Source organism: Sphaerodactylus townsendi, linkage group LG02 (assembly GCF_021028975.2).
Source record: "Sphaerodactylus townsendi isolate TG3544 linkage group LG02, MPM_Stown_v2.3, whole genome shotgun sequence".
NCBI lineage: Eukaryota > Metazoa > Chordata > Lepidosauria > Squamata > Sphaerodactylidae > Sphaerodactylus > Sphaerodactylus townsendi.
Genome location: NC_059426.1, coordinates 140,874,283 through 140,944,011, shown reverse-complemented (window position 1 = coordinate 140,944,011; position 69,729 = coordinate 140,874,283). Strand labels below are relative to the sequence as shown.

Below are 69,729 nucleotides of genomic sequence, written 5' to 3'. Positions count from 1 at the left end.
CCCCCCCCCCCACCCCCCCCCCCCCCCACCCCCCCCCCCCCCCACCCCCCCCCCCCCCCACCCCCCCCCCCCCCCACCCCCCCCCCCCCCCACCCCCCCCCCCCCCCACCCCCCCCCCCCCCCACCCCCCCCCCCCCCCACCCCCCCCCCCCCCCACCCCCCCCCCCCCCCACCCCCCCCCCCCCCCACCCCCCCCCCCCCCCACCCCCCCCCCCCCCCACCCCCCCCCCCCCCCACCCCCCCCCCCCCCCACCCCCCCCCCCCCCCACCCCCCCCCCCCCCCACCCCCCCCCCCCCCCACCCCCCCCCCCCCCCACCCCCCCCCCCCCCCACCCCCCCCCCCCCCCACCCCCCCCCCCCCCCACCCCCCCCCCCCCCCACCCCCCCCCCCCCCCACCCCCCCCCCCCCCCACCCCCCCCCCCCCCCACCCCCCCCCCCCCCCACCCCCCCCCCCCCCCACCCCCCCCCCCCCCCACCCCCCCCCCCCCCCACCCCCCCCCCCCCCCACCCCCCCCCCCCCCCACCCCCCCCCCCCCCCACCCCCCCCCCCCCCCACCCCCCCCCCCCCCCACCCCCCCCCCCCCCCACCCCCCCCCCCCCCCACCCCCCCCCCCCCCCACCCCCCCCCCCCCCCACCCCCCCCCCCCCCCACCCCCCCCCCCCCCCACCCCCCCCCCCCCCCACCCCCCCCCCCCCCCACCCCCCCCCCCCCCCACCCCCCCCCCCCCCCACCCCCCCCCCCCCCCACCCCCCCCCCCCCCCACCCCCCCCCCCCCCCACCCCCCCCCCCCCCCACCCCCCCCCCCCCCCACCCCCCCCCCCCCCCACCCCCCCCCCCCCCCACCCCCCCCCCCCCCCACCCCCCCCCCCCCCCACCCCCCCCCCCCCCCACCCCCCCCCCCCCCCACCCCCCCCCCCCCCCACCCCCCCCCCCCCCCACCCCCCCCCCCCCCCACCCCCCCCCCCCCCCACCCCCCCCCCCCCCCACCCCCCCCCCCCCCCACCCCCCCCCCCCCCCACCCCCCCCCCCCCCCACCCCCCCCCCCCCCCACCCCCCCCCCCCCCCACCCCCCCCCCCCCCCACCCCCCCCCCCCCCCACCCCCCCCCCCCCCCACCCCCCCCCCCCCCCACCCCCCCCCCCCCCCACCCCCCCCCCCCCCCACCCCCCCCCCCCCCCACCCCCCCCCCCCCCCACCCCCCCCCCCCCCCACCCCCCCCCCCCCCCACCCCCCCCCCCCCCCACCCCCCCCCCCCCCCACCCCCCCCCCCCCCCACCCCCCCCCCCCCCCACCCCCCCCCCCCCCCACCCCCCCCCCCCCCCACCCCCCCCCCCCCCCACCCCCCCCCCCCCCCACCCCCCCCCCCCCCCACCCCCCCCCCCCCCCACCCCCCCCCCCCCCCACCCCCCCCCCCCCCCACCCCCCCCCCCCCCCACCCCCCCCCCCCCCCACCCCCCCCCCCCCCCACCCCCCCCCCCCCCCACCCCCCCCCCCCCCCACCCCCCCCCCCCCCCACCCCCCCCCCCCCCCACCCCCCCCCCCCCCCACCCCCCCCCCCCCCCACCCCCCCCCCCCCCCACCCCCCCCCCCCCCCACCCCCCCCCCCCCCCACCCCCCCCCCCCCCCACCCCCCCCCCCCCCCACCCCCCCCCCCCCCCACCCCCCCCCCCCCCCACCCCCCCCCCCCCCCACCCCCCCCCCCCCCCACCCCCCCCCCCCCCCACCCCCCCCCCCCCCCACCCCCCCCCCCCCCCACCCCCCCCCCCCCCCACCCCCCCCCCCCCCCACCCCCCCCCCCCCCCACCCCCCCCCCCCCCCACCCCCCCCCCCCCCCACCCCCCCCCCCCCCCACCCCCCCCCCCCCCCACCCCCCCCCCCCCCCACCCCCCCCCCCCCCCACCCCCCCCCCCCCCCACCCCCCCCCCCCCCCACCCCCCCCCCCCCCCACCCCCCCCCCCCCCCACCCCCCCCCCCCCCCACCCCCCCCCCCCCCCACCCCCCCCCCCCCCCACCCCCCCCCCCCCCCACCCCCCCCCCCCCCCACCCCCCCCCCCCCCCACCCCCCCCCCCCCCCACCCCCCCCCCCCCCCACCCCCCCCCCCCCCCACCCCCCCCCCCCCCCACCCCCCCCCCCCCCCACCCCCCCCCCCCCCCACCCCCCCCCCCCCCCACCCCCCCCCCCCCCCACCCCCCCCCCCCCCCACCCCCCCCCCCCCCCACCCCCCCCCCCCCCCACCCCCCCCCCCCCCCACCCCCCCCCCCCCCCACCCCCCCCCCCCCCCACCCCCCCCCCCCCCCACCCCCCCCCCCCCCCACCCCCCCCCCCCCCCACCCCCCCCCCCCCCCACCCCCCCCCCCCCCCACCCCCCCCCCCCCCCACCCCCCCCCCCCCCCACCCCCCCCCCCCCCCACCCCCCCCCCCCCCCACCCCCCCCCCCCCCCACCCCCCCCCCCCCCCACCCCCCCCCCCCCCCACCCCCCCCCCCCCCCACCCCCCCCCCCCCCCACCCCCCCCCCCCCCCACCCCCCCCCCCCCCCACCCCCCCCCCCCCCCACCCCCCCCCCCCCCCACCCCCCCCCCCCCCCACCCCCCCCCCCCCCCACCCCCCCCCCCCCCCACCCCCCCCCCCCCCCACCCCCCCCCCCCCCCACCCCCCCCCCCCCCCACCCCCCCCCCCCCCCACCCCCCCCCCCCCCCACCCCCCCCCCCCCCCACCCCCCCCCCCCCCCACCCCCCCCCCCCCCCACCCCCCCCCCCCCCCACCCCCCCCCCCCCCCACCCCCCCCCCCCCCCACCCCCCCCCCCCCCCACCCCCCCCCCCCCCCACCCCCCCCCCCCCCCACCCCCCCCCCCCCCCACCCCCCCCCCCCCCCACCCCCCCCCCCCCCCACCCCCCCCCCCCCCCACCCCCCCCCCCCCCCACCCCCCCCCCCCCCCACCCCCCCCCCCCCCCACCCCCCCCCCCCCCCACCCCCCCCCCCCCCCACCCCCCCCCCCCCCCACCCCCCCCCCCCCCCACCCCCCCCCCCCCCCACCCCCCCCCCCCCCCACCCCCCCCCCCCCCCACCCCCCCCCCCCCCCACCCCCCCCCCCCCCCACCCCCCCCCCCCCCCACCCCCCCCCCCCCCCACCCCCCCCCCCCCCCACCCCCCCCCCCCCCCACCCCCCCCCCCCCCCACCCCCCCCCCCCCCCACCCCCCCCCCCCCCCACCCCCCCCCCCCCCCACCCCCCCCCCCCCCCACCCCCCCCCCCCCCCACCCCCCCCCCCCCCCACCCCCCCCCCCCCCCACCCCCCCCCCCCCCCACCCCCCCCCCCCCCCACCCCCCCCCCCCCCCACCCCCCCCCCCCCCCACCCCCCCCCCCCCCCACCCCCCCCCCCCCCCACCCCCCCCCCCCCCCACCCCCCCCCCCCCCCACCCCCCCCCCCCCCCACCCCCCCCCCCCCCCACCCCCCCCCCCCCCCACCCCCCCCCCCCCCCACCCCCCCCCCCCCCCACCCCCCCCCCCCCCCACCCCCCCCCCCCCCCACCCCCCCCCCCCCCCACCCCCCCCCCCCCCCACCCCCCCCCCCCCCCACCCCCCCCCCCCCCCACCCCCCCCCCCCCCCACCCCCCCCCCCCCCCACCCCCCCCCCCCCCCACCCCCCCCCCCCCCCACCCCCCCCCCCCCCCACCCCCCCCCCCCCCCACCCCCCCCCCCCCCCACCCCCCCCCCCCCCCACCCCCCCCCCCCCCCACCCCCCCCCCCCCCCACCCCCCCCCCCCCCCACCCCCCCCCCCCCCCACCCCCCCCCCCCCCCACCCCCCCCCCCCCCCACCCCCCCCCCCCCCCACCCCCCCCCCCCCCCACCCCCCCCCCCCCCCACCCCCCCCCCCCCCCACCCCCCCCCCCCCCCACCCCCCCCCCCCCCCACCCCCCCCCCCCCCCACCCCCCCCCCCCCCCACCCCCCCCCCCCCCCACCCCCCCCCCCCCCCACCCCCCCCCCCCCCCACCCCCCCCCCCCCCCACCCCCCCCCCCCCCCACCCCCCCCCCCCCCCACCCCCCCCCCCCCCCACCCCCCCCCCCCCCCACCCCCCCCCCCCCCCACCCCCCCCCCCCCCCACCCCCCCCCCCCCCCACCCCCCCCCCCCCCCACCCCCCCCCCCCCCCACCCCCCCCCCCCCCCACCCCCCCCCCCCCCCACCCCCCCCCCCCCCCACCCCCCCCCCCCCCCACCCCCCCCCCCCCCCACCCCCCCCCCCCCCCACCCCCCCCCCCCCCCACCCCCCCCCCCCCCCACCCCCCCCCCCCCCCACCCCCCCCCCCCCCCACCCCCCCCCCCCCCCACCCCCCCCCCCCCCCACCCCCCCCCCCCCCCACCCCCCCCCCCCCCCACCCCCCCCCCCCCCCACCCCCCCCCCCCCCCACCCCCCCCCCCCCCCACCCCCCCCCCCCCCCACCCCCCCCCCCCCCCACCCCCCCCCCCCCCCACCCCCCCCCCCCCCCACCCCCCCCCCCCCCCACCCCCCCCCCCCCCCACCCCCCCCCCCCCCCACCCCCCCCCCCCCCCACCCCCCCCCCCCCCCACCCCCCCCCCCCCCCACCCCCCCCCCCCCCCACCCCCCCCCCCCCCCACCCCCCCCCCCCCCCACCCCCCCCCCCCCCCACCCCCCCCCCCCCCCACCCCCCCCCCCCCCCACCCCCCCCCCCCCCCACCCCCCCCCCCCCCCACCCCCCCCCCCCCCCACCCCCCCCCCCCCCCACCCCCCCCCCCCCCCACCCCCCCCCCCCCCCACCCCCCCCCCCCCCCACCCCCCCCCCCCCCCACCCCCCCCCCCCCCCACCCCCCCCCCCCCCCACCCCCCCCCCCCCCCACCCCCCCCCCCCCCCACCCCCCCCCCCCCCCACCCCCCCCCCCCCCCACCCCCCCCCCCCCCCACCCCCCCCCCCCCCCACCCCCCCCCCCCCCCACCCCCCCCCCCCCCCACCCCCCCCCCCCCCCACCCCCCCCCCCCCCCACCCCCCCCCCCCCCCACCCCCCCCCCCCCCCACCCCCCCCCCCCCCCACCCCCCCCCCCCCCCACCCCCCCCCCCCCCCACCCCCCCCCCCCCCCACCCCCCCCCCCCCCCACCCCCCCCCCCCCCCACCCCCCCCCCCCCCCACCCCCCCCCCCCCCCACCCCCCCCCCCCCCCACCCCCCCCCCCCCCCACCCCCCCCCCCCCCCACCCCCCCCCCCCCCCACCCCCCCCCCCCCCCACCCCCCCCCCCCCCCACCCCCCCCCCCCCCCACCCCCCCCCCCCCCCACCCCCCCCCCCCCCCACCCCCCCCCCCCCCCACCCCCCCCCCCCCCCACCCCCCCCCCCCCCCACCCCCCCCCCCCCCCACCCCCCCCCCCCCCCACCCCCCCCCCCCCCCACCCCCCCCCCCCCCCACCCCCCCCCCCCCCCACCCCCCCCCCCCCCCACCCCCCCCCCCCCCCACCCCCCCCCCCCCCCACCCCCCCCCCCCCCCACCCCCCCCCCCCCCCACCCCCCCCCCCCCCCACCCCCCCCCCCCCCCACCCCCCCCCCCCCCCACCCCCCCCCCCCCCCACCCCCCCCCCCCCCCACCCCCCCCCCCCCCCACCCCCCCCCCCCCCCACCCCCCCCCCCCCCCACCCCCCCCCCCCCCCACCCCCCCCCCCCCCCACCCCCCCCCCCCCCCACCCCCCCCCCCCCCCACCCCCCCCCCCCCCCACCCCCCCCCCCCCCCACCCCCCCCCCCCCCCACCCCCCCCCCCCCCCACCCCCCCCCCCCCCCACCCCCCCCCCCCCCCACCCCCCCCCCCCCCCACCCCCCCCCCCCCCCACCCCCCCCCCCCCCCACCCCCCCCCCCCCCCACCCCCCCCCCCCCCCACCCCCCCCCCCCCCCACCCCCCCCCCCCCCCACCCCCCCCCCCCCCCACCCCCCCCCCCCCCCACCCCCCCCCCCCCCCACCCCCCCCCCCCCCCACCCCCCCCCCCCCCCACCCCCCCCCCCCCCCACCCCCCCCCCCCCCCACCCCCCCCCCCCCCCACCCCCCCCCCCCCCCACCCCCCCCCCCCCCCACCCCCCCCCCCCCCCACCCCCCCCCCCCCCCACCCCCCCCCCCCCCCACCCCCCCCCCCCCCCACCCCCCCCCCCCCCCACCCCCCCCCCCCCCCACCCCCCCCCCCCCCCACCCCCCCCCCCCCCCACCCCCCCCCCCCCCCACCCCCCCCCCCCCCCACCCCCCCCCCCCCCCACCCCCCCCCCCCCCCACCCCCCCCCCCCCCCACCCCCCCCCCCCCCCACCCCCCCCCCCCCCCACCCCCCCCCCCCCCCACCCCCCCCCCCCCCCACCCCCCCCCCCCCCCACCCCCCCCCCCCCCCACCCCCCCCCCCCCCCACCCCCCCCCCCCCCCACCCCCCCCCCCCCCCACCCCCCCCCCCCCCCACCCCCCCCCCCCCCCACCCCCCCCCCCCCCCACCCCCCCCCCCCCCCACCCCCCCCCCCCCCCACCCCCCCCCCCCCCCACCCCCCCCCCCCCCCACCCCCCCCCCCCCCCACCCCCCCCCCCCCCCACCCCCCCCCCCCCCCACCCCCCCCCCCCCCCACCCCCCCCCCCCCCCACCCCCCCCCCCCCCCACCCCCCCCCCCCCCCACCCCCCCCCCCCCCCACCCCCCCCCCCCCCCACCCCCCCCCCCCCCCACCCCCCCCCCCCCCCACCCCCCCCCCCCCCCACCCCCCCCCCCCCCCACCCCCCCCCCCCCCCACCCCCCCCCCCCCCCACCCCCCCCCCCCCCCACCCCCCCCCCCCCCCACCCCCCCCCCCCCCCACCCCCCCCCCCCCCCACCCCCCCCCCCCCCCACCCCCCCCCCCCCCCACCCCCCCCCCCCCCCACCCCCCCCCCCCCCCACCCCCCCCCCCCCCCACCCCCCCCCCCCCCCACCCCCCCCCCCCCCCACCCCCCCCCCCCCCCACCCCCCCCCCCCCCCACCCCCCCCCCCCCCCACCCCCCCCCCCCCCCACCCCCCCCCCCCCCCACCCCCCCCCCCCCCCACCCCCCCCCCCCCCCACCCCCCCCCCCCCCCACCCCCCCCCCCCCCCACCCCCCCCCCCCCCCACCCCCCCCCCCCCCCACCCCCCCCCCCCCCCACCCCCCCCCCCCCCCACCCCCCCCCCCCCCCACCCCCCCCCCCCCCCACCCCCCCCCCCCCCCACCCCCCCCCCCCCCCACCCCCCCCCCCCCCCACCCCCCCCCCCCCCCACCCCCCCCCCCCCCCACCCCCCCCCCCCCCCACCCCCCCCCCCCCCCACCCCCCCCCCCCCCCACCCCCCCCCCCCCCCACCCCCCCCCCCCCCCACCCCCCCCCCCCCCCACCCCCCCCCCCCCCCACCCCCCCCCCCCCCCACCCCCCCCCCCCCCCACCCCCCCCCCCCCCCACCCCCCCCCCCCCCCACCCCCCCCCCCCCCCACCCCCCCCCCCCCCCACCCCCCCCCCCCCCCACCCCCCCCCCCCCCCACCCCCCCCCCCCCCCACCCCCCCCCCCCCCCACCCCCCCCCCCCCCCACCCCCCCCCCCCCCCACCCCCCCCCCCCCCCACCCCCCCCCCCCCCCACCCCCCCCCCCCCCCACCCCCCCCCCCCCCCACCCCCCCCCCCCCCCACCCCCCCCCCCCCCCACCCCCCCCCCCCCCCACCCCCCCCCCCCCCCACCCCCCCCCCCCCCCACCCCCCCCCCCCCCCACCCCCCCCCCCCCCCACCCCCCCCCCCCCCCACCCCCCCCCCCCCCCACCCCCCCCCCCCCCCACCCCCCCCCCCCCCCACCCCCCCCCCCCCCCACCCCCCCCCCCCCCCACCCCCCCCCCCCCCCACCCCCCCCCCCCCCCACCCCCCCCCCCCCCCACCCCCCCCCCCCCCCACCCCCCCCCCCCCCCACCCCCCCCCCCCCCCACCCCCCCCCCCCCCCACCCCCCCCCCCCCCCACCCCCCCCCCCCCCCACCCCCCCCCCCCCCCACCCCCCCCCCCCCCCACCCCCCCCCCCCCCCACCCCCCCCCCCCCCCACCCCCCCCCCCCCCCACCCCCCCCCCCCCCCACCCCCCCCCCCCCCCACCCCCCCCCCCCCCCACCCCCCCCCCCCCCCACCCCCCCCCCCCCCCACCCCCCCCCCCCCCCACCCCCCCCCCCCCCCACCCCCCCCCCCCCCCACCCCCCCCCCCCCCCACCCCCCCCCCCCCCCACCCCCCCCCCCCCCCACCCCCCCCCCCCCCCACCCCCCCCCCCCCCCACCCCCCCCCCCCCCCACCCCCCCCCCCCCCCACCCCCCCCCCCCCCCACCCCCCCCCCCCCCCACCCCCCCCCCCCCCCACCCCCCCCCCCCCCCACCCCCCCCCCCCCCCACCCCCCCCCCCCCCCACCCCCCCCCCCCCCCACCCCCCCCCCCCCCCACCCCCCCCCCCCCCCACCCCCCCCCCCCCCCACCCCCCCCCCCCCCCACCCCCCCCCCCCCCCACCCCCCCCCCCCCCCACCCCCCCCCCCCCCCACCCCCCCCCCCCCCCACCCCCCCCCCCCCCCACCCCCCCCCCCCCCCACCCCCCCCCCCCCCCACCCCCCCCCCCCCCCACCCCCCCCCCCCCCCACCCCCCCCCCCCCCCACCCCCCCCCCCCCCCACCCCCCCCCCCCCCCACCCCCCCCCCCCCCCACCCCCCCCCCCCCCCACCCCCCCCCCCCCCCACCCCCCCCCCCCCCCACCCCCCCCCCCCCCCACCCCCCCCCCCCCCCACCCCCCCCCCCCCCCACCCCCCCCCCCCCCCACCCCCCCCCCCCCCCACCCCCCCCCCCCCCCACCCCCCCCCCCCCCCACCCCCCCCCCCCCCCACCCCCCCCCCCCCCCACCCCCCCCCCCCCCCACCCCCCCCCCCCCCCACCCCCCCCCCCCCCCACCCCCCCCCCCCCCCACCCCCCCCCCCCCCCACCCCCCCCCCCCCCCACCCCCCCCCCCCCCCACCCCCCCCCCCCCCCACCCCCCCCCCCCCCCACCCCCCCCCCCCCCCACCCCCCCCCCCCCCCCCCCCCCCCCCCCTCCACCCCCCCCCCCCCCCCCCCCCCCCCCCCCCCCCCCCCCCCCACCCCCACAAACCCCCCCCCCCCCCCACCACCCCCCCCCCCCACCCCCCCCCCCCCCCCGCCCCGCCCCCCCCCCCCCCTCCCCCGCCCCCCCCCCCCCCCCCCCCCCCCTCCCCCCCCCCCCCCCCCCCCCTCCCCCCCCCCCCCCCACAATCACCTAATAGGGGCTAGCCATGCCACTCCCTTTTCCATTAGGAGGGAGGAACTTTATATTATTGGAGATAACTGGAGCGCCACCTTAAATTTAGAAATTTTTGAAGCTTTTATATGCCTTGCGGAATAGAACTGAAAAATTTTATGGCTGCTTTTAAATGTTTTGCCATCTATTTTACATTCGCCCATTTTGTAATATGCGATGCACTGCCTTAAGAGCCCTTGAGGATAGGCGTTATAAAGAGATCCTAATAAAATAAAATAAAGAAAGAAAGAAATATTGACTTAAAGGATAATCACATGATAAGAGATGGACTATTAAAATTGGGGCTACAACTAGAGCAGGGGTAGGGAACCTGCGGCTCTCCAGATGTTCAGGAACTACAATTCCCATCAGCCTCTGTCCCAGCCTTGTGATTGGCCAATCTGGTAGGAAACCGATAAATTCTAGGTTCTCCCCTGCCCTGGGAACCTGGGCAGAATAAGTCCTCCAATACCCCCATTAATTGGGGATTAATGCATTGAAGCATGTTATGACTCTTTAACATGTCAAGATATGATAAATGTTCATGGAAAAACCTAAATCTTGGCAAAGAATGACTGATGAAGGGAAAAAACTCAATAGTCATATTTTCAGCTAGTTTCAAGGCTAAGAAAGGAAATCAATTTAACAGGAGGGAAAAGGACTGACAGAATTCAAAGAGAAATTTTGAAGCACAATAAAATCTACTACAACAGATATATTACTAAATACGATACAGAAACAGAACAAGTGAAAATACATGATTAAATGGATGCAAAACTTTGAGGAAGAGATATCTGTCCAACAATGAGAATCTTTATTTATAAAATCAATAAAATTCACTGCTTGCCAAACCTTCAGAGAAAACTGGCACAAGATGTTCTGCCATTGGTACATCACTCTGAAAGAACTACAAAGGGACATGCTGGAGATGCAAAGAAGCAGATGGCTCCTTTTACCACATATGGTGGACATGTAGGAAAGGGAAAAAATATTGTAAAGCGATACGCACAGAAAAACAAAGGCCAAGACTACGTTTTAGGTAGATTACCAAAGACACTCTAAAGAACTATTTTGATATTTGAAAACTGCAGCTAGAATGGAACTGGCAATAAAAAGGTAGATGGAAGAATACTCCAGCTTACAAAACTGGGAAAATAAATCAAGGAAATATCCACAATGGCAAGACTAACCAGCTTGGTTAATAAATGATCTAATCAAGAATGTCAAAATAAATGGAAAATGTACTTCTCATATTATTTTAAAAATGTAAATTAAGCGAAATAAAATATATATAGCGGAAATATTATGCAGAAAGAGTACTGCGTAAGTGGCAGTATTGTGATAATTGCACTGGAGGACAGAAGTAGTTTATAATTTGATATGCAAGAAAACATTTAGAAAATAATAACAGTGATTGTACACCAGACAATACCTTTAGTTGACTAACGTATTCCCTTATTGAACACTATTTGTGCAAACCATATACACCTGCCCAGGCACTGAGTTCACAGTGTTAGGCATTCATAGTGATACTTCCCCTCGCAGAGGTATGTGGTGTGGGGCGAGGTATCACTATGAATGCCTAACACTGAGGTGCGGGCGCATATTTTCTGCTCTGGAATAGTCTCCCCTTGGAGGTTCGAAAGGCAAAGACCAGGGCAAAGTCACAGCTTCTCACAGCTCTCTCAGCCCCACCTACCTCACAGGGTGTTTGTTGTGAGGGGGGAAGGGCAAGGAGATTGTAAGCCCCTTTGAGTCTCCTACAGGAGAGAAAGGGGGGATATCAATCCAACTCTTTTTCTTCTTTTTAACCTTGTGGAAGTCACCTAGAGACTTCGGTATGAGGTAGGATATTAGTATTCACGAATAAATATGTAAACTATTGTCTCATTCTTTGTATTCAGAATTTCAATTAAACTAAGCTTTGTTTCTATTTTTTAGTTGTTTAACCACATTTATATTTCGATTATTATGGAAAAAAAGTTAGTCTTCAAATTGGCCCTGAACTTCTGTTTTGTTACAATAGACTAACACAATTGTATTCTTTAAAAAAAAAAAGGGGGGGGGGCGGGCAATTTTTCTCTACCAACATCAAGATGACGTTGTAAACTATATTTTGATCCTATCTAATAAGCAAGTTGCTTACTGGGACTTACATATTCAATGTGGGTGACCAGATGCTTCAAAATTCACTATTTCCTCTGATGACTACAGCTTCCTGTGCTAAGTATAAATTTTGCAGCTTTTGGGGATCAGTTTTTCAGGTAGCAGAGAGGGCTGCAGTAGAAATGGATGGACTGGGTCTCAGCATTCAGAAAATAAATCTTATTTTTCTAATTCTGTATTAATTATACATGGAAAGGTTTTCAAACATTTCACATATTGATTTCTGAACAGATATTTGAAAAGTGTAAGGCAGCCCTAAAATGGGGAAAACAGGGATCAGTTCGCCTACTGAACTGATTGTCATATTACAGAAAAATTAAAACCTCCATTACAAACCACTGATCTTCATGTACCTGTGGAAGATGTTGGAACAACCAAGATTCCTACGCAATATATTCAAGAAGAAGAGTTGGATTTATATCCCCCTTTCTATCTTGTAAGGAGACTCAAACGGGCTGACAAACTCCATTCCCCCCCCCTACAACAAACACACTGTGAAGTAGGTGGGGCTGAGAGAGCTCCAAAGAACTGTTACTAGCCCAAGATCACCCAGCTGGCGTGTGCCGGAGTGCACAGGCTAATCTGAATTCTCCAGAGAAGCCTCCACAGCTCAAGTGGCAGAGTGGGGAGTTAAACCCGGTTCCTCCAGATTAGAGTGTACCTGTTCTTATCCACTACTGCTCTATTCAAAGATATTTTTCCAGGAAGGAAATAGGGAAAAACTGTTTCAACAAATAGCAGAGCTGCTCCCCCAAGAAATGGATTAGTTTGGTGATGGAAGGTGGCCTAGCTGTTTGCTAACTTGGTTTTAAATGTATATTGTTTAGGATAGCTTCCTGTTGTTGTGTGTGAGTATTTTTGCATACTGTAAGCTTCTGTGAATCGATAACGAGCAGGCAAACGTAGGTTAGTTTCAAGTTAGTTTCAAATCCACTCTTTATTACCCACCTATTGGTCGCCCCTTCCAAATCCCTCTGTTTGGCTGGAGGTCCTCCTCCGCTATCCGAGAATCCACGCCTGAAATGAAGCAGAATATCAAAGTGTTGATGAGATCAGTGAACAGTGAAGGCCTTCAGCATCTAAGACTCCACATACGGTAACTTTTTATAGAAATGAATACCTGTGTCACAGGCAACAAGCATCAGAACAGGTGATCAGTTTGCCTCATCTAAAGGGAGAAGCTGCTATCCCAGGCAACCTTGAGAGGCATTTGCCTATGCAGCTTCTATGACACTATGATGTTTCAAGGAACAAAGTACCATCTCACAACAGAGATATGCCTGTCTTCCAGACTGAAATCAGCAGTTTCTATTCAACTGGGAAACACACAGGTGTTGCTACAGTCATATGTTCTGGCAGTTGCATGCTCAGCAATTTTGTGGGGCGAGCGGCATCGGCAAATATCCTCAAAGGTTCCATGAAAAAAAGTCCACAGGAAAAATGCCCACACAGAAAAAATATAATAAAATAGTAATTCTAAAAATGTGATATAATTAAAAAGAATTTAAAACATAAGATGCAGTGACCACGACAAAGGACCACCTAACTTTAAAACAATTACTTAACCCTAATAATTAAAACCAGAATTATTTACTATTAAAATTTTTACACATGAAAGAGACACATTACACCAAAATAAAAACTGACAACAAATCACCATTGAATACTTGGAAAAATACAATTCTTTATTGCAAATTAGCCAATCTCCTTCAGTAAAGTAATTAAGTTTATCTTCCACTTGCCCTTCCCCCCCAATAGCTGCACCAACTCTTACAGCTTTGAAATCACGGCAGAAGTGGCAGATGAAGAGGCAGGTGACCAGCGGGGTATGTGTGTGTGTGTGAAACTGCTGGGCTAGCATAAAGGCAGCAGAAGCGTCAGGCAAGCAGTAGGTAGCGGCAGAAATGTCAGGCAAGTGAAGGGGGTGGCAGAAGAGACAGGCGGGCAGTGTTGGGGCTTGCAGAAGAAGCAGGGGCTACAGGGAGGACCAGCCCAATGCCAACACCCCTAAGTTACACTTGAAAGTGCCTCCTGGATCCTATGTCCCTTCTGGCCCCCTAGATTTGCCATTGGGGAGGGCTGCAGTGGCTGCCACCAGTGGATGCAGCCCTCTGCCAGTACCCTGGGGAGGGCAAAATAACTGGCGTAGCCCCGCACTGCTCCCAGCAGCGGATCTGGGGTACCCCTTTGGATGGGATTGTAAGAGCATTTTGAAACCCTCCACAACAGTTTGTAGTTTTGGCGACTGTTCCAGGACTGCATCATGATTCTTCCACATTCTTATAGGAAACTGAGGATGTCTCCCAGCCGCACCCTCAATATACATAGAAAAGAAATACATGAGCTCTTCGTTATAGGTGCCTTCATTTGGAATAGTGCGACAAGCTGACCAAAATACGTCTCACATCTTCAACTGGGACTAAAGCTAATGCAGCAAGAAAGTTCAGTGTAATAGATTGGTATCAATTTCATATTCAGCCTTTAAGTCAACATTTTTTTTCTGATGAGACTTTGACACAGATGAAAATAACACCCATTGACCTCAGTGTGTGGAAAGGGAATCCTCCCTGCAGTCATACAAGCCTTCTCAAAATCATGCGGGCATTTTCCTGTGCGGGCATTTTTCTAATCACCATCCTCAAAGCAAGAGAACAGGAAAAGAACAGCTTTAGACTAAACCACTGAGGGAGCAGCAACCATGCCACTGAACAGTTACCTGAAAAGCAGATTTAGAACATCTACCTGCCTTGCAAGCAACCAGTGTCTCTTATTTTTTCTAGAACATTTGTCTAGAAATGTCTAAGTCAATCTTAGACATTTGTCTAGAAATGTCTAGACATCTGTCTAGAAACGTTTAAGTCAACCTTCATAGCAATCTCATCTTCGAAAATGATCTTGACACCGTGTACCACAATCATATTATTTTTGAAAGACATACCCCATATCAAAGTACACTGACCATCCTCTTATTCCTTTTCATTAAATATGATGGCTGCAAAACAATGTTCATTTACCCCTTTATTTCCATATTTATATATTGCTACCACCAGGAATTTAATTCCAAACCCCTTCTCATTTCCTCCTAAAGTAGTGTGTCCAAGCTCTAAAGCAGTTTTAAAGAACTATGTGGTGCTGAGGAAATTACTAGCATAGGGTTCCGGTTAAATTTAACAAATTAAAATTGTATTTATATATGTTCTTCAGCTTAAAGGTTTCAAGAAACAATTTACAATAAATAAAACAATCTGAGACAACATCTGCTGAGGTGATTTTCACTTCACATTAATTCACTCTCTCACTTCTTTATGGCCCTTTCCACACGGGCGTTGTATGGCGTTTTTGCCATCCCCAGGGAGCCATTTGCACAGGGGGTGCAGCTGCTGCGCAGGTGTGCCGCCGTCGCGGCACCAAGCCGGCATTTCCAGAGTGCGCTTGGAAGCGCACTTTCCTTCCTGGCGCTTCCCCCTCCCCTTCATTTACCTTGTCCCCGGCCCTCCGGCGCGTCACCGAGGCCTGGGGACACGCCCCCCTGCTCTGCGACGCTGAAGCAGGCGCGCAGGGCAGGGGAGGCATGTCCCCAGGCCCCGGTGACGCGCCGGAGGGCCGGAGACCAGGTAAGTCCACCGGGCGACAGCGCATCCAGTGGCGCCCGAATCTTTCAGTTCTTTCTGGGACCGTCACGTAATGCAGACTGGTCCTAAATCGGCAAATCGTCGAATTAAGTCGGCGTCAGTTACGCCGACCCAAGCCCTTCCGCCTCCGTGCAGAAGCAGCCTATATCTCTAAGATCCTATTAGGATTTGACCCCATTTCTAGCCTCTCAATGTTTATACCTATTTCTTTCGGGTTAGGGTCACACTGCAGGCTTCATGTGCAGGAGTGGAGATCAAACCCGGTTCTCAAGATAAGAGTCCACTGGTTCTTAACCATTACACCAGTAACTCAAACTGAAAACAATGAGTGTCACAGCATAAGAACTGCCCAGAGCTCCAAACAAAATCAATACCATATACTGGAATATAGATTCTTACCTCAGCAATATACTTCCACGACCCCTACCTCCACCAGGGCCTGTGAGGGCAAGCAATCTACCTTGAGCAGGACTGGAACATAAGAAAAAAACAGAGCCATTAGAAAGGCAAAACAAAACATACATGTACATCCAAAGAACATTTCATGAGACGTCACATTTGGAGCCACTACACATCCCAAGTCACATGGGCAGAATTAAGTTTAAGAGGATTCTCCCCATCTCTAGCAGCTCAACAGGCGATGTATGGAGCAGTTTACCATTGCAGGAGATGGGGAGCAAGGGGTTGCAAGATCCAGGTCTGGAAACTGCTGGAGATATGGGGATTGAGATCGGGGAAGAAGAAGAAGAGTTTGGATTTATATCCCCCCTTTCTCTCCTTTAGGAGACTCAGGGGAGTACAGGAACCTCAGTTGTCTACAATGCTACAAAGCTCACCCTCCAAAACCTCCATTTTCTTTAGGGGAAGTGATCTCTGCAGTCTGGAGATGAACTTTAATTCCAGGAAATCCACAAATCTCACCTGGAGACTGACACCCCATTCACAATAACTCTGCGAAATAATTCGGTTGGAGAACGAGACGCTGGTGGAAATTTAGCCAACGAGGTTTCATAGCAAATTGAGAACCTGAATCCAGATTTTCAAGATCATAGGGCAGCATCCTAATCGCTGATACCACACTGCCTACGCTCTCCACCCAGCCTACCCACCTCTCATTCTGGACCTCATTCTTCCAAAGAAAATTGCTAGCCGTTCCTAATACCCCTCCCATTTTCCCCCCCTGAGAAGCCTCGGATGGCCATTTCTGGGGCCAGAACTGTCCACACTACGCCTCAAGGACGCATGTGAGGCTCCCGCCCCGTTTGCGAGTTGCAATAAAAGCTCGAGTGAGCCTCTGCTGCGAAGGGACCCCTTTGTCGGTTAATAAGCCTATTTCCATTCGTGTCCAGTTTTCTCTCCCCCTCCCCGCCCTTCAGCCTTACCGCACATCATTGGGATCTCGCCCGGTGAGTTTGCGGATATTCTCATCGACGTGCTTGAGACTCTCTTTCGCCTTCTCAAGCTGCTCCTGCAGAGCACGCACAGCCACCGCCATCCCCGCCGCCGCCGCCTCAACCACCACAGCGCGGCCTACCCAGTAGAAAGCAAGGCCGGAGGAACCGTGGGAGCAAGGGATGGGGAATCGTCCCGCCTACACGTAACGCGCCTTCGCCAACCTCTCCACCAATCGCCACTTTTAGTCCGGAGTGACAACTGTCTTACCCAACAGCTGCTCGAAAGACTATCTTATTGCGTTTAAATGGCACCAAAATAATCCAATCTTCGTCTTCTATCTGAGCCAATCGTCCGTTCTCATATTTCAGAGTAAAGTAGCTTTCAGCCACTCGATATTCGCCGGCTTTGCTTGTCTGGCCAATCACCAAACGGCAGATGGGACTGATGTCTAATCAGCCAAGCAAGGGGTAAATGAGACCTTCAAGCTAACCAATCAGCGGAGGTGGATTTTTTTTTTTTGTCTTCCGTCCCCATTACATGACCAGCCCTGTTTGATTTCGCGCGCTCCTGGGGTCATAAACTGCCTTGAAGTGTGAGTGGAAGGGCTAGGCTCAATGCCACGAGCGAATGGGAGCATTGCAAATCTAGGTAGTTTTTAATAGAAAGCGACCTTTGCTTTTGGATTTTTTTTTACTTTAGTCCAGCTACCGGCAGCCTCGAGATCTTCGGGAGATTGGGGGGATATAAATACAAAGTATAAATATAAATAAATACTGTGCTCTAAACTCTTTCAGGATGCATTTAATTCTCACTTGGAAATAGTAATCTGTGGACCTTATTTCTGAAGCAGAAATATATGTGTGTGTGTGAAGGAAGGCTATGTATGTGCAGTGCATTAGCTTTTTATTAAGAACCTCTGAATTACATAGTTCGTAAGTAAATATTAAAAACACGTCGCAACTTGCTCAAAACAATATGAATGAGATGAACTGTGAATATTAATAATTCCAGAGGGCTACTCCGTTTCAACCAAAATAAACAGGAGTTTTGTAGCATATTACAAACCAACACAATTTCATTCCAGTTTAAGTTTGCCTCTGAAGAAGTGAGTTTTATGTTGGAATACAGTTTCATTTGTCTTTAAGGTGTCTCAGGCTTATAAATAGCAGTTACTGTGTAGTCCAAAGGGTGGTGGTGGAAGCCATCTTGGAAGTGGTGGAATGGTTGTGCTGGTGCCTGTGCAACCAGCACTGTACATAATAGCACAAATGCCATTGTGGCAGGGCACTGTGGTGCAGAAACCAGGAAGTGGTCTTCCACGCTGTCATTCCTGTGCTGGCATTCTAGGGAGGAGCTGACTTCCGTTGCCTCCCAAAGGAGTTTCAGCCCAGGAAAGCCTGCTACAACTGCAGTCGACCTACGCCACCAAAAGTATGGTGTAAGCTGGTCCTCCCTATGGAATTTTCAGGGGGATTTTCTCCCCTCCCTGTGTCACCTGAAACTCAATTGGAAATAGTGTGGATGTGCTACTGTGGCACTGTACCCAACCCCCAATCTACTCCCCCATTTGGATTGGGCTGTAAGTCAGTCCTCAGCTTTTAGGCCCCATTACCAGACGTAGCACATTATTTACTTGGGTAGAGGAAGAGCAAACTTTGGCACCAAAATGCCATCTGCATGTCAGTCAAGTTTATATACTATTGCAACTGATCTACAAGGTCATCTCTGGTAATATTAGTAAAATTTCATAGAAACTTTCTATCCACATGGCACTCAAGATACACAGCAGTCTTTCTAAAGTATGATAAAAAACAATAGGTGAAACTGAACCAAGTTCATACCAGATGATATTAATAATGGGGATAGAGCTTCAGAAGAGAGAACTGAACAGGTAAATAGGAATTCAGTGCAATACAGCTATGATCTTTTTAGCACTCCAGTTAAGAGATGAACAAGTACATTCTGTACTAGTTGAATCTTTGGAACTGCATAAAGAACACTGATGAAATCTAAATAAGAATTTACTAATGCATGCAAAGGGGAGGCAAGTTCACTGTCTAAGAGAACTGGTTGTAATATTTACACTATTCACACCGCTTATTCAAGCTAGTGAAATCATTGTTCAGCTGCTTGTTTATAATATTTTAGTTGTGTGCCTTTCCAAAAAGTAAAAGCAAATAAGTGCATTATGAGAGTACTTTTCTACATTGTGAAAGCATGGCTAATTTGAAACAGCGAGCATAAGTGTACCAGTTATACTTAGGATGTGATGATAACGAGATCTACGAGCACTTCTATATGCTGACAACCTTGGAGAAGGGACGGCAGATACTTAGGTTTCCCTTCGTTTATGACTACAATAATAACAGCGTATAGTATATATAAAGATCTTTCCGAGCATTTAAAGCGCTCCCCAAACCTGTGACCATTCACACCAATACGCGCACCATCTCGCGATATCAAAGTAATGGGAAAAGCTATGGTACTTGCAGCAAGGCTGCAAATCACTTGCACGTATCCTTGAGAGTCCGGTGAAGATGAAGGAGACTGAGCTGCACAAGAGAGAGCGCCCAGCTTCGTGTCCCGAACCCACCCATCCAACTTGATCCTGCGCCCCCCTCTCCAAAGCCTCCTGGCGCGCAAAGCGCAGCGCTCTCCGTCCCAGCAGCGCCGGCTAACCGAGGCGGGTTCTTGCAGAAACCCCGCCCCGGGATCCGCCGGCGGTTGCCTTGACAGTTCCGCCTGGGCTTTTGCGGAGGGTCGGTTTGGCCTTGCCGGGTCGTGTGAGAAAGAGCAGCCCTCGGAGTCCCTTTCCAACCGGGAAGCGTCCGCCATGAACAAGTCGGAGATGGCAGACGAAGCGCTCTTCTTGTTGCTGCACAACGAGATGGTTTCTGGGCTGTACCGCGCCGCGGAACAAGGCGACGGGGTGAGTGAAGGGCTGAGACCGGCGCTCCCGGTTTGTGGGAGGAAAAGGAGGAGGCTGTAGAGACTCTGGTGTGGGGTGGACGGGAGCTGCAGGCTTATGGCACAGCGGCTGTGGCGTGAAGGCCCCAGTCGACAGGCTGCGGGAGCTTTTGCCACAAAGGATTTGCCTGGTCTTAAGGTGTCCCCAACGGATCTTATTGCTTTGTTACCATGGATTAGTTTCACCAGATCTGTTGGGATTCTGAGTCCTAATGCCCCATGGTCGTTGCTTGCTTTTCTGCTGCAAGATGTGGTCAACATCCTTTTAGGGGTGTTGGGTGTTTTTTTTTTTTGTTTCATCCTGTTACTTTCAGTGGATTTGGAAGGGTGTAACTTGGATAATGAGGAAAGTAAATAAAGAAACTTTGTTTAGGATTGCTCTGGAATTGTAGGAGACATGGGTTCAAACGTCCATGGAATCCCACAGGCCACAGGTCACAGGTTCCAGTCACTCTCACAATCTAACCTCAGGGTTGCTTTGTGGATAAATGCACGCTGCCCTCCACTTTTTGTAGGGAACACAGGATTGAAATGTAATAAATAGTTGAAAAATAGATTTTATGTAGATTTGATACAGGATTGCGGTTTTTGTACTTTCAGGAAAATGGACGGTGCATCACAAAACTGGAGAACATGGGGTTTAGAGTAGGACAAGGATTAATAGAAAGGTGAGTGGAACCTCCTTTTCATACATAGTTTGTCTTTAAATATTCCACCTGGTTCTGTATGTCTTTTTTAGAATGCCATGAGGAAAGCTTTTGAAAGATGCTGTATACTTTGTGTAATAAAAAAAAAATTAGGGGGTAGATTTATAGGCTTCTAGTAGTCTGATGTGTGTTATTGTGAAATAGGACTCGCTTGAAGAAGAAAAATGGTGAGACAAAAGGATGTTTCCTGGGCTCTTCTGAAACACCTTCTACTCCTTTGAAATGAATGAAGGATAGGACTGGCTCATTGCTTTGGGGAAGAAGCAAGTGTGGGCCAGAAAACATCAGTGGGCACCATGTTGGGGATCTCTATTGTAAGGCAACAATGAAAAACAAAACAACTTATAATAATACAATGGAACTAATTTAAAGTTGTTTTGAAAAAAAGAAGTAAGCACAGTTAATGGTATCCCAACTGTTGTTACATAGTGTATGGGTAAAAAAAATTAATGAAAGTAGCTGTAGTAACTATCCTATTATATAAAAGGCTACCCTTGGTGGAGATGACTCACTTCCAGCCTATCACCATGCACACATGGCTTGTGGACAGGGCTTACACAGAACAGGTAAAAACCACACAAACAAAACAATGTGACAGTTTATTCACTATCTCACTGCTCTCGCACTTGCCCTTCTCCCCCACTGCTGAATAATTACAGTCACGGTTCCATTTGCAGCTGACTGAGGAGGAACAGGCACAGGTGTCAGCTGCTCCCCGTGGGACTGAGGGGGTAGGAAATACAAGAGGGGTCACCCCCCCCCCCCTTGGTGGGCACTATTAACCCTAGCATGCTGATGCAGGTGTCTGGGAAAAGGATGAGGAGGGAACTGGTGACACAGGGCCAAGGGGGGAAGAAAGGCAAGAGGGGTTAGCCCACGCAATTAAAGGCATGGGCCTCCTCAAACCCACCAACAGTTTTCCAGCAGAACCCCAGCTGTTTACGTGGTTTTGCATTTCAGTGGGCTTTATTGCTGACAATAGGGTTGCCATAATTTTCCTAGAGTCTCTTACCCCCAGAATTTTCATAGGAGAGCTCCAGCCCCATCCAAAGCCCAAGACAGCTGGGGGTGGCATGGGGAGGCAGAAAAAACAAAATAACCTCAGTGGACACCAAAAGATCTCCACGGGGCTAAATGGAATTACACCACCCTTTGGGGAGGCATAAGTCAGGGGTCCCAGCTGTGGTATCCATGGCACAAAAGCCCAGCTGGGAGCTGACTATAGTTGACTTCACACCTGGAAATGCCCCAGCTCATCCTCCAGTGCAGCTGCACAGCAGCAACCATTTTAGGCTTCACTGCAGCAGACCTGAGGGACTGGTGTGTTTGTTTTCTGTACTGGTGGGGCTGCCGCTTAGGCGCTGGAGGGGGCAAATGCTCCGGCACAAGGCCATGCCAAACTCTTTCAGCCCCACTGGAGGCCATTAAATTCTCAGCTATCTCCCACTGAAATCAGTGTGGAATCGATGTTAAATGTTCTCTGGATTGTACCCATGCTTTTCAGGAAAGCCCTATGATTTCTTCTATACCTAGGCCTGGATCCAGTGAATGAAATGGATGTGAGGGGCTCAGCTTTCATTAGTTTCTTCCCTACTGCATCAGATCTCCCTTTCCATGGCCATGGTGTTTCTGGAGTTAAAGTGGATGTTGTTACGTGTCTGTCAGGAGCAGCATTTTAGGGGGTGGTGACAAATTTGTGACATTCTGATAGAAGCTGCTTTACATAAGTGGCGTGTCTATTGGGTCAAAGGTTATTTTGTTACCAACAAGCATTATTGTATTTGACTACTTCAAGATAATTAACCAAATGTCTCTGCTCTGAATTGATTTCTCTTAGGTTTACTAAAGATACTGCCAGATTCAAGGATGAATTAGATATAATGAAGTTTATTTGCAAAGATTTTTGGACTACTGTTTTCAAAAAGCAAATTGATAACCTTAGGACCAACCATCAGGTATTAATATTGTAAAAATATGGAATATGTAGAGCAGCTGGGCATGTTGCACATCTATACAAAGTCTGAAAAGGAGAAAGTTGTGATTATATATACTGAGCTGAGCTTGAAAGATAAATGTATTGATTTTAACTCTGAGATAAAATTATAGATTTAGAGCAGAGATTTCAGCAAACTCATGTTATGGAACTGCATTCTAGTCATTTTCTATTTGAAGAATAGTATTTGTATCCCAGTTACAAAATTGGAAAGCAAGGCAAGTATGTAAAATGGAACATAGACTGAGGATCTTATAAGTCAAGGAAGAATTACATGCAGTAAAATATATATATATCATAATCAACCTGGCAACAATTTATGGAGGACTGTTTAGAATAACTGCAGGGTAAATACGAGACAAAGATAAACTGACAATTATTGATGGGTTAGCTCACATACATGTTAAATGCATTATATCCACTACTGTGCCCCCCCAAGAAATGATATAAAATGGTGGTGTTTGTACAGTCATTTGTCTAAACTTCATAAAAGCTTTAAAAGTAGTAATTCTGAGAGTGGTTTATCTTGAGTTGGGGTGTGTGAGTGTGAATTAATAAACACAAATGTAGTTTGACAAGGGCATGCATGTATAGAGGTCTCTGTATGCTCCATTCCTCCAACCAGCTAGGAAAATGGTCCACGTGCCTATGATTTGTAGCTGGATTGGCATGTTAGCGTATCATTCTTCTGTGAGTAGTCATGTCTTCTGTCTGAAATGGAGATGATTATTCATTTTTGTAGGGCATCTATGTACTCCAGGACAACAAATTCCGTCTCCTGACTCAAATGTCTGCTGGTAAACAGTATTTGGAACATGCACCCAAGGTAGGTATTGCATCATAGCCTATTGAGGTTAGTAATAGTGGATACAAACTTCCTAATGAGTTGAAACATAAGCTTTATGAACAAAATATTTTCTATGCATGGGGGGGCGGGGGGGGGGCGGTCTTGATCACACTGTCCCTGACCCTTCTGCACATTTATTGTCCTTGTGTTGGACACAACACCTGCACTGACTTGCATGCATTGGTGTCTAAAGATCTGTATAGATCAGTGATGGCGAACCTTTTCAAGACCGAGTGCCCAAACTGCAACCCAAACCCCACTTATTTATCGCAAAGTGCCAACATGACAATTTAACCTGAATACTGAGGTTTTAGTATAGAAAAACGGTTGGCTCCAAGGTGCGCATTACTCGGGAGTAAGCTTGGTGGTAGTCGGTGGCTTTGCTTTGAAGCAACTGTGCAACGCTTCGAATGGGTGAATCACAACCCTAGGAGGGTTTACTCAGAAGCAAGCCCCATTGCCAGCAATCGAGCTTACTCCCAGGTAAAGGATCACGCTTTAGTTCTTCCCATGAAAATCAGTAGGGTTTAGCAGCGCTTAACCAGGTTACCTACACTGCTTCCCCAAAACTAGGTCTTAGGTTTAATGCTAATAATCTCCCTGAAATAATTACACTATTATCACATGACGAACTCTGTGCATGCGTGCCCACAGAGAGGGCTCTGAGTGCCACCTCTGGCACCCGTGCCATAGGTTCGCCACCACTGGTATAGATGTTGAAGAGGTTTCCATTAGAATGACACCCCCCCCCCCCCATTAAGAATGACAATGAATACCTGCAGAGAATTCTTCTCAAAACTGGAGAGGGCAAAAGTTCACCTTGATCATTAATAAGCTAGCAGTGTTGTTCAGAATGTTTTTCGTATCTTCATATATGCTATGTGGAAAAAGATTATTGCAAATTATGCAGATAAATATTGGAGGGGAAGTATATTTTACATAGCTTCTCCTGTTCAGTATACATTAGTGGTTTGGTTCATATTTTTGTATGCATGCTAGTATTAATAAAAGAGATCTGCTCATTGGCCTTCTATCTTTGCTTCTTGCATGTGTAATGAGGTTATTATGTAATTCAGTCTTCACTTTTTGGGCTGGCAGAAGCAACCTGTCCTACCTCAACAAGCAAAAATGTAGTCCTGTTTAGCCATTCTTTATGTATTTATTACATTTCAGTATTTGGCATTTACTTGTGGATTGATCAGAGGCGCTTTGTCAAATTTGGGAATAAAGAGTATTGTGACAGCAGAAGTTTCAGCAATGCCTGCATGTAAGTGCCCTTTTGGTCTGAGGAAAAAAAAGCTTTTATATAGCTGTGCCTTAGTATAAAGAAGTTGTTACTCAGTGCATTTTTTAGAACTGGGGAGACCAGCGGTTGATTATCAGCTGCTATAAAACTGTTGCTGTTAAGAGTGTTATAAGGAAGACTCACAACAGCAATTAAGGCTGGATTAAGACATACTGAGGTCCTGATCTATGTCAAGAAGCCTTCCTCTCCCAAGTAATTTGCTTGTATTTAAAGGCCTCTTTAATGTCTCTGAACTGCAGTTTCCATATTTTGTGCATAAACTGATGAATTCCAGAGTGGAAAGTGGCAGTTAGGTTATTTTTTTTAGACTAGTTAAAAGGACTAGGCTTTGGCTGAGGTCCCCAGATATTTCTAAAATTCAATTTGCATGTGATATCATGGATTTCTTTGTCTGTTCTCTGTATGTTGAGACCCCTTCTGCACCTGCAGAATAATGCACTTTCAATCCACTTTCAGTGTACTCCAATGAAGTCTAAGGTTGCTATTATTATTATTGACTGTAGTGGGTTTTCCAGGTTGTGTGCCTGTGGTGTAATAGTTTTTGCTCCTTTCACCCATTTTTGCCATGGATGCAGGGAAAATGTTAGGAGCAGAAACTACTAGACCATGACCATGCAGCCTGGAAAATCCACAACAGCCAGTTGATTCCAGCTGCAAAAGCCTTTGACAATACAGGTTTTGTTATTATTATTTTGATTTAATATTCCACTCTCTCCTACTGAAGCGGGCTCGGAGCAGCTCACAACATAGGTGTACAATAAGATTACATAGCATGCAATATGAAATAGTAATATAAAGACATCATCTAATAAACAACATACAAATGGCAATAAAAACTTAACCAGGGTTGGAACAACTTACTGCCCCCCTTTGATTTGACTAAAAAAAAAAAGGATAGGGGAATGAGGAAGCCAGCCAAGGTAGGCCTATTACACCGCACTGCTGCCCTCAACTATAGGCCTGGTGGAATAGCTGTCTTGCAGGCCCTGCGGAATTGAAAGAAGTCCTTTACGGCGCTGGTCTCGTTTGACAGAACATTCCACCAGAGCATTCTATTGAAGACAGCCAGATACTTTTCGGGCCAAGGTAACCAGAGGAAGACATTGGCAGACCACTTCTACTGATCTCTTGCCTTTAATTCCTCGTCATCTGTGGTCTCTATGAGTTAATTATACCCTTCTAAGACCATTGACTTCAGTTGACTTCGAAGGGCTCAGCTCTGTTTAGGGTTGCGCTACAAATCTTGCAAAAGATGTAGCCAACTCAGATTTGGCTGGATGTATTGTACAAGAGAATAGTATAGACCCAGGTAACTTTTTTTGAACTTGATAAATAGTTGCTTCAGGTAAGCAAAGTAGATACTTTATAAATTCTTTCGTTTTTTCTTTTGACAGGTAAATTTCAGGTGATGATACAGAAGATTTAAAAAAATGTGTTGAAGAAAACACCTGCCCTGTAATATCTTTAAATTGTTTATTTATTCATAATTGCAGTTTAACGCAGATACCATCTGTGTGAAACATGTTTTGCCAGTCATTAAAACATGCAAGTTATCTGATGATTGTTATCCGATGACTGTTAATCTTGTAAATTTTTAGTAATGTCCCATTTCTGCATGTTTCTAGGAACATGTAGTTTGTAAGTATGTAATAATGGTGGGATATCTGATTAAATACAATGTTTGAATTTCGCGTTTGTTGTTTTGGCCAAGTGTGCAGAATTTATTCTGACCTGCCCTGTATATGGGTAAGTCTCCAAACTACCAGTATCTTTTGAAGTGCTATGAAGTTGCTGATGGGGGTTCCATTTTATTGCTAACGTAAGCAATCTACTACAATGGGATTTCCTGGAATGGAAACATTTGTCAATCCACAGCAATCTTTTTCAGGATGGGTGAAAGATGATTGGGGGCTCTCATCTTAATTCTCCCCTTGAAATGAATTCTTCCGTGAGGGTCCTGATTTGTATTTCTTGCTTACATCAGCTGCAGTTACTCCAGGACCTCCTGAGTAGGAAGTCAAGGTAGAATTCTTAATTTGACTTTTATGTAGAGATGAACGGCACTGTAGCCTCTCTGCCTTTGGCAATGCACAATTTGTATATGGACAACCTCCATTTATGTTGTAAGCTGACTAATGTACTTTGTCTTAAAAAGTGACAGCAGGCCTGTATATACTGAAAGGTTTTACTAAGAATTTATACACTTTCTAGTCTGATCTGAACTGGGGCGGAATATCTCCATAAATAGTCTGTGAATACTTTTCTTTATTATGCAGTGGGTGGGAGAAGATTATGCATCTGTTGTATAGGATGTTCCAAGATAGAATATAACATCTTTTATAGATGTGAGATCATGTCAGATGCATCTGAAGAAGTGAACTCTATGACAGGCTATGCTGCAATAAAATTTTGTTGATTTCTAGATGCAACAACACTCTCCACTTTATTTTTGCTGCTGGAGACTACACAGATCTCTCAAACCAGATTATGGCTGCATAGCGTTGTGAAGTGGTTGAGAGCAGGTGGATTCTAATCTGGAGAACCGAGTTTGAATCTCCATTCCTCCACCAGAGTGGCAGAGGCTTATCTGGCGAACCAGATGTGTTTCCGCACTCCAACATTCCTGCTGGGTGACCTTGGGCTAGTCACAGTTCTTTGGAACTCTCTCAGCCCCACCTACCTCACAAGGTGTCTGTTGGGGGGAGAGGAAGGAAAAGGAGCTCGTAGGCCACCTTGACTCTCCCTATAGGAGAGAAAGGTTGGGTATAAATCCAAACTCTTCTTCTTTTCAAGGTTATTTACCTAGGATGATTTCCATCATCTGGGTCTCAGTTTCTCTCTCTTTCCGATGCAGTGCTTCCATCTTGAGGCTGTGTGAGTACTGCTTTGCCCTAAAAATTGATCCTGTTGACACACTCCTCTTATAACTTGCATTTTGAAGACTATTCATGGTGTAATTACTCTGCAGCTTTCCTGATAGTTCTATGACCATTAAAGGGCATAAATCAGTCTGTGGCAGGAAAGCTCCCTCCTGCATCATGGCTCCAATGCTGAGCTTTCTGCAGTCTCACCAGTCTTCATTGCTAGCTTTTGCTTAGCTTCAGCTCACACCCATTGCCTTGTCATTTTTTTCTAGCTAGAACGATATCTTGTGGGCACAGCTTTATTTCTCTGTGAAGAGATTTGCCTGCTTCCTTCATATTCACAAGTACAGCCGAGCTGTCTTCAAAACCAAATGGGACCTGCTTGATGACAAGAAAATTCTGTACGTGAACTGAATGGAAATCCAAAGAGCTGTTTTGAACACAATCTACCAAATTGCGCAGTGCAAATATAGCCAGATGGCTGCTAGCTCTGCTGTAGCAGATAAATTCTTGAATTTTAGCTATTATTATCCTTTGGCTTAAGATATGATATAGAATATGACAGTAAAAGAGAGAAATAAAGTATTAGTAATCTAGATTCGGGGCTAGAAAAGCAGAAATAAAGCAACTGGAAATTTCTAACACAATCAAGTTGATATAGAGTGACTCTGGGCATTCTCTGTCACTATTTCATTTTTAAAAATGTAATTCAATTGTGTTTACATTATTTACAGTCTGCCTTCTGCACAGGGACTCAAGGCAAACTATGAACAGTGATTGGCAAAGGAGTTAAGATAAGCATAACTGGGCTCAGGATATTTTTTTAAGTAAGAGTTGACCTGATAGTAATATTTCTGTATTATTATATCCACTGAATAAAGTGGTTAATTTTATAACAGCAATATCAGTTAGGGAGGGAAGGCGGGTTAGAAGTTTGGTTGATTTGAAACAAACCTGAGTACACATCATAAACTTTGGAAGATCTGTTGTTTGATTAGAGTCCAAGCATGTTGACTAGCTCATGTTATGAACCATATCTATTTAGAAAGCATGGACCAGTACAAAGATTTAACAGGTGTCAATGCTCCCAATAATAATTCAAGAAACTTAAAAAAACCCCTTTATTGTAAATATTAAAATGGCCCTATACAATTTTGCTTTAACTGATAGGGGGAGGGGGAGGAATCTGTACAGATCTGATTCTTTAAAAACCTGTGTTTAAAAAAAAACAAGCTCATTAGTTTTCTTCCACAGTTTAACCTAGATGCTTTCAGTCTGGATACAGTTCTCACAAACTGCTTGCTGGCAAAAGAGTCTACAAGAAAGTGTTTAGGCACTCTGTTGTTGACCTCTTTCAAGCTAAGTCTGTTGCTAAAATCAACAACTGTTGCAAAAATCATTTTAAACTACTTGTCATATAATCTAACAAGGTCAAGTTGAAAGGTAGGGCACAGCTGGAGTTCTTCACCCTTAAGTCACAGAAGAGCTGGTTGATTATATTGGCATAGCATTCCATCAAAACTATTAGGATAGTCCATGCTTCTTTTCTCTCCAGACTTTTATCAAGATGGCTCATCAGCTAGGTCATACTGGTCAAAGTACCTGGTGGCGGGGAGGAGAGAAAACTCATGAAAATAGAAGTTATAGGAAAAAATCTTACATATAAGACTTGAATGTGTCAGAGATGCAAGAAGTACATTTCTTCAACAGACTAATGGTGTATTAAGCAAGTGACAGAATTACAATAAATTTGACTGTCTTCAATAACAACAACCAGAGAAGCTCAGGACTAGACAGAAGGCCATACAGCCTAGCAAATAGGTGGCTATTCTAATGTGGCAGCCCCAAGGATCAGGGCGGCCTCTCTCATCTGTTCTTTTGTTGAGTCCTCCAGCGCACTGTTGGGCTCAAAAGCGAGGGAGGACTCACCAGTTGCCTCTCTTTCATGATCCACAAAATTTCTCAGCCTTGGGAAGAGTGGATCCAACTTACTCTTTGGCCTTGGTTCTCCCTTCCTTTATATAGATACTGTTCTGCCCCACCAGTCAGGGTGTTGGGGCGGAGCCAAGCCTGCTCTTCCTCAGCAGCATTGCCTGCCTTTTCCATTCCTCTTTTGGCTCCCACCCCTCCTGCACCTTCCCTTGACTCCACCCCCCTTCCCTGCTCTGGCTGGTATCATGGGGCCTGAATCTGCCCAGGTCTCTCCTCCCTAGTTCCTCTGTCGGCCTGGCACCTGCTTCTACAGTGTCGGGCCACTGCTCTGTCCTCCACAGTCTGATGTCCTCTAGCCTTCCACCCTGCTCGGCTTCAGCCCAAGGTCCGCTTGGCTGATGCATCTGCCACCGCCTATTCCCCCTCACTGAGGCTGAAGGTGAGTTGCTCCCCAGCTCTCCTGGCGGCTGGGGGAGGCGAGAAGGTGGTTGCTTGGCCTGGGGGCACCTCCCTGCTTTGACTGGTGGATGTGGTCAGCCTGTTTCTTTGGGAGTGCCTTCAGGAGGTGGTGGGCGGGCCTCGCTGGTGACTGGCTTGCCTGAGTCCCAGGCAGCGGCCCCTACCTTGGAGCCAGGGATGGCTGCTGTCCCGGTACAATTAAGCATAGAATTAAAGCAACAAAAAGGCCTACTTTTGGCCATATAAGAGTAAGTATTTCTGGCATGTGAAGGAGTGGTTGAATTCTATAATTAAATTCCTTTGTGAGATTGTCCTGCCCAATTTACAGCACACTCTTGCTCAGGGATCAAAACACTCTATATCTAATGCACCAGGAAAAATGCTCAAGGATCCCTAAGTGTCGTTGCTGCTGTTGATTATTGGTGCATGGTGCCTACAGTAACCTTCCCAGAATCATCCATGTCACTTTGGATCACAGATTAACAATGATGGGAGGTGGGAGGCTTTTGCTGTGGGGAGAGGAAGGGAAGGAGTTTGTAAGCCGTTTTGAGACTCATTATGGTTGAGAACAGCAGGGTATAAATCCAAGTTCTCCCTTTGAAGGTTTTTAAGCAGAGGCTAGATGGCCATCTGAAAGCAATTCTGATGCTGATTCTTAGGCAGATTGTTTGAGGGAGGGCATCAGTGCTTGGCTCTCATTGCCCTTTCCTACATGCCCAGGATAATGCCAATTACCACTTTGAGGTCAGGAAGCAATTTCCCTCCAGGTCAGATTGGCCAGAGATCTTGGTGGTTTTCTGCCATCTGGGCATGGAGCAAGGGTCACTGGGAAGGGGGGGCGGGAGAAGGTAGTTGTGAATTTCCTGCATTGTACAGGGGTTGAATCAGATGACCCTGAAGATCCCTTCCAACTCTATGATTCTAAGTCAGGGGTCCCCAAACTTTTTAAACAGAGGGCCAGTTACTGTCCCTCAGACTGTTGGAGGGCCGGACTAAAAAAAAGCTATGAACAAATTCCTATGCACAAATGATTGTAAAATGTTTGATTTCACCTTTCAGCCTTTCTGTCATGGTCTATTTTTAGAACAGTGACCAAAGTATGTCAAGTACAGAGTGGGTTCCAAATATTGTTGGGGAGGCTGTGGAATACCTTCCCAATGCAAGTAAAAAAAAAAAGCAAGAACTTTCCCAATGGAAGCATTCCATCTAACAACTTGGGAGGGATCAGGTATCTTCCTGGGTTCTTTCCTCTAACTTAGCAATGAAGCGATTCGCCAGCCTGGCTGATGCCAATGGAAGTGAGGCGGAACAGAAAGCCTGAGAGCAACACATGGAGAGGGAAGGGCGGAGCAGGCGTTGCCACATGTAAGGTTTCCAACTCTGGGTCAAGAAGAAAATTCCATGGAAAAGATTTGGGGGGGTGCCATCAATGTAGCTACCTTTGCAATCCAACAGCCCGTTGGGGCCGGTTCCTCCTCTCCCTCGAGCCCCCACTGCACATGAATGGAGCCAGTGCCGCCATGCCTGGCGGGCCGGATAAATGCCTTCAGGGGGCCACATTTGGCCCCCGGGCCGTAGTTTGGGGACCCCTGTTCTAAGTGGTCAAGTCAAAGGTCCAAGCCAGTGCTGCTACATAGGTACAACTGTGGTCCTTGGGAGTACAAACACTCAAGTTTCTAGCAGTTTATTGGATAAAACAACAGCTCTGAACAGCACACCTACTTTCCTTAAATAGCCAACCCAGTAGATACAGTATCTTCCATACCTGCCAACTAAACAAATTAACAGGTTCAGAGCTGATACTCTATTTTCATTCTTGTTCTCCTACGACAGAGGAAAGCAGAATTAATGCAGAATATATTTGAAGTTTAGAGAATGTCAACATTCACAATTCTGGACAAATCTGGCAAATGTCCATGAACCCAAAGATAAGCGAGTGAACAAAAGCCACCTAACTGATTATCTATATTCACTGATGTATAAAATGGAGTAACACTAGTTTCAGATATTCAGAAAACTTAATCTGATACAGTTAATGTTCTGTGAGTGTCACACACCAAGGTGGGTAGTCAGAATGATTCTGGTTAGATACTTAGAGAAGGAAGGTAAATGAAAAACACAAAAATTTATACAACCGAGATAACCGAGTAGAACGACACCTACATACTAGAGAGTATTTTCTAAATTCATTTTATTCAGTGATTTGCTGAGCCAGCTTACCTCCAAAACTCTTACTTCAGAGCATCTTCTTGCCAGTTGCCGAATTAGGGAGTGAGCCTCTGGTAACAATGGTTTTTCAAGACAGGCCAGCAGAGCATAAAGCCATCTGCCCTACAGGAATTTAATGGGAGGTGCATCCTGAAAGTAATGTTTCACTACTGGTACTTTGTCCGAACAAAGTGGGGAAGAGCAATTTTATCTTCAACATATACACAAACGTATCAATCCCAATAACATCACTTTGCCCACAAGTTAATCCACCAGAATAAAAATGATTGTTTTTTAAGGCCATGCCAAATAGTAGATACGCATGGTCTTATGTAGCAATTAAAGTACCACACTAGGATCTGGGAGAGACCCAGGTTCAAACTTCCAGTCTGCCATGGAAGCTTGCTGGGTGACCCTTGGCCAGTCCCTGCACCTAACCTGGCTCACTGAGTTATTGTGAAGATAAAATTGAGGAAAGGAGGAACAAAGCTGTAAGCTGCTATTTAGGTATAAATATCAAAAAAATAACTACGTCTAATTTAGCACACCTATTCAGGCAAGCTGGGTTGTGCACAAAGTTCTTAACTGCAAACATGGAGCATACAGGTTCCTTCTTCATGACTGCTATATTAAGCAACTTACGTTTCATTTTTGGAGTCAACAATATCTACTTAGGTTTCTATGAGTTCAAGTAATCATATCTGTAGAGAAGGACCATGCTTTCTTAAAAGATAAATCAACTTAAAATACAGAAAACTGATTCAGAAAAATGTACTGCTGGTTAATGGCATGTCAGCAAGACCATATAATTCCACTAACTGCTAAGCAGGCATTTCACTAAAAGAGACCTACTGGCCCATTATACATGGAACTCTTCCCTTGGGGCTCTTAGCAGTTCAGTGGGGCTGTAGTGTAGTCTCCTTGTGTTTCTCTGTTTACATGCAAGGAACCATGCCCTGCAGCTGCTTGCTGAAGTCTTAACAGCTTCTGCTTTTCCTGGTTCTCTTAACTCCACCCATTACCTCCCTCTTAAAGGCACAGATCCCATCACATTCGGTAATTGCAAGATAAAGGTACCTCTTAAAGGTAAAACCCTTTAAATTGAACTTATATCAATACACCTGTAATTTCAGTTGTATTGATATTGTAACCCGCCCCCCTCAAAAAAAGAAAGAGGCAGGGCAATTCACTGAACCACACTGTGCTGGAGAAGAGAAATAAGTCCTAGAACTGATATCTCTCTTCCTCACACACAAACATAAAATGCAATAAAAAACAGCAATTTTGCAGTGCTTCTCTGTTGATATCGATATATCTATATATCAATATACTAAATAACAAAAACTGAAGTATTAGCAAATCTGAAAAGGGGGAAGGGGAGAGGTGTGTGAGGGAGTGGGAGGGGCTGGGGTTGGGCCTAGGGAAAATGTTCAGGCAATGCTGTGCTCGCTGGGAAATCTCCCCCACTCTGGCAGCGAAGAAAATTAAAGTCATGCGGAAAGTGGTGTGACTTAGTGTGAGGAGAATGGAAACTGAAAGTGGGGCTCAGGGAAATACATCCATACAAGAAATCTTGCTGCAACAGACATTTGCCCTTGCCGCACAGCAGTGACCTGGTGCATAATGGCCTACTGACTGACTGAAAGTGCATCTGGGCTCCATAGTATGGTTGGAAGGCCTGTGGTCCAAGAATCTTGCTGAGGCTCAACAGTTCTGGGTCTAGTCAGTGCCTGTAACTCTCATGAGTGTCTCCTTCTGTTTCATGATGGATGAAAAGTGGGGGTAGGGATGTAGTAACAAAGCAAGCGATCAAATATTTCTAATTAATTTCCAAAATAATTAATTTCTAAAATATTTCTAATTAATTTCTAATTCTAATATTTCTAATTCAGCTAAGCTTCAAGTGGGATAGTTTGCTTTTCAACATGAACACATGAAGTAAAAGGTACCAGTTCTGAAGTAAATTCCTTCTCCGAAAACCAGTTTATCAGATATTCCAAGACACTGGTTACTGTTGCCTTTTAAGAAGAAAAGAAGAAGCTATGAAAAACAGTTCTCTATAGGAACGCTTCCTCATAGTCCTTGTATTGCATTATCAGATAAGAACTATACTTGTATCTGATGTTTCACATAAACACTAGGGAGTAATCCAGAAACCAGGTATTTAAATAAATAGCAACCTCTACTTAGGTTCACATGCAAAGCTACTGACTCCAATGCAGTTTCATATTTGGTTATCTTATGAGGTAGTAGCTGGCAGAGTCTACCCTAAACATTTTTTCCATTGGCCCACAAACTGGAGGATCAAACTACAAGGGACAAATAGTCCTAGATACATACAGATGTAAAAATCATTTTGGGTAAATTATAATCACACTATGATTTTCATCAAGCTTATCTGTATGACACTATATATAATTTTTGCAAGTATTAGCTTGCATTCACCAAACATATGAGGAGAGACAGTGAGCGTGTGGGCCTCGTTCTTGGCTCCATGTGACAGCCTGATCATCTGCAGAGACAACGGCACCAATGAAGTGCCTGCACAAACTCTCACTCCCCACTAATTGGGACAGAAGGAGACTGAGCAGTTGCCCCTGCAGATGACAAGGCTGTTGTGTGAAAGTAAGGCCTGCGTGCTCACGTGTTCCATGTCTAAGTGGCACTATCATGTGCACCAGACTACCCTTATGGAAGGATGTCTACATAAGTAGCAGAAGAGCTACAAAGACCTTGCCACTAACCCCACTTAAGAATGACAGTAACAGAGATACCTGGTTCATTCTGCTAACAATGCTCAGGAGTGGAGGAAAGCCAACCTGGGGGTGGGGAGGGGGAAATCATCAGAATTCGTTAAGATACAAAATTATTCGTAGGAAATCTAAATCAATTGTAGATGTACAGGCTAGCAACTTTTGTGCTTGCTACTCACCTGTACATAATCAATTCCTTGATTTTCATCATTGGATACTTGAACACCTGTATTTAAATACAACTTTTCACCCAGACAAAATTTTTTCCAGCCTTCTTCGTCATCTGATTTGGGCTGAGGGCAGCAAGCAAACAAGATGTTTTTCTTATTTTAATAAAACAAAATATTGCGGGCCCCCTCCCCCAAGGTTACATGAAATACCCTCACACACAAATGTTAATCCTGTATGTTTAGTTTACAATAAGATACTGTACTGTGGTAGTATCTCAGCATTACTAAATGAGAAGAAAAAAAGAAATGTTCCAGAAGGGGCTGTAGTTCTCAAGACAGCTTGCTCTGCATTATTCCTGAGCAAGAGATCTGTTGATCAAGATTACAATGTCAAATTATACTCACCATTGTAACGTTACTGTCCAAATGCTGGGACTTCCAGTGGTCCCTGTGTTTGTTCACACTCTGGAAAATTGAAAAAGTAAAATCTAGAAAATTTTCTCTACGGTTTTGGCGTTTAGTACGGTTATTCAGATTGACTGATTAAAAGCCTTCTGACCAATTCTAAAGGTGCCCCCAATTAATCAAGTAGATATTTAAAACCCAATTAAAAATACTGATATTTACACAAGTGGCAAATGGCATGAGGAGAGGTATCCCTTTCACTCACAGACTCTTTGTAATAGACATATTACCTAAAAATAAAATGATCCCTTTTTCTTCAGAACTGTTTTTACTCAGGTGCAAGTTTATAAAAAAATAATAATCCGCCTAATTCCACCAACAACATGTTCAATGTACCAACTAAGATGCTTTCATCAAATGATGAACCTCCTAAACTTTCTTTTGACTTGTACACCTCTTTCGTCACTCCTGAGGCAGTGCTGTTACGCAGCACACTTCTGCTCATGCAACACTGTCTTTTAAGGAGCCAATATGCGTCCAGCACAAGAGGAGTGGGCTCTGCAGCTGATGGAGAGAAGTGCAAGCAGAAAAAAATGTACAGGATCCCAGCCCTAACATCATGATTTTTATTAGTTTTGCAATATCAAGAAAAAAACAGAAGTGAAGGTTCCCAAAGCCTTGTTTCCATAAACAAAGTAATGAGTTGGGTGCTGTGTGGTTTCCGGGCTGTATGGCCGTGTTCTAGCAGCATTCTCTCCTGACGTTTCGCCTGCATCTGTGGCTGGCATCTTCAGAGGATCCTCTGAAGATGCCAGCCACAGATGCAGGCGAAACGTCAGGAGAGAATGCTGCTAGAACACGGCCATACAGCCCGGAAACCACACAGCACCCAAGTGATTCCGGTCGTGAAAGCCTTCGACAATACAAAGTAATGAGTGACTCTCTTGAAAATGCGTATTATGAGATTAGGCACCTTCCAAGTAAGAATGGCTTCAGGGCTGGAGTAGGAAAAAGAGAGTCACCTGGCGAACAGCAGAAAAGTGAGACACTTGTTGTTGCTGCCATCTCAGAGTTGGTGAATATCCTTCAGGGGCAGGGAGGCATCCCGAGAGCTATGAAAAGAAAGGGGATTAATTAAGTTATTAATGATTGACAATATAAATTCTGAGGTTCTCTTTTGACCCATGCATTAATACTACTGCATTTTCTCTGGTCATTACAACACTTGAAGTAAATTAGGCTGAGAGAGAGAGAGAGAGAGAGAGGGCTGTAAGGTCACACAACAAGTTGATTCACTGTAGATAAGATGGGAAAATTTAAATCACATGGAAGTAGATGAAACACTCAAGAGTTCCACAGCACTGTCTTCTACTTTTGAAACCCACTTTCTGTATTATGGTATGCCATGTCTTAGACAGTCTGTTATACTTTCTGTTGCACTGTTTTCCAATTCTGCAGTTCTAGTTCTACTGTACTATTTATTGGAGGTCTTTTGTCACCTGATTGGATTGTTTTTTAAATGGTGTAATTTGCCTTGAGTCTCAGCTAAAAGGCAGTCTATAAATAAAATAAAATATGGTTGCTATAGCAATTCATAGCCATCCAAAGTCACAACCAACAGGGACAGACTTTAGCACACACTGGGGCCAGATTCATGGGCAGAGGTAGAGTGTACTTTTGAAGGCTTTCACGGCCAGAATCACTAGGTTGTTGTGGGTTTCCTAGGTTGTATGGCTGGAAAATCCACACAATGCAGAGTGTACTTCTTTCAAAATGGTGGCAGGCTATATCACATGCTAGGTAGGACAAGAGTCAGAGAGAAAGGGCTGCTTCCAAAGCATATCACCTTGTCTAGAACTCCTCCCCTTATAAAACCAGTTTGCCATGCATTGCATTTGTTTTGCCTCTGTGGATCAAGATATGAGAAAGCCTGGCCTTGCTAGCTAGAATAATTAGTAGAAATAACTAGCTAAAATCTGTACACCCTGACCCAGTCAACATTATTTATGGCTAAATTTACAGATTCAGAGAGAAGAGAAGCAATGACTATAGTGGACATCAAGTGAAAATTGATTAGTAACCAAAACCCCAGCAGCAGTGAAAATGTTGATTCAGAGTTGTATTCAACAATTGTTTGTACTACATGGATGCACCCTTGCAACACCTTTAAGATTTACCAGCATTACTGCAATTCCTGCAATTCCAAGTTTGTTCTGTAAGACTAGATACCAATTTACATGAACTCTGTTTTTGCTACTGGTAATCCTGTAAAACTTTTGTGCAATTTGGATAAGGTAATCTTGCAGAACAAACCTTGAAGTTTTGTTCTCTCATTATGTTTCCACCACAGTCCAGTCTTAAATGAACAAAGAACATTATGGTATAGGGGCTAGAGGGCCAGAGTAAGATGGTTCAGGGCAAAAGTGTACCAATCTTTGCTCAGCTATGAAGCTCATTGTGTGAACTTGGATGAGTCACTGCTGTTGAGAAACTTCAATGAGGAGAGAGAATCTCAATGTTTACTGCTGCCAGGAGCTCCTTGAAACATGCAAAAGAAATGCTGTCACTACATTTCCTCAGAACTTACTGAAATATTCACTGTCTGTTTCTTTTTCAGTTTTCTGGGGTCTATCTGGGCCACAACAACATCTGGGCATTTTGCAGCTTCAATCCTACAAAACAAGAAAACAAACGTCCTATTTTTTAAAAAATGTCTTCCAATTTAGTACAGAAATTATCTAAGAATGCTTGTATTTTTCACATCTGAAGAGATTCTTTTACATGACTAACACCACAAAATGACTTTTAATTACCACAACTACTCTTCTGTCCCAGCTGGCCTGCCACAGACCTTCTGTACTGCTTTCTCTTTGGCAGATTCCGCATGGGCCAAAAACAGTGATGTGAAAATGGTGTGAAAACGGTATAAACCCTTTTACACCATTTTCACACTGCTGTTTTTGGCCCATGCGGAATGAGCCTTTGATAGAATCTGGACTTTTTGATAGTGACCATAACAAACAGAATCAGTACTGACAAATTAAAACCAAACTATATTTTCTATACACCAATATTCCCAACAATTTGTTTGCTGTACTGCAGCATGAACTCTCAAAGCTTAAACTTTCAACAAGAATCTTATTTGGAACACTGATCTGTCAGCTATTATCTGCCCAGTTCTCAGTAGGGGGTGCCATCTTTTTTTTCTGACCCTGCTGTTTTTAAATACCAAATGAGAGACAGAAGCAAAGCAGCTAAAACTTTCTTCACATCATTTATGTTCATGCAAACAAAAACTTCACTTGGAGACAGCAACTCTGCCCTGAGAGCACTCTCTCATAATTATTTCTAAACTCTTGCTGATGAACATATGGCTTGAATTCTAGCTGTCCACATTCTTATGACCTTGTAAATAATGGAAGGTTTGGATTCACAGACCTGCAGCAGACGTTTTGAAGGCAATAAAATCTTTCTCATAAAGTCTTTACTTCTATTTTTTAAAATCTAGCTTTTCTTGTGGGATTCAGTTTTTGTTCTCTTTTTTTTTCTTGAAGCAGCTTTATTTCCAGGCTGTTTTCTGTCTAGTGGCAGAACAGGTTGTGACTGAGATTAGAGAATCAGAATCCTTCACCATAGGACTAAAGTGTTCTTAATGCCACCACATGTAATATTCTGAAAACCTTCTGCAGCTGATCAAATGGATGCCTGCTAGCACAGAGTGAATCTCAGAAAAAAGGGCACCTGCACTGCATTAAGTTCACTAGATTTTATCTCCATTTATTTAAGGATGCAATACTACTGGCAAGCATCTTCAGACAAGCAATGCTAAAAGATGAACATAAGCAGAATATGGCTACTAAGGCAAATAAATGTACCTTCACTCCACAAGCCTTGAGCATATAACAACCACATTCTTCATTAAGATCATATAGTGATATTAAGTGCCAAACCCAGGCAGAACCTAACGCGCTTGTTTATCAAGGGAAGCGCTGCCCCGTTGAACCATAAGGAAACTGTGGGTGTACTAGAAGGGGCGATCCGATCCAGATAACCCTTAGCATCGGTATGGGACAGCTGCATGGCCGTCTCCAAAAGGAGGGTCCGATCAAACCCAGCCCGCTCTTTCCACTCACCCGGGGGCGGGCAGCCCCTTTCCCAACCCTGCAGACTCTCGACCCACTTACTGAACCCGCTTTAAATACTCTTGGGGTGTCCTGGGGGGCACGGTAGGGTCGAAATCCTCCGGGATGTCACAGTCCTCCACAGGCAAAAGGCAGGGCATCAATTCCTCGACAGTCGACTCCATCGCAGCCCTCCCAGCAGCAGAACGCTCTTCGACAGGGAATGCAAAACGCATGTGCAAAAAGACGCCCATGACGGCACGGCTGCGACCGAAATGCAAAACCCGCGCGCCTCTAAAGATGGTGGAGGGCAGGAACAGCCTGACTTTTTGAAGGAGGATTTTAAAGGGGTTTCTTCGAAAACGGGTGATTTGGCGCGTGTGCCCTGACTTGCTACTCTCCCTTTCTTGACGTTTTATTCCGGATTTCTGTGAGATGCGGAGTGATGCAGTGAAATAGAATATGGAGAATCGGAGCCTCTATAATGTAACTTCTCCGCAGGCTTTTCTTGAGCGTTTCAGAGCAAACCAGGAGGCAGACCTTTCTGTGGAAATGCAGCGTGTGTGATGGGTGCGCAAGAATGTCCTACTAACTGAATTTCTCAAGGCTGAGAGGGCGGTCTACTCTGCCCCAATGGCAAATGTCTGTTAGACGCTTGCCTTGTATCAGCTGTGACTTGATGGCACTTTCCTCTTCCACCACCAAGAGTTGAACCCACAAAGCTACCTTACACTGAGTCAGACCATCAATTCCTCAAGATTAATATTGTCGACTCAGACTAGTTACGTAGTTTGCCCTCATGGTCAGGGCTGGAGGTCTTTCACATTAACTAGCACCTGATCCTCTTAACTGGATATGCCAGAAATTGATTCTGAGACCTTCTGTATGCCAAAGAGATCCTACCACTGAGCCATGACCCCTCTCCAAATTGCTCAATACATGGACAAAAATAGTGCACAGCAAATAATGGATTATGTGCACATTCACGGTCATCTTTCCTAACGAGCCCAAATGTTTTTATGTCCTCAGGCTTTTCTGCATAATTTAAAACATTTTGAGGCAGGAAATAAAAACGTTTTCTCCATGGAGTTCTGCATTGCGTTTACCCAAAACGTTTTATTCCCAACCTCAAAACATGTTAAATGAATCCCCTTTTCAAATGATTCTCTGGCTGAAATGTTTTGAAAACAACTTCAGTTGCTGTGCGATTTATTTACTACATTCAATTCACATTCTTCTCTACTTCCCTGAACTTCCTCCTCAACCCATTTTCTAAGCTCACTCAGTTCCTCCTCACCTGTTTATTTGCAGCATTACTCTGTTCATTCTTATATTTCTTTTTTTTTTGGGGGGGGGCGCAATCTTTAAAGCATCAAGTATATGAGAGGTATAGAATGCAGCACAAGGCTATAAAGCATTAAAGCATCAATTCAACACAGCTCCAAAAAAAAAAAAAAAAAGGAAAAATTATGTACTGGCAGCCAGGACCTGTTTCTAGGGGGTGAATGTACACAAAGGGAGGGGATTGAAATTGTTTTACAATTTAGATTTTTGTGGAAAGGGCCCTCTTGTACAAAATGGAGGCATAAAATGACATGTACTTCAAAATGATGAGGTATTTCTATACCACTCCAAAAACTGAAATTTAATATAGATATATTAGGTGGGTTACAGTGTTAGGCTGTAGTAGTGGAACACCATTCCAGACTGGTAGAACCTGAAAGACAACCATTTTTTTTCAACATCTAAGCTTTCAAGAGTCAAAATTCATTTGTTCAAGTCCCTCCATTTTTATCTGAATACTTAAGAACTTAATTAACTACTTTAGGATACACATACATGAGGTGAATATCTTCAAACCTGAGTCTTAAATATTCTGATTTTTAGTATCATGTTACCCTTAGGCTAGCCAGATCTCATCAGATTTCAGAAGCAGGTGAACCCAGCAAGCATTTGAATGGGAGACCTCCAAGGAATATCAGGACCATGACACAGAGGCAGGCAACGTCAAACATCTCTGAATGTCTCCTGCTTTGAAAATGCCACCAGGGGCTGCTGTAAGTCAGAAGTGGCTTGACAGCAAAAAAACTTTCCTCAAAAAAAGCATAAATACACTCACTTTAATTCCCTGCAACTTGTCAATGAAAGACAAAACAGTTTTGTAAAGAATTGTTTATTCTAGTCAACGCTTAGAAACGTATGTATCATCCCTACATATTTTATTTAAAAAAACTTTATAAAAATACAGATATATACACATTAGTGTTCTTCATGCCTTTTCACTTGTGGAAACCTGTATTAATCGCACCTACTATGCTTCCATCATTAGGAGAAAAAGGTATCAAGCCCTGCTTTTTCTGGCAATTCACATTAAAAAACAAATCAAGCATGTCGCTAATGTAGATCTAGAACATGATGAAGACTTTAAGAGATATTAGGGATTTTTCTATTCATTACTATGTATACTATAACAATATAGAGCACTTCGTTAACATAACAGTATCATCTATAGCTTGTTTTGCGTCATTCACACTTCAAATGAGCCATCTGTCTTTAAAATCCTTGTGAGTACATTGCTGACTTCTGTTGTGTGGAAGCAGGGGATAATCTAGTGCCAGCCACTTGTACAGTGTAGGTACATGGGGTGGAGGATACATTTTAAAAGTTTAAATTGGCATTTTCACAGATATTTTAGATGCAGTCTTTTAGCCAGAGAATCAATACTTATCTTACTACAATATAGCATTATATGATAGTGCAGTTTTCATTTAAGAAAAGTGACTACTTTGCTCACAATTCAGCAGGCCTTTGACATGTCAGGCAGAAACTGAAGTGTACATTTGATGCACCAGAGTTTCTACCAATGTTTCACCAACAGGAGACACACACATATATGATTGGAAGCATGTACAGGTAAAGAATAGGGGCGATTTGATACATATTATAGCATTTAGAGTTTGGAAGAAGAGTTTGGATTTATATCCCTCCTTTCTCTCCTGTAAGGAGACTCAAAGGGGCTTACAATCTCCTTTCCCTCCCCTCCCACAACAAACATCTTGTGAGGTGGGTGGGGCTGAGAGAGCTCCGAACAGCTGTGATTGGCCCAAGGTCACCCAGCTGGCATGTGTTGGAGTGCACAGGCTAGTCTAGTTCATCAGATAAGCCTCCACAACTCAAGTGGCAGAGTGGGGGAATCAAACCTGGTTCCCCAGATTGGAGTCCATCTGCTCTTAACCACTACACCATGTTGGCTCGCTCTTTAGACGCATATGTGCAAAAATGAATTGGAAAGGCAATCCAGAACATTAAAAATGAAAGGCAGGGAACTGGAATAGACTGAGAAGAAAACTGCCTTTTGCCTGGGAAAAGCAGAGGAATCTGATACGCAACGTGAGGTGGGAAGAAAGGAGAGCATCTGACATTCTGGGAGCCTTTGATTTAAACTTCCGTTTTAGCAAAAAAACACCATATCAAACATGGCATTAAATTAGTCCCCAAAAGTTCATGTAACACTCTTTACCCCAAATCACTTATTTAAAAAAAATACTGACCCCCTAGGCTGGGTTATGTGAAGATCCAAGTACCCTGAATTTTTACTAGTGGGAACTGAATTAGGGACACCCAGTGTTTTTACTGATAAAAAGCAACAGAGTTCATTTTGTTGTGTAGTGTGTTGGAAACAGCTTCTTAGAATCCTTCTTCTCTTCCTCTTCAGTGCTACAAATTGAAGCAAATATTTTCCAAAGCCTTCAATGGGAACATCATCAGTGGCTTTGCCAAGCTACCACAACATTCTTCAAAAACGGCTCTCTGCAGGAGAAACGGAAGTTCTTTATTGCCATCCACTCTGAGGCAGACTAGCCTGCAATGTAAAAGGTGCTCCTGGTGTTCCTGACGCTGGTGGATATGTAGTAAAACCATCAGGCTGAGATGTGTAGTTTTCAAGAGCAGAAGCTGAATGGGCCTTTAAGAAAGCACACACACACACAAAAGAATGTTAACAAAAAATCCAATACACTCAGAAATGATCAGCGATATGGGGCAGAAAAATGCCCTGTTACCATTTCTAAAAGTTCATTGTTAATTTATTGTTAAAGTTAACAATATTGACACCACTGTCTATACAATATTAGGCAAGCTTGATATTCAAATGTGATTATCTCCAGGATTAGCATTTATTTAGATTTGTATACATCTAAATTATATTGAGATGTTTTTCTCCCCAATAGGAACTTCAGTAACATTATTGGTGGTGGGGCAGGGCGGGGCGGGGGAGGGGAGGGTTTATGCTGATTTGGAAACTTGGAGGTGGTGATAAAAAACAACAATCCAAATAAAAAATAAAGTTGTGACTTCATCTGATCAGATCTGATTTTTACTAGATTTTGACATTCAAAGATTTTTACTAGATTTTGACATTCAAAGTGACAGTGAACTGGAGGTGCCCCAGTGACTTCTGTGCAAAAGAGTGTTGAAACAAATGAGTGGACAAGCCACGCCCACAATACATCTTCTCACTGCTTTGGGTTTTTTAAAAATATGTGAACAATGTAAGAGATGTACATGCTATATTGTCTTTAAATATTGAAAACATGATTCCAATAAAAAAATGTCCATGTAAAACTCTGAAGTTATTTGAATGTAGCAGTTAAACCACATTTGATTTTCTCTCTCCTAATCAAACCACATTTGAATTATTTTTCTCCTAATCAAATATTTCAGTTCAAATCTTTGTTGTTATGGGGACATAAAATTAACATGATTCTAAACATTTTGTTTACTGTTTAAACACAAAACAAACTAATCATGCTGAGTCAGACCATGCTCTACTGTAGAGGACAGGAATTTCCCTCCAGAATATTTTCCAAATCCAATTTTTCCAGAAAACTTTTAAAATTCAGCAGTTGCTATAAATTTTTTTTTAAAGAAAACTGAATGACATTTAAGTCTGTGGATTTCCAATTGTACCTTCTCCACGTAGCTGCCTCTATTATATATCCAAATGAATTATCTCAGGTATTTCTTTTGTATCCCAGGCCAAGTTTTCCAGAACAAAACAAGTATGCACCTTACATGCAACTTATTCACCAATTCTCAGCAACAGAAGTTACAATTTGTAGCTTGCAGTTCCTGCAACTTTTTCCCAAATTCCCAACACTCCCGTGACATTCACTTGCCTGTAGCAATGCTGACTGAGCGGCTGCAGTATGCTGCAGTTCCTGCAGGGAAGATTGTGTGGCACTCTGGCCAAGTCCAGGGATGCCAGGAAGAGAGAGGAGTCCTGGGAAAACTGTATTTCCAGGGGCTTGAAGGCCAGAGGTCAGGCTGAAATAACCATATAGAAAATACATTCAACACTGGTGACAAAGCAACATTTAACATCAAAAGCTCTGAACAATCTGAATGGGACTACATTCCAAGGTAAGGCCGTGCAGCTTACAGGCACTAAACATTTATGTTTGTACTGATCCATTAGAGGATTTTTTAAAACAGAAATGCTGTTGCAAATATTTGATATTCACTTCAGTTACGCCTGCTTTTCTCCCCAATGGGAACCCAAAGCAGCCAGTGTCATTCCTTTTATCCTCGCAACAATCCTATAAGGCAGGCTAGGATGAATGGATGTGATTGGCCCAAGGTTACCCAGTGAGCCCCCATGGCATATTGGAATTTGAACTTGGATCTCCCAAATACTCCCAGTCCCCTCTGCTAAAGCCCCCACGCACCACCTAACCGGCATATTGCCGGTCCCCTCTGGAGAGGAGGGTTTTGGGTTCTCAGACGCCGCTAAACAGGATTTTATTAGCTATCTTGGGATTTTAATATATTTATTTTAAATTCTAATTTATGCTGCATATTGGTTTTGGTTTATGTTGATTGTCTGGTTTTATTGTGCACCGCTCGGAGCCCGTTGGGGGTAGGCGGTATACTAAATTTAATTAATAATAGTAACAATCATCATCATCTTCTAACGATGACACCGGTTCAGACAATGGAAAAATATAAGATACTGCCCGGCAGTTCCTATTTTAGGAACTCTCAAAATCCAACTGTAATTGAAGTCCTCAAATGTGAAAACTAAAGACATTCACTACAGTTCTGCTCAAAGCTCCCCCAGGATAAAATGTAAGGAAATGTACAAGAGTTTACAAGCTGTGATTTTCTGAATGTCAGAAAAGCATGTACTGAAAGTATTTAAACAGTTAATTTATCAGTACTTTGCCATTATGATTAGAAACCACACCCTTGCATAAATGATAAAACAATCTTTCCAAAGAGGCTGCCCTTGAAAGTGAACAACGTACCCAGCCTGGGCCACGAGTGCCGAGTTGAAGTTTGAGCTAAAGGCCGAGGCAAACCCTGGCAGCACTGGAGCTGGGGCTGGGGCTGTGGCAGCTGCCGGCAGCGGGGCGACTGCTGCTACTGTAGAAGATGCCTGGAGCCCAGGGAAAGAAGGGAGAGCAGGAGTGACAGAGGGAGTGTTAGAGACAGGGAAAGGTGGGAAGGATGAGCTGCATGAGCCTAGAGGGACCTGAGGCACAGAAAACAGGGAAGGGACAGCACTGCAGAGGTTAAGGGGGAAGGGTGGCACTGGGGCAGCTGCTGAAGCAATGAGCGTCGGAAGGACGGTGCTGGTGGAGCTGGCATGAGGCGCAGAGATGGCCGATGAAGTCGTGGGCGCAATGGGCAACAGAGACCCTGTCGGGGTAAGGGGTGGGTTGCTGGGAAAAGCAAAGCTGCTGGTCAGTGAAGTAAAAGGCGGCAATGCATTATACACAGGAGCCATTGGAGCAGATGAGCCATGGGGAGCAATGGAAGGGGAGCTGTTCAGAGGAGCGCTCAAGGAGGAGAGGCTGGAGAGCGCTGGGTTTAGGGAACTAGGGAGGCTGACCGGCAAGGAACTAGTGGAGGTATACACATGCCCAAGTGCTGCCGATAAACAGGAAGTGCTGTGAGAAGGCCCAGTGGAATGCAAAGGGCCTTTGAAACCTGAAAGAGTTGGGCTGGTTGGTTCGGTTTTGACCAGAGCTGGAAGGGCTGGAGCCGTCAGGGTGGATGAAATGTGTTGTTCAGGATTAGCAGGGCTTGTACAATGGGAAAGAGAAACTGAGGAGGCACCACTGACAGGAATAATGGAGGATGGTAACGTGGCCAAGGGAGACTGTGTTAGTAATGCAGGCGGGACTGCACTGTTGCTAGCTGCAGACTGAGGTGGGAGCCCAGGGAAAAGGGCCAGTCCTGGAGTGGAAGGATGCTGAAGGGCTGAGGGTGCAGTTGGAGTGTAACATTTGTTACCAGATGTAGAGGAGGCTTCAGAGTTCTGGCTTGTAAGACTGGATAAAGAAGCAAGCTCAGCAGTCACAGCAGAAGGCAAAACTGTTGAGCTCATTGCGGAGCTATCGTTTACTGACAGAAACCCCTTCAAGACTGACAGAAGTGGGTTTGGCAAGTTAAGAGGACAGGGGAGGCTAGTGGCAGGAGAACCAGCAATGGCAGAGGGAATGGGACTAGCTATTCCCTGTGGAGTGGGAGTCAAGGACAAAGGAAGGCCAGTGAAAGCAGATGGCAATGCATTGGAGTTACTGGTAGAGGTGGTGGCGGATGCTGAGGCGGATGCAAAGGCTTCGTTAGGTGCAGAAGTGGCACACTGTGTGGAAAGTCCTTGAGGGGCTGCTGCGGCAGGGAGCATAGAAGACAGCCCAGAGAAAGTGGCAGGGAGGGAAGCAGAGGTGGCACAATGGGTGGATGTGGCAGGAACACTAGGCAAGGAATGGGATTTGACAACAGTGGGGGTAGGGGTTGACGACGGCTGAGGTGGATGGACAGAGGAGATGACCTGCCCAGGGAAGGCGGGAAGAACAGGAGTGGACATGCTTATCCCTGGGATAGCTGGAGATGCTAGCGTCGATGAGTGGCTTATTGCCTTAATAGGTGATGGGGTAGAGGCTGAAGTAGCAGCAGGGTTAGAACCATGAGGTGTAAAGAGATGATTCGTTTGTGTAGCAAAAGCTGGAAAGAAACAAAACCAGTGAGAATTCTTGGAAACCAGCAGAAATGCTTGTATTCAACACGATTGCATTCTAACACAGTTCACCAGAAGTGCACAGGACCAAATTTTAAAAAGTGTACTGCCTTAACAAAAAACAAACAAAAAAGGTATGCAAGAGTGAGACACAACCAGCAGTTTAGTTACTATTGTTTGAACTGTTCAACTGTCAAAACTATAAAGCAAGTAAAATTCATTCTTTCCCCAAAGTCCATAATTGCTGTTGTCTGCTTATCTATAAAGTCACGTGTGATAAAAAGACACCCACATAACTTATTCAGATATCTTTCCTGTCCTTGTACACTAGCTTCACCACAAGACCAATACTTAGAATTTGCTGGAAAGACTTTTTAAAAAGTTTTTTTTAAATTCAGGATTGTGGAATTATTTTTGAAAAAAATATAGGCAGAGTTTGGAGAATTCTGGAGTTCAGGCAAAACAATGTAGTGCACATATTGGCCTTCCTTTCTCCTGACCTCAATTACTGATTTCCACTAACTATCCCCTCATTTATCTTTCCACATCTTCCAGTTTCTGTACATGTTTAAGTATTAGGCCCCATAAGACATCCACATTGAACAAGTATGAAAAGTAGGCACATTAGTGTAAACTGGGGTTACACTGCTCTGATCTGGATAGCTCCAGACTAGCCTGGTCACATCTCAGATGTTAAGCAGAGGAAATTTACATATTGCAAGCTCCTGAGTTTCAATGAAAATTTTTTTTTGTGGGGGGGAGGCGGAGTCTGAAGGCCCACAGAACAGTTGAGAAGTGGAGTTCTGACGACTCCTTCAAACATTTACAAGGCCCATAATGCAGCCACATAACTATTTGAGGTGCACTTCAATGGTATAAATCTTATTGTTTCTTTTGGGGCACAGAATAAAAATGGCCTTTTTAAAGAATGTGCAGACATAAACATCAGTTCCCTCTTAACTGTGCTTAACTACTTGGAAGCCAGATTTAAGAACACAAACTGCTTCCCCGGACTAAGGAGCTCTGACAAAAACCCTAAACCTTAACTAGGATCAGAGTGCCACCTAGAGACAAGAGTGTCAAACTGATCGGTTACAAGGCCTGGTTTTGCTATAGGTGTTACTTGATCAGGTCAAGCCCAGGGGGTGGGGTGGCTGCCTTGGTTGGTGAGCAGAAGGCAACTTGTTTAATGATGCATCACGTCTCTAAATGGACAAGTCTACACAGCAGGTGTGGGACTTCTCTCACATTATTCAATGTTTTAAGAAATATTTCCTATGTTTCCTGCATTCCAATTATGACATGCACTTCTATATTTAATGCCGGTTGAGACTCATCACTGGAAAAGAATTCTAAACACCTGGTATTACTTCAGCTTACCTTAAAATTGCTCCTATTAAAATATAAATTGATTCTTTTCTAAACCAGCATTCAATGGAATTATCACTGTAGGCTTTTCTTAACACATTTTAATTTACTATAATCTTGGGTCAATAGATTTGTGGCTTACCTTGGCTCTGGGAAGATTTTGCCTGATTGGAAATCTCTTCATTTTCTACATAAAGAACATAATTCATGGTCTTACATTTACTTAATGGAAACAAGTATAGTGCCAACCATTGCTACTTAGGTGGGTAAGAAGCACACATTTTTCATGATCCCTGAACAACCCCATGGCATCCCAGTCAGGGAAGACTGGCTCATGAATGTTGGAGGTGGAGGATAGCCTTAATAGCATTGTCAAAGGCTTTCACGGCCGGAATCACTGGGGTGCTGTGTGGGTTCCGGGCTATATTGCCATGTTCTCAGCATTCTCTCCTGACGTTTCACCTGCAACTGTGGCTGGCATCTTCAGAGGATCACAGATGCAGGCGAAACGTCAGGAGAGAATGCTGCTGAATATGGCAATACAGCCCGGAAACCACACAGCACCCCAGCCTTAATAGTGTTTCCAAGAGCAGTAGCTTCCTTCTGCGGTAGAAGACGTTCACATCCAGGATGCACTGTGGCAGGATGCTCCTATCCTCTGGTGCAAACTTTAGCTTTTCCAGTGTTGTGAGAGTGTCCCATACCTCCACCCCACTCTTTCCCATGAGGCTCCTCTTTCCTCACATTTTTGTCTCTGCATCATTGACATCTCTTGAAAAGGATAAAAACTCAAGCACAGCCAGGGACAAACCTCTCCTTCTATCCTATTCTGAAACCACAGAAGTAGCCGCCAAGGAGAGTGGTGTCCGCTGCTGGAGAAAGGAGCTTGCAGCCCCAAAACATCAGCACAGCCCCTCCCCCTTCTCCTGGTTACTCCACAGCATAACCAAGGTACACTGATCATTAACAGGATACCTGCTTTACCTGTTCCTACATGACTAGGAGTATACGGTGGTGGAGCTGGCAAGCCAGGAGCTACGACATTGGCTAGTGGAACAAGACCTGCATTGTTGTAAGCACCTGGTAAAGAAAAAAAAAGATAATAAATTATGATAAAATACAGTTACACAGACAAATCCTTAAGTGACAGATCTATTCCCTATGTCAAGCTGTTTGTACAGCTGAAATTGTAGGCCAAAAGGCAGAATACTGTTTTTGTGTGGAATTCAGAAGCATTCCTGAGCCTTTAGTTTAGACTAAAAAAAAGAGAGAGAGAAAGTGAGAGAGGAGAGAGAAAGAAAGAAAGAAAGAAAGAAAGAAAGAAAGAAAGAAAGAAAGAAAGAAAGAAAGAAAGAAAGAAAGAAAGAAAGAAAGATTCCTATACTGGCTGTTGTGACTGTGGTTTAGTAGTTTTTGCTCCTAACATTTCACCTGCATATATGGCTGACATCTTCAGAAGTATAGCAAACAAAGAAAGATGGGTATAGTCTATCCTAAGAAGATCTGTGTCTCTCAAAGATACTATGCTATCTTGCTTAGCGTTGTGCTGATGGGACAACCTCATTGTGAATGAGTTTATCATGAACATGAAACATTTTTAAGAGAATGGTGATCCTATAAGAATGTGGGCAAAGATTTTAAAACTGTTACCGAAGAAGTGGACTTAATAATTCCACAAAATGAGCAAAAAAGGAACCTGGTGGATCATCTGGACTATGCTTGAAAGACACCAGATCTCCTATGATCAATGATCTACTCACATGTTTATATCATTCAAACTGTGCAAATTGTTTCTATTCTTTAAATTGCACATGCTTGGACTGTGATATTGAATGGCCATAACTATGTAGCACTATATTTAGTATTGTGTATTATATTGACTATGTATTATATTGACTATTATTGTAATCCAGGTATAGTCATTTTGACATTTTTGATCCTCAGAGGTATGTCACAGCTCTGAAGATGTCAGCCATGGATGCAGGCAAAACGTTAGGATCAAAAACTACCAGACCATGGCCACAGTGTGGAAAAACAACAATCAGTTGATTCCAGCTGTGAAAGCCTTCGACAATACAAAAACTAAACATCCTCAGTTTCCTAAGTCGCCCTACCAAGAGAGACTTGGGCCCCTTCCGCACACGCAAAATAATGCGTTTTCAAACCACTTTCACAACTGTTTGCAAGTGGATTTTGCCATTCCGCACAGCTTCAATGAGTACTGAAAGCAGTTTGAAAGTGTATTATTCTGCATGTGCGGAATGAGCCTTAGGGAGCTAGGAAGTTTAGACAGGAGAAGCGAAGGTGTTTAAATATTTGAAGGGACATCCTGTCGAAGAGGGAGAAAGCTTTTTTCCTGTGGTCTCAGACATTAGGACACGAAACAGAATGAAATTTTGAAGATATGGATAATATACGTGGACTGGATGAAAGAAGCTCGAGTCAATGAAGAAATATGGGAGAAGATACAGAGAATGAACTTATTGCTGTTTGTGTGACAAAACTATGAAGAAGAAATAATGGGGGGAGGGAGAAAAGGGGGGGAAAGTATTGTTTGAAAATGTAGGAAGAAGGAAATTACTATAAACTGTAAAATTCAAATGATACAATAAAAAAATTATTTAAAAAAAGACATTAGGACACGGAGTAATGGATTCAAGGTGCAGGAAAAGAGATTCCACCTAAACATTAGGAAGAACTTTCTGGCTGTCAGGGCTGTTTGACAGTGGAATTCACTGCCTCGGAGAGTGGTGAGTCTCCTTCTTTGGAAGTTTTCATACAGAGGCTGGATGATCAAATGTCAGGAGTGCTTTGATTGTGTGTTCCTGCATGGCAGGGGGTTGGACTTGATGGCCCTTGTGGTCTCTTCCAACTCTATGATTCTTTGAAAAATGTCTAAACCTCATAGTCTTGTAAGCACGACGAATTTCTGTTGACTCTTTATAAACTAGAAAAGGCCAGGATAAATATTTAGTACTTAAGTATTTGGATATTTATATCCCATTTCCCCCTCAATGAGACCACAAAGAGGCTTACATCCTCCTTTACATCCCCACAATTACCACCAAATGAGGAAAGTAAGGCTAAGAGAAATAGTGACCAGCCCAAGGTCACCCAGTTTAGCTCCCATGGAAGAGTGGGAATTTAAATCTGGGTCTCCCAGATTCTCTTAGACTAGCACTCTAACCTCTCTACACCATGCTGACAAGTATCACAAAGTGTGATTTTTGCTGTTCTTTTCAGAACCTGAAGTCCCCGATCTATTTTGCCAGTATTGCACATTTCAGTGGTTTGCCACCTTTGCTGATAAATGGAAACAAAAAGTCTTCAGCTCCAAAATAATGTTACATTTCCCCCAAAGTTAAAACTTGAATTACTCATGCAGAATAAGTGAACTTTGTTGAACGGTTCTGAGAAACATGGGATTAGTCTCACCACTGAGATCATTATGGCAGTTCTCCAAATCAACACATACAATGCTGTGCAGAACTGTTTTTCAGCTCTGCATTCACATACAGGAGACCGGATGTGACAGACTCAAAGAGAACAGCTTCAGATATCATGTAGTGCGTTCAAAAAATCAAATAATTAAGACACTATACATGTCTGAGACACAAAAAACACAGGTTATTATACATTATGGTTATACATTTCTTCCACAGTAAAAATATTATCAGAGGAGAAATAATAGCAGAGAGCCCCCAAGCTTACTTGGTGCAATGGTTGCATGAGGTCGGCAAGGAGGGATAGGATAAGGAACAGGCTTGTGTGGATTGTATGTTGCTGGAGCCTAAGGAAAAGAGACCATATTTAAGAAGAAGAAGAGAAGGAGGTGGTGGTGCAGTCTGGATTTATACCTTTCTCTCCTGTAAGAAAGCTCAAAAGGGCTTATAAACTCATTTCCCTTCCTCTCCCCACAACAGACACTTTGTGAGGTAGGTGGGGCTGAGAGAGTTCCAAAGAACTGTGATTAGCCCAACGTCACCCAGTAGGAATGTGTAGGAGGGCAGAAACACATCTGGTTCACCAGATAAGCCTCCATCACTAAGGTGGAGGAGTGGGGAATCAAACCCAGTTCTCCAGATTAGAGTCCACCTGCTCTTAACCACTACACCATGCTGGCTACACAAGTCTTTGAATATTAAATTAATACAGGTACCTGTAAGATACACTTCCAAAGTATTTCACAGTAGATACCAGCAGCTTTATACTAATTTTCTATACTGAAGAACTGCCAAGGAAAGAACCTTATGTCCAAATGCTGCCTGCAAAGTGTCAGCTACAGAGTTTCATATCTTTTACATATCCCCACTCTGGACATTGAAAAGCACCTCTAATGCTTCCTTCTCTCCCCCGAAAAGCACCTATAATACTTCCTCCTCCCCCCACCCCGCCTGCAATGAGTCTTTTGTCTTCCTAAAGGCCACTTACAAATATTAATTGTTCCTCTAAGTTTAACTATTTTACTCCACCCTCTTCATAAACAGGAGCTTGGATCTCATGCGCCACCAGCAGAAAGTAATGACAGTCTGGGCTTTTTCCTCTCCACTTCCAATCCCAGGAATGTTTATTCTCATGACTGAATGGCCTGTGTGAATTAATATCACCAAACAGGTGGCTGTGGTGGGGATGGGAAAGGAATAAGAACTCCCTTTCTGTTTCTTGAGTGAAAGTAGGGAAGATCCAGTGATCCTTGCACCTACAGATAGCAGGATTCAACCCACTATTGCAATTTTAACTCTACATTTAATTCTCTGCCACGATGAATTGCACTTTATTATGAGTAGATGAATAAGGCACATCATATTATCTTTTTAAAAAGGTAATTACGACATACTGGTTTGGATGGGCCAAGAATACGGGCTGCAATTCCTTTGCCATCATTCGTATACTCTTCATTGTCCTTTTTGATAGGTGACCCCTGGAACATACAAAGAACTCACTATTGAGCATCTAATTCTATGCATTGTGAAAAATGAAAACATGCCACAAACAGAGATGAAAGATCTGCAATTCTAATCAGTTTGTAAAAGCAGCCTCCTGAACATTTATTTTGCACATTCTGTGACGTGATGGAAATGTGGGACCCTTCACTGATCTTCTCAGGCAGATTATTCCACAAGGTGGAAGCCACCACAGAGAATGCACAAGTTTCCCATTTTACCCACCTTCAAAAGGCTGTCATTAGTAGTAGCATAGTAGGAGAGGTGGTCCTGGAGGTATGAGCACTAAGCATTATGAGCATTCAGCTTCAGCTGGCTACAGATCAGTAAGCAATGGTTTACAGAAGAACAGGAGCACTAAAGACAGCCCAATCACTCCACTATTTTAGAATTATCATTTTTTTAAAAAAAGCTTTCAATAGTGTAAGGATTATCAACACTTGATGCTGGATATGGATGATGAATAAATTACACCTGCTAATTTTTTTTTGTAAAATGAACTCTATATTGGTTCTGATGTAAACTGAGATTGCTTTACATTATTCACAATTCTTATAGGCGATTCCCATCACAAATATATATCCAAAGAGATACAGTGCTACTTGAAAAAAAGTTAATCCCCAACAGCCCCCAACTAAGTAAACGTGAACAAAATTCATTAAGACAACGCATACCGGGAAAACGCCGTTGATCCGGCTGGGCCTCCCCTTGGGATAAGGGTTTCCAGGGATCATGCCGCAGGAAGAGATCATTGCATGAGGTGCTTTGCAACCTGCTTTGGAAGCCTGAAATATGAGAAAAAAACATCCGCCAATCAGATTGATCTCTGACACTCCAAACTGGTGGGTTGATAAACCAGCAAGGTTTTTGGATAGTATAGCCTGAATGGTAAAATTCAGGCTACTGGATTCTTGATAGGCAGTGTTTCTTTGAATGCAGATGCTTTCCTGACTGGCCCAACTTTTAGGAACCCTTTTAGTCCTGCCTTTTACACAACGCAAGCATGCAAATAAGACCTTCTGAATACCTGCTCTAAAATAGCCTCCTAGTGACCAACCAGTCTTTTCAACTCCTGCTCCACTCACCATCTTATTCTTAAGCAAGGTTTTCTTGGTCACAACCTGACCTTATGATAGTCTCATCATCCCCAACACTAGTTGTTATCTTCAACCTCACCTTGCAACCTGTGGAGGCAACCTCACAGTGCTATCTCCTCCTTGACTGCAGCACTGAGCATCCATTTCCCTCTTGTTGCTTTACAGTGCAATCCAGCGGGTCTACACAATGCAGCCAGCTTCTGGGTTGGGCGCTGCGGGGCCGCATGGTGCCCAGCTGCCAGGGTAAGTTGCCCCTTCGCTAGCGCATTTGTCCCTTGCACCAGTGGAAAGGCCATTTCCGCCAGCGCAGGGGTGCACCAGCTCCGGAGGGATTCCACCTGCCCCCCTCCAGATTGGACTGCACATTGAGAATGAATCTACACATACCTAAGAATAAGATGGATAGCCCTAGCTCCACTCAACTTATCTATGGCATTATTGTGATGTTATGATTACTGATGTTTATTCATGTTGTTTATCTGATGTTATATCTGATGTTATATGTTGTTATATGTTATATGCTTATTGCTATTATGGTGATATTATTATTGTTTTGTTGTTTATGACTTGTTGTTCGCCGCCCTGAGCCCTACGGAGGAGGGCAGGATATAAATCGAAGAATAAATAAAAATAAAATAAATGTAGCTACTGTTTAGTTCATAATTGGTTTTTATATTGTGCAAGTGTGCACCAACAAGAAATCCAGAAAACCTTCTTAATGAGAATTATTATTTGGCACTGATGAGATTTCATTCCTGTGGTCCTATCAGTAGTAGAGCCTGCTGGATCAGACCAGTGGCCCATCTATTCCAGCATTCAATTTCATATAATGGCCAATCCTAGAGGGCAAGATCCTCCTTTACTGCAGCTACCCAGCACTGTTCAGGCACTCTTGACAGGCCTCTCCTCCATGAAACTGTCTAACCCTCTTCTAAAGCTGTCTTGGTTGTAACTATTACTACTTCCACTGGGAATAAATTCCATTGTTTAATTAATTGTTGAGTGAAATAGTAATTCCTAATTTATTGCCCCATAATTTCATTGAGTGCCTCCAAGTTCTATTATTATGAGAAAGGGAGAAAGGGCTATCTTCTTTTTCCATAAATTTATTCTCTATCATCTTTCTTTATCATTTTTTGAACTTTTGTCTTCCTTTTGCCATCTTTTTTTTCTAGACTGATAAATCCCGGATTGTCCAGCTTTACCTCATAGAAAAAGTGCTCTACTCACGCTATACTTCACTACTTCAGATTCATTTCTATCTAGTGCAGAATGGCCTAGGGTCTGAGCTATGCTAAAGAAATATCCAACAAGCCATGCAGCATTACCTGCTCGAGAATTCTCCTGCATCTCTTCTTCTCAGACAGGCTAATTTTGAAGAGGTCTTCAATAAGGCGATAATTCTGGGCATCAACAATATTGCTATGATAAAGAAGCAATGAATGACTGTCCCTCAATAACAATGTGTTTTAACAGAGTACTACACAATATAAATTTAGTATTCACATGCTTTTAAATGTTAGAGGGAAAATATATCTGAACAATGCAACAAAATTGAGTGTAACAGGCAAGGTGTTTAACACCGAACAGTCACAGCCCATCAATCAGTCAAATCCAGTTTCTTAAGCGTTCAAGCCTGTGTCAGCAAAAACAAAACGATTTAAGCTAGCATTAACAGCAGGCATGCAAAACAAAACAGCTGATACTTACGAAGCCAACAGTTCTAGTGCAATAAGCTTGTCTTTGCTAAAAGTGAAACAGTTGAGGATGTTAACCACTTTTGAGGCAGAAACAGCTACCATTTTCTAGAAACAAAAGAAGAAAGCGAGTTGCCTCAGTCCCTATCACATAAGTCACTTTTAGACTCATAGCATAAACATTTCAGCCTGTGACAATAGATACTTGGATTGCAGAGTATATTTCAGCTTTAACAGCTTACTGGACTAGACCCCACTTACAGTATCAGAGGGCAGGAACTTAATCGACCCTCCTATAGTCTGGAAGGGCAGACTATTCCCTGGAAAGTGGGAGTTGGGTCTAGGTACAGAAAGAAGGCACAACTCAAAGGACATTGCTAGACTGGCTGCTCAACTCCAGAGAGATACAGACAAAAAAATAAGTGTGGAAAAATAAGTAACATGAAAGGCTTGAATCCTATGTGGAGGAGGAGGAACTTGCACTGCATGATGGTTTAATGGGTTTAAATTACATGAGGAAAGGTAACGGCTGGATATTAGAATTTTTAAAAACAGTTTTTGAAAGAGCTGTTCAGCATTGGAATCGGCTACTTAGGGAGGAGGTAAGCTCCCTCTCACTGGCAGTCTTCAAGCAGCAGCTGGACGAACACTGGTCAGGGATGCTTGCATTGTACATGGGGTTGGATTATATGGCCTGTATGGCCCCTTCCAACTCTGATTCTATGAATTGAAATGGCAACTTCCTGTCTCCCCCACCCCTGGTCATACTCCCTTGGACTCCCAGGAACCTTGTGTGGGTCAAGGTGGGAGATTTCAGCAAGTGGGAGGGGGAATTGGCACAAATGGCTTCTTCCACATGTGCCTTCCACAAGAAAGGACATTTGGATCCCATCCTGACCATTCGTTAAAAATGTCATAAAATGTGAAATTGTGACAAGGCAAAAAGCACCAATGACAGAACAAGGCAACTAAAAGGAACTAAGTGAGCATGTCAGAATTACTCCCATTCTGAAAGAATTTAAGGGAGAAGGATTCAGACCATCAGCTTTTAGAACTGAGAGAGTCTTACAACATTAGGAAAGACCAGGTATACTACTTGAATGAAAGGGAAGTAAGAAAATTGGAGGGAATTTACAGACACCTGGACACTATACGCATACGCTCAGTAGGCACACAGAGGAAAATAAAATGATTTCTAACCGTCAAACCTACTTCCCTTTTTTGATCAACTTGAGAAATGTGACATTCTGGTGCAAAATCTCAAAGATGTTTAAGAGCGTTTGTTTTAAGGCTGGACCAATTTGTTCAGCACAGGGGACATTTCATTGTAACTTCTAGGCAACACAACTCCAAAGAAGATGGAAGTTTGAAAGACTTTAAAAAAGTTAATGGGATGACAAAGGTCTAGTATTTGAATAACATGAATAGTAGTATTTGAATAATATGAAATACTTGCTGTATCTTTGAAAATGGTCACGTGGCAAATACTGAAAAGGATCCAGAGGGGGCAGGGGAATCATACAGTCCCCTCTGTGCACACAGAACAGGACAAGAAGCAGAAAGACGGCTCTCTTGTAAATCTTAGGAAACCAAAGTTAACGAAAGGAAGATGCCAAAGCAGATGACGGGATATTTCATCTGAACTTTTCAAGCAAAGCCTTGGCAATGGTCTTCCAGTGACATCTGAAATATGAGCCACTGTGTCTTTTTTAATTGTGTGGCATACACAGTAAGTATTGCCACCAGAGTGAAGTTGATGATCACAGCATGAAGACAGCAAACAACACATGCTCTGTATTGTTGAAGGCTTTCAAGGCTGGAATCAACTGACAGTTGTAGGTTTTCTGGGCTGTGTGGTCATGATACCACACTCAGGCAGCCCAGAAAACCCACAAAAGCCAACACATACCCTCTTTAGAAAGCAAAACTGGTAATCGGGAGCCGCCAATCAGAAAGTTGCAGGAAATGTGTTTCCATGGAGACCAGGCAAAGACATTTGATTCAATTAATCTATTGCTTCAGCTAAAGCTTACATGCTGTAATGCCTTCATTGCCTTTAATTGTGGTTCAGCCCAAGAGAAGTACCTCAGCAACTCAACAACCTGCAATGAAAGAAATCTTACTATGTAATCACACAAGTATGCATCTTCCTCACTGCCCAACAAGGAAAATATCTGCAGCTACTGAATTATCCAAGAGTATAAAAACGACTTAGAAATAATTTAAAAGTTGATCATTACTGCACGTCCAAAAATTTATAGAAATGAGAATTTCTACATAAACAGAAATCTCAAAAGCTCTATATTTTAAATTATGTTGTCAGCATAACAAGAGCCCTGCTGAATCAAACCAGTGGCCCATTTAGTCCAGCATCTTGTCTCGCAAAGTGCCAAACAGTTGCTGTGGAGCAGGGGTTGGCAACCTTTACCACCCAAAGAGCCATTTGGACCCATTTTTCATGGCCCCAAAGATCTACCGAGCCGGAGAGGCAGCTCCATGCCTCCAGTTCTGCCCCTCCACTTACCTTTCCTTCCAGCACTGCTCTGGAGGGCTGGAGGGACACGCCCACGCTACCCTCCGACTTCCAGGCCACATGGAGCCGCAGTATAAGGCTGAAAGAGCCACATATGGCTCCAGAGCCACAGGTTGCAGACCCCTGCTGTGGAGGGTCAACAATATGGCACGGAGGCCAAGACCTTTCCCAATGCCAGCTTCTAGTACTGATATACTACCTCTTTAGTGGGAGTTTCCTTTTTAAGTCAATATTGGCATACTATAATTTTAATTTGAATTGAGGTAAAGCAAAAGCTAATGGCAGCTGTCTTCTCTGGCACTGAGAAACGGATCAAAGGGATCCCTTTCCCATTTTGTATATGCACACCTTACTTACAAAGAAGAGTTTGGATTTCTACCCCATTTCTCTCTACCTTGAAGGAATCTCAAAGCGGCTTTCAAACTCCTTCCCCTCCTCTCCCCTCAACTGACACCTTAAGGCACAGGTGTCAAACTCGTGGCCCTCCAGATGTTATGGACTACAGTTCCCATCATCCCTTGCCAGCATGATGCTGACAGGGATGATGGGAACTGTAGTCCATAACATCTGGAGGGCCACGAGTTTGACACCTACGCCTTAAGGAGTAGGTGGGTCTGACAGAGTTCAGAAAGAACTGTGACTAGCCCAAAGTCATGCAGCAGGCTTCATGTGTAGGAGTGGGGAGACAAACTTGGTTCACCAGATCAGAGTCTGCTGCTTATCTGAAGGAGTGGGGAATCAAACCGAGTTCTCCAGATTAGAGTCCACCACTCTTAACTACTATACCACAGTCTCTTGTTTAGCTTCTGTGTTCTTGCGTAACATCAGCAGAATGGAGAAGTGGCTGGCAAACATCCTAATTTGTAGCTTCTGAAACAAGGAGAGACTATGACGTCAATCTGATTTGCCTGTAGTGGTTCATAACCCAGATCCCACCATACTTATCTGAATAGAAAAACAACAGGGACCCTTGATCTGAACTGTCAAATGAGATAATGCTTTCCAGACTTATTACCTGTTCACTAGAAAAGTATCCATGCACATACTCAATGGCTTTTAATTTGTATTCCATCAATACAGCCTAAAAATAAAGAAAAGGTAGTTGTCAAAGTCTGGCCAGATGATACAGTTTGCAGTGCTACAGAAATGAAGGGCACTGGCCAATCATGAAACATAGTATTTTAGATAGCAAATGAAGTCTCTTGAATGCATTCTAGAAAAGACTGACATTGGCAGCAATCTGTGAAGTAAGTCTCATTGAATCCAATAGGGCCTTGCATCCTGATCCTAAAGATTTGGGGTTGGATCCAGTCAATTGGGGATGCAAAGACTGTGGATCTTTCCTGTGATCCTCCCACCCAGCAAACTTTCCCTGGGTTGGAAAGGATGATTTCCAGGGTTCCAAGACCCTCACGGACTTATAATAGGTCAACAGGCTGCAGCAGCAAGCCCCTGCTGAACCACATGGTTATAAGTTCATGTAAGTTTTGTGACCCTAGGAATAAACTTTCCTGACTTAAGAAAGGACTACTGAAGGGAAAGGGTGAATGCAGGAAGGTTCTGAAACTGTCAATGCCTTCTGCTAACAAATCAGTGGATCCAACCTGTGTGCTTCAATGCACAGGTGAAATGTATGAAAATACAGCACTTGTTAAAATGCTAAGAATCACAGTTTTGTAAAAAGGCACACTTCTGACAAATTATAGTAATTATAGTAATTACAGTGTAAACATTACGCAACAGAAAAAGAGGTTGAAGGCACAGAGGTTCAAGCATATTAGTATTATTTTTCATAGGTACAAAGGAGTATTTCAATTACTCAACACCCAATTGTTTCAACAATCCAGTATTTTTCACACAGCTCTATTCAAAATATGAATTTTTTCATGGTACTCTGCAAGCCAAACTTGCTCCCAATGCTAATTTTGATTTTCCTTTTGTTAAATATGGCACTGCATTTACAAAATATCTGCTTAACTAACAAATTACCCTTCTAATTTCATCAAGCACCATCTCAAATGCTTTCTTATCCATCTTGCTTTCTTCAAGGGCACAGCCCCTTGTCTGTTCCAGGCACCCTTTGCTGTAAACTTGCCTTCTGTGGAAGAAAAATCCAAAAAGAAAAATCAGAAAATACATTAGCATCTCTTTATACTTCACACCCTGCTGAACTGAATGCTAAACAATCAAATTAGTAAGTTAGCTAAACAGTTTGACAACACTTGTTTCTTGTTCCTGAAGTATTTAGTAGAAGAACTTGAATAATCTTGAAGTTCGATGTCTCAAATCCTTTGCTTGATTTCAGATTTAACTTTGGAATTAAGATGCTACAAAAATCCTCTGAAATAAGACTGGTTGATTCAGCACAGCAAATGTACAATGGACTGCAGTGATTATAAAGGAATCCGTGTTCCTTTTTCGCGTTCACATGCGTGCCATGCAGGCAGCGACTGGAGCCCATGGGAACAATCCAGGTTGCTTTTGTGTCTTCGCACAAAGATACTTCCCTTTTTATTTCCTGCAACACATGCGTAGCTACACAGGCATGCAGAAGTGTACCCCCAATGCCATGCTGATTGTTCCACAATACAGTCGGTTGCACCTGTGTAGTTGCACCTATGCAACATGCAAAATTTAAAAAAAGAAAAAGGGACCTTCCTGCAACTGCAGGCGGATTCTCCCTGACCATGGACAGCACGGTGGAAGGGGGGAGAATAAAGCCACTCTTGCTTGGCAGCTCCAGTGGGAGCGGCTTCAACCTGGGATTTTGCAAAAGGATAGCTGGTTTAGCAATTTTTGAAAATCCTGGGTTGAGGGAAATAAAATGGGGCAGACTTGTTTTGGGAAGTGGGACCTGTGTGAAGTCACCCCAAAAACAGGTTACATAGCATCCTGCACCCATTATATCTGCCCTGTGCAGAATCAACCACTGTTTGACAAGACTTCCTGAATGTGGAAAGTGAAGATGCCCTCCACTCTCACTCTGGTACATCATTCCAGAGGACCAGCCCTGCCACAGAAAATGCCTTTGACCTGACTGTAGGCAAATGGACAGTCCCATGAATTTAAATGCAAGTTAGATTGACCACAAAGATGCCCCCGCCAACAGTAATGACCTATGCATCCATCAATAAGGCTACATTCAAGAATACCCCCAAGCTTTTTACATGATCTCCCAGAAGAAAGCTCAACTCCTATCTAAGGCTGGTAAATTAATATTAGCCAAATGCTGCCATCAGTCAACTACACAATACTTCTCTAAAGCCATTTACTTAAACATGTAAGATTTCTGAAGGTGGTAGTGGTGAAAGGATGGAAACTTGTAAAGTGTATTTTCTTATCCAATCTAGAAAACACACTTATGACAAAGAACATAGAATGCATAATACAATTAACATATAAAATGGTGTGTTTGGCTTATTTTTGTCATTTAAAAAAGTGAGTAGCACACTGCTACATCCCTAAAGTACCAATCATTTCCCTCCGTTCTTTTTCCAACTGGCAAAAACTAAAAGTTCATATAGAAACCTAGTTCTATCTCCAGCCAGCATTGCCAAAAAACAATGCAAAAACACCTTGCACCAGGGAATTAGCATACACATCACAATTATAGTTCTCTTTAAACTGCATCCTGCTCTCTGAAAGAGGACATGTCACAACATTAAAGACTCTCATTAAAACTGAATATTGTTAAACTTTGAAACATTGACTTCTTCAGTCAAGAATCATCACTGCACAGTGGAAGTGTTGAAGCAAACAGATCCAATCAGCTGCCACAAGCCACATAAACAATAAGGTTCCCTTGAAAATGTCACTATTTTAAGATTTTTTAAAAATGACTTCCCCAGAGATCAGTAACTTCAGTTTCTGAACTTCCATTTTTATTTACATGAATTTTTAAACAGAAAGAATAAAGCTATCTTTTCCACATTTGCTGATTGGGTGTACATACTTCCAAACACATGTAAGTTTCTTTCCTTGAGCCAAGAAAAAACATGGGGTATAACTACTTTAACAATATTAAAAAACCTGCTACAGCATATTGAAACTGGTAAAATAATCATTTATGTGTCTACAGATGTAAGAACTGTTCTGTAACAGGATTTTTTCCAAACTATGAAGGATGTGGGAGACAGCGATCGATACGATTCATATAGATAAACTGGACAGGAAGATCAACTGCACATAACAATAGAGCAGAGGGCCCCCACTGAAATTGACGGGCAGCAGAATTCGAAGAAATAAGTTAGCTTATCCCAGATGTAGAGATAACCAGAGCTCACTTTCAAAGGGGATGAGAAAATTCATGGAAGACAACTGTTCCTGTTAGTTATGATTGCTCAGTGGAACCTCCAAGTTTAGAATCAACATGCCACTGAATTCAGGTTACCTAGGAAAGGGTTGTTACCTTCATGTATGAGCCTGAAAAAGGAGAAATCAAAATAAACAAACTTACACAAACTTTGGAGAGCATCTAATTGGTCACGAGAGAACTGCTCATATGAACCTCTGGTCTTTCCCTGTAAGTCTTGTCTTAACACTATCAAGTTGAAGAGAACATAATCATAATTATCCCAGCTAACCAGCGTTAGAAAGGAAGAACCCAGACCTTGTCAACATTAACTGGACTATATCAAAATACATAACCTTAGCATAGTACTCACTGGAGGCCATGGGAACTACCAATCCTCCTTTTCCAACTATACTTTTAGAATAACTCATCTGGCACAAACCTATTCAACCCGAGTTGAAAACACTTGCTCAAATGCTGAGGTCCTCTACAAGTAGAATATAAGCTTCTTGAATCCAGTTCATGTAAACATATTGAAAGAAGCTTAAAGGCCGATCAACGCTATGGCACCTACACAAACAAAAAAATTCCAGATGTCTAATCAGATATTCCTGCAAATCACATTAATATATTTTTACCCTGCTCTTTACTGTAACGACTCATGGTGATTTTGCACAGGCCAAGTGTAACAGGTTCAGGCCCTTCTTCAAAGTGTTATGGGGGAGATGGTCCCACAGAACTCACCCCCCAAATGCTTCTGACCTATTATTTTTGGCTGAACCCGGGTCAAATGAAAGTTGCTAAATTAATGACTTTTCTCCATTAACCTAGGTGTCAGTCAATTCTTGCTTGTCTGTGAAAACTATGGCAAGCAGGAAGTTTTCTATTCCCAACTCCTTCTGCCCACCATTGTGGTGGATTCTATAATAGGCAGCCACCATATTGTGTTGGTAACTGGGTGGGGATGATTCTCAACTGCGTGGTTTGCATGGACATACAGTGTTCTCTGTGCAAACCGTGCTGCCTCCTGTCGCTGGGATCCCAGTGATCCCAGATGGCCCCTGCTCCCGCCGGTGGCACAAACGGTGGCACAGACAACACGGGTTCACGCAACCAGTTTGAGTTGCCAGTGCAGAATCAGACCCAGCGAGGTCAGTTAGGCAGGAAGCCTGTAAATGGCCCAAGGCCAGTGCAAACCGACATGACGTCTAACCTGCAATTAATCCAAGGGCAGCCTGCTTCCAAATAAAAGGTGCACAGGATCACTCTGCACACCCACTTACTCAGAAACACATTTCTACTACTGAGATGAATGAAGTTTACTCCCTAGTTAACGAGCCAGCTTGTATGCCCCCTCCTTGCAGCCTGGAGCACTACTCGCCTGTTGAACCCGTCCCCGCTTCATTCACACGCGGAGTTTTGCAACGGCCCTCTAACTACTCCGGCAGTTCGCCCATCGCTCCGCATCAGCAGCCCGGTGGGGCCCGAAGCCTTTCCTGCAAGCGAGGGAAGACTCCAGACTTCCCCTCCGCCTCCCTCTTCCCGGCGCGCTCTGACCACCCGCGGCTCCCGGAGCGGCACCAGAAGAGTAGCCACTGGCCGGCGAGGAAGCGCGCACGCAATCGCCAGGCGACACCGCAGTCGCCTCCTCCACCACCACACGGAAGCAGGCTTCGGATGTCGGCGCCATATGGTGACGTCACACACACGACCTTCTCCCATGAAAACGCATGCCAGGCCTCTACTGGTCGAAGAGGATGGCGGGAAAGAGAAAGCGGGTGGAGCCATTCATTATAATAAGCCTTCTCTCACCTTTTCCCATCCCCTCTGCGGCTTGTTGCTACATTGGTGGCGCGTTTGATTGCAAAAGCGCGCTGCAGGATCTGGAAGCTTGTGCGTTCTTTTGAGTCATTTTGATAGTTTTAGAGGGACAGTCGTACCACTGTTTCATAAAACCGGGGCCTAATCTTCGAGTCTGGAAAAAGCAAACAAAAAAAACTCCTAAGTGGGTCGAGCTTAATAAAATATATTAGGTGGATTCTGATTCGGGAGGGGAGGGGAGGAGAGGTGTTTGTTTTATACCAGCGGCTGGTGATCCCCGCGGGCCGGGGCTGCAAATTACTGCATTGGGTGGGGGTGTCTTCCTTCAGCGCCTCTCCGCCCAAGCACTCCTCTATAACGGCGATGGTCCTGTAATTCTGCCCCGGCCGGCTGACTGGGTTACAGCTCACTTAATTCCTTCCCAATTCCAGCTAAGTCTGCCTGTTACGAGCTCCCTACTAGGCAGGTGGAAATGGGATCTGGCCATCCTCAGACAGAGACCCCCAAGTGGGCAACCACCTGCTCAGCTCAAGACTGCTTGCCTACTCACAAGGAGAACAGCTCTTCATTAGATACTTGGGTTGGCATACGCGCACTCATCCCCCACCACCCCCTCTCATGTCTGACATACTCCTCACAGGCATTTTCTTTCAAGTGCCAACAATGTGGCTTCCTCCAGTTGCTTTCCCCATTGGTCAGCAGTTTGAATTTTATGGAGAAAATTTGTGAGAGATCTCTCTCTAGTGGATTCTGCACAGCATATTTATAACAAGTTGCAGTTATTACACATGAACCCACTTTCCTTTTTTCCATTCGCATGTGTGCCCTTTATGTGTTCAGGAAGCAATTTGAGCTCATGGAAACAATTTGGGTTGCTTTCACACCTTTGCACAGAAACACTTCTTTCTGTTTTTAATTTTTTTTCAATGCAGGCCTAGCTGTGAAGACATACAGAAACGAACCCCTCAGCGATGCTGATTGTCTCGCACCTGCGTAGCTTCAAATGTTTAACATACACAAAAATTTTAAAAGAGAAAAAGGGACTTTTCTGCAATGGCCAGGCAATAATGAATGTGTTGCTGTAGATCTATGAGTGAAATGGTGGTCATACTTGCTGCCACGGGAAGAAAATGTGCTTGGAGGATTTGTGAAATGGTGGGTGCTCAGAGAATCTGCCCACAATGTGCTGGGTGAACTGCACAGACTGGCAGGTGGGCAGATTCTTCCTGAAATGGCGGATGGTAGCAGAACTTAAAAGTAACCAGATGGAAGGGAAGAAAATAAAATGTCTCCTGGCTGTTGTGTTCGCATGGGAGTGCCTCCACCCCAGGACTGTGCAAAAAGGTCACAAGTTCGGTGATGTTTGTAAAACCTGGATTGAGAGAAATGAGTCCTTTTGGGGAAGAGATCTGTGGAAAGTTCTTCCCCAAATGCTATGCATAACATCTTGAAGGTGTTATATGTGTGCCCGTTGGAGTCCACCTCTGTCTTGTAAAAACAACAACGACCAATCTATGGAATTTTCAAGCATCATAAGCCAGCAAATGAAGTGTTCAGATCATAACAGATGATGGGATGGTAGAAACACGGAGTCTGCAAACTTGCTATAGTTCAATACATTGCATGGACCTTTGAATCTTGAGCTTAACTGCAGAAATACACTTTGTCCGGCAAGAGCAAAGAATGTCTCACTTGCTGTGACATTTGGAGTGAAATGCAAGGGGTGAATGGAAAAGGGTATACAGTTTAACAATGACACACGTGAATCTTTCTTTCATAATTGTTTCCTTTATTTTCAGAGAGTATCAGTCCGAGAATTACCACCCCCACCCTTCTGTTTCTCAAACCTCTGTTAACATTCATTCACTGTTCTGGCCAAAAATGTTTTTCCATGCTTAAGTGAAATGGAATAATGCATCGAGAAAAATTGAACTATAGAGAAAGTCAACCTTATTTTATTTTGTAAGAAGTCTCTCAGTGCGGTCGCAAACACACTTGTGTAAATCCTTTGACATCAATGGGCCTGTAGCAATAACCCCAATTGGGTGATGACAGCGGGTGAAAGATGTTCCTTGCAGAGGTTTTGGAAAAAATTAGCGGTGGCCAATAATTTAGTGGCACCTCTAGAAAATACAAATATTTAATAGAACTAGCTCCGGATTTCCCCTAGGATTTTTTTGGTTCGTTTGTGAAAGGATCTCATTTGTTACCTGAAAATCAAGCCTTTCGTCCTTACACTTCAAGGCAGCAGACAACTGATTTTCCACCAAGACACTGACCAGATCCGTATCACGTGTTGTAGATAATACCCAGATTTTAGTATAGTATTTGAAAAATTATTTTATTTTAACTTTCAGAAATAAAACAACGGCAACTGACGTTTGTGTCCTTCTGCTTTCAAAGTCCTCTAGCAGATTCTCTCCTGCTTTTTTAAAGCATTTTCCTGCTCACAGTAGCTGTCATTAAACAAAAGAATTCGACCGTCGCCCTTCCTCAATCCATCGGCTGCAAACCCCCCGCCTCTCACTTCGGAAACCCCGAGATGGAGGAGGCGGGGCCACAGCGGGCGGCTCTATGCAAATAAGGTGCGGCACGGCATTGTGGGAAAGCGGGGAGCACCGCGATCGTCCGAGTTTTGTGGGGTCAGTTGGCACCCAGATCGGTCGCTCTTTGCTGTCAGCGAGGCGGCTCGCGGTCCTGAGGCATGGACGGTGTGAACAAAAGCAGCGGTCCGTGAGCCGCCGTGGCTTGTAAAGTAGTCGTCGGCGCTGGCTAACGGCTTTCGGGGCCGAGGAAAGCATACTTACCTGGCAGGGGAGACACCTTGATCACGAAGGAGGTTTTCCCAGGGTGAGGCTCATCCATTGCACTGCGGGTGTGCTGACCCCTGCGATTTCCCCAAATGCGGGAAACTCGACTGCATAATTTGTGGTAGTGGGGGACTGCGTTCGCGCTTTCCCCTGATACGAATGTTAAAGAATAGGTTTAAATATTTTGCGTTTTCCGTGTGTGCTTCGATCCCTCGTGTTGTCTTTGTCCAGGTCCTGTAGACTTTGTCTCGCCGTTTTAATTCGAAGTTACTTCTGAAGTTCGACACTCCTGCTGCCCAACAAATCTTTCATGCCAATATCAATGCCAAAGCGAAGCTTAAGTGCCATTATCTAATGGCCAAAGGAAATTGGCCTTGTGTTACCACTACCACTATGAGACCAAGACCATGTGATTTCAACCCCAGTGCAATCAAATGGTCTTCTCTATTTGCAGCTCACCCCCCCCCCCCGCCCCCCGCCATTTCCATTTTAAAAGTACATGAATAAAGTTCGTTTCCTATAATCTGCTCCCCCCTTCTTCCACACCCCTTAGTATGGTAAAATTGAAAACTGGTGTTGTCTTTTTCCGAGTCATATACTGTGCCAGATTCAAGTTTGTTTCGCCATGTTAGTTTGTAGTTTAGTCATTTTACTCTGCGTATAAGACTGTCTTTCACCTTACATTGCTCAGGTGCTTATCCAACCCTTCATTTTTACACACCGGACGCTGTTTAACATTTGTGATAATTTATTCTCCGAACCAGCTAATTGCAGACCAATTAGCCTCCTCAATGTTGTGAACCAATTATACACCAAATATCTGAGCAAAAAAATTTCTTGCACGGTTGGACAGAGAAACTAGAAGATTAATAGGCTGGCTTTTGTAAAGGCCGCTTGACAATGGATCACTGCCTGATATTAAAATATATGATAGAAAAATATGTACATATTAAAAAAGGATCTCTATATGCGGGCTTTGTTGATCTTAAGGCCGCATTTGACAATGTAACACGCACTTGTCTCTGGGCAAAGCTAGAGGAGACTAATATTGATAGACACCTTCTCCAACCAATTGTTAAATTACATGAGAATACAACCATACAGGTAAGGTTCTCACATGAAGGTCACCTAACTGTGCCCATCTCTACTCAGAAAGGTGTGAGGCAAGGGTACCTTTCAGCACCCCACTTGTTTAACCTCCATGTTAATATACTCATAACTGGTTTCCATAAGAAAGATACCCATGCACCTATGCTTGTCCCTGGTAAGTGGGGCTTAAAAGAGCACTGAAGATATTTGCTCAAAAATGTGCAGAGGAATTGTTAAATATTAATTATACAAGACAAGACACTTTAATGCTAAATTTAAGAAACAGAATTGACAGTTGACTGGATATCAGATTGTGCTTCAAATACCTAGAGGTGGTTTTCCAGTATAATGGGAAACTCATGGTCCATATACAATCAGTTACACACACAGCCCAAAGGAGCTCACAGGCAATTTTGAGATATTTTTGATCGCAAGGGGGTGGATTTATCCCACCTGCAATTAGATTATTCGAAGCTAAATCCTTGGCTCAACTTACCTATGGAGCTCCACTGGCACTAGTAACAGATTTTACTTTATTAGAGTCTTATCTGCATTCCTTAGAGCTTTGTTTAATACACCTAAATGTACAGCTAATGCAGTGTTAAGACAAGAAGCAGGGATGGTGAAAGTAGAGACAACCTTTTGGAGGCTGATTATTAAATATTGGCTTAAAGTTCTTCTCCAGCCTCTGGGTTTACTGCCTTTCTTGCTGGCAGTGTCACCATATCCAAGTTGGTCAGAAAAGATAATACTCAAACTTAAACAATGCAGGTTGGATCCTATGCAACTATTGGAATTGGGTTTCCATAGAGCAACAGTCTTGGTTTATC

General features: G+C 49.2%; 4 protein-coding genes and 1 non-coding gene across 10 annotated transcripts; 2 read left to right on the top strand and 3 right to left on the bottom strand.

Annotated features, from left to right (window-relative positions):
• Nucleotides 1–12,265: 12,265 nt before the first annotated feature.
• PNN (pinin, desmosome associated protein) lies at nt 12,266–16,871 on the bottom strand. Its single transcript, XM_048484620.1, has 3 exons — nt 16,483–16,871; nt 15,500–15,571; nt 12,266–12,485 (listed from the first exon to the last, which is right to left on the bottom strand). The coding sequence occupies exons 1-3, from the start codon at nt 16,593–16,595 to the stop codon at nt 12,266–12,268; spliced, it is 405 nt and encodes a 134-aa protein (XP_048340577.1). The 5' UTR covers nt 16,596–16,871.
• A 2,090-nt stretch (nt 16,872–18,961) lies between these two features.
• Nucleotides 18,962–26,737, top strand: TRAPPC6B (trafficking protein particle complex subunit 6B). Its single transcript, XM_048486215.1, has 6 exons — nt 18,962–19,424; nt 20,063–20,130; nt 22,007–22,124; nt 22,905–22,988; nt 24,183–24,276; nt 25,710–26,737. The coding sequence occupies exons 1-6, from the start codon at nt 19,329–19,331 to the stop codon at nt 25,739–25,741; spliced, it is 492 nt and encodes a 163-aa protein (XP_048342172.1). The 5' UTR covers nt 18,962–19,328; the 3' UTR covers nt 25,742–26,737.
• A 1,549-nt stretch (nt 26,738–28,286) lies between these two features.
• Nucleotides 28,287–39,467, bottom strand: GEMIN2 (gem nuclear organelle associated protein 2). Of its 2 annotated transcripts, XM_048486222.1 has the most exons (10): nt 39,291–39,466; nt 37,694–37,778; nt 36,129–36,218; nt 35,107–35,166; nt 34,711–34,824; nt 34,553–34,597; nt 33,728–33,796; nt 31,791–31,901; nt 31,336–31,394; nt 28,287–28,781 (listed from the first exon to the last, which is right to left on the bottom strand). In XM_048486222.1, the coding sequence occupies exons 1-10, from the start codon at nt 39,461–39,463 to the stop codon at nt 28,742–28,744; spliced, it is 846 nt and encodes a 281-aa protein (XP_048342179.1). In that variant the 5' UTR covers nt 39,464–39,466; the 3' UTR covers nt 28,287–28,741. The 2 variants fall into 2 exon arrangements, with proteins under 2 accessions (XP_048342179.1, XP_048342180.1); XM_048486223.1 differs by lacking the exons at nt 33,728–33,796; nt 34,553–34,597 and having other exon boundaries at nt 39,291–39,467.
• Nucleotides 39,468–42,357: 2,890 nt separating this feature from the next.
• Nucleotides 42,358–64,805, bottom strand: PROSER1 (proline and serine rich 1). Of its 5 annotated transcripts, XM_048486516.1 has the most exons (15): nt 64,561–64,805; nt 63,297–63,310; nt 60,878–60,986; nt 59,904–59,969; nt 58,389–58,457; nt 56,369–56,463; nt 55,987–56,080; nt 54,236–54,346; nt 53,456–53,539; nt 52,330–52,408; nt 49,594–49,698; nt 48,761–48,805; nt 45,533–47,237; nt 44,405–44,552; nt 42,358–43,191 (listed from the first exon to the last, which is right to left on the bottom strand). In XM_048486516.1, exons 3-15 carry the CDS (start codon nt 60,920–60,922, stop codon nt 43,060–43,062), a joined length of 2,778 nt encoding a protein of 925 aa, XP_048342473.1. In that variant the 5' UTR covers nt 60,923–60,986; nt 63,297–63,310; nt 64,561–64,805; the 3' UTR covers nt 42,358–43,059. The 5 variants fall into 5 exon arrangements, with proteins under 5 accessions (XP_048342473.1, XP_048342472.1, XP_048342476.1 ...); XM_048486515.1 differs by lacking the exon at nt 63,297–63,310; XM_048486519.1 differs by lacking the exon at nt 63,297–63,310 and having other exon boundaries at nt 49,603–49,698; nt 64,561–64,804.
• A 2,994-nt stretch (nt 64,806–67,799) lies between these two features.
• LOC125427588 lies at nt 67,800–67,963 on the top strand. Its single transcript, XR_007243714.1, has one exon. It is a non-coding gene; the product is annotated as a U1 spliceosomal RNA (small nuclear RNA).
• Nucleotides 67,964–69,729: the final 1,766 nt, after the last annotated feature.

Excerpts from the sequence above, each read along its gene's own strand:
- PROSER1 (XM_048486516.1), bottom strand. The coding sequence starts at position 60,922 with ATGGATAAGAAAGCATTTGAGATGGTGCTTGATGAAATTAGAAGG. Across the intron at positions 49,699-52,329 it reads TCATGCAACCATTGCACCAA|GTGCTTACAACAATGCAGGT; the intron begins GTAAGCTTGGGG and ends TTTCTTTACCAG. Across the intron at positions 44,553-45,532 it reads GCACTCGTGGCCCAGGCTGG|CCTGACCTCTGGCCTTCAAG; the intron begins GTACGTTGTTCA and ends TGGTTATTTCAG.
- PNN (XM_048484620.1), bottom strand. The coding sequence starts at position 16,595 with ATGGCGGTGGCTGTGCGTGCTCTGCAGGAGCAGCTTGAGAAGGCGAAA. Across the intron at positions 15,572-16,482 it reads CGAGATCCCAATGATGTGCG|TCCTGCTCAAGGTAGATTGC; the intron begins GTAAGGCTGAAG and ends CTTATGTTCCAG. Across the intron at positions 12,486-15,499 it reads CGTGGAAGTATATTGCTGAG|GCGTGGATTCTCGGATAGCG; the intron begins GTAAGAATCTAT and ends GCTTCATTTCAG.
- TRAPPC6B (XM_048486215.1), top strand. The coding sequence starts at position 19,329 with ATGAACAAGTCGGAGATGGCAGACGAAGCGCTCTTCTTGTTGCTGCAC. Across the intron at positions 22,125-22,904 it reads ACCTTAGGACCAACCATCAG|GGCATCTATGTACTCCAGGA; the intron begins GTATTAATATTG and ends TCATTTTTGTAG. Across the intron at positions 24,277-25,709 it reads AGTTTCAGCAATGCCTGCAT|GTAAATTTCAGGTGATGATA; the intron begins GTAAGTGCCCTT and ends TTCTTTTGACAG.
- GEMIN2 (XM_048486222.1), bottom strand. The coding sequence starts at position 39,463 with ATGCGTTTTGCATTCCCTGTCGAAGAGCGTTCTGCTGCTGGGAGGGCT. Across the intron at positions 33,797-34,552 it reads TTGTTAGCAGAATGAACCAG|GCAACAGTAACCAGTGTCTT; the intron begins GTATCTCTGTTA and ends TCTTCTTAAAAG. Across the intron at positions 28,782-31,335 it reads TTAATTTGTTTAGTTGGCAG|GTACTTTGACCAGTATGACC; the intron begins GTATGGAAGATA and ends CCCCGCCACCAG.